General features: G+C 40.9%; 3 protein-coding genes across 13 annotated transcripts; 1 reads left to right on the top strand and 2 right to left on the bottom strand.

Moving 5' to 3' along the window:
- Window positions 1-480: 480 nt before the first annotated feature.
- morn5 (MORN repeat containing 5) lies at window positions 481-57,071 on the top strand. Of its 5 annotated transcripts, XM_027281991.1 has the most exons (10): window positions 481-1,025; window positions 1,185-1,332; window positions 2,766-2,877; window positions 3,096-3,227; window positions 44,356-44,523; window positions 44,683-44,835; window positions 49,500-49,618; window positions 54,055-54,146; window positions 55,755-55,914; window positions 56,188-57,071. In XM_027281991.1, the coding sequence occupies exons 1-10, from the start codon at window positions 979-981 to the stop codon at window positions 56,263-56,265; spliced, it is 1,209 nt and encodes a 402-aa protein (XP_027137792.1). In that variant the 5' UTR covers window positions 481-978; the 3' UTR covers window positions 56,266-57,071. The 5 variants fall into 5 exon arrangements, with proteins under 5 accessions (XP_027137792.1, XP_010734997.2, XP_010735044.2 ...); XM_027281992.1 differs by lacking the exons at window positions 481-1,025; window positions 1,185-1,332; window positions 2,766-2,877; window positions 3,096-3,227 and adding exons at window positions 40,999-41,095; window positions 42,550-42,819 and having other exon boundaries at window positions 56,188-57,068; XM_010736742.3 differs by lacking the exons at window positions 481-1,025; window positions 1,185-1,332; window positions 2,766-2,877; window positions 3,096-3,227 and adding an exon at window positions 40,977-41,095 and having other exon boundaries at window positions 56,188-57,068.
- Window positions 12,985-26,667, bottom strand: lhx6a (LIM homeobox 6a). Of its 6 annotated transcripts, none has more exons than XR_002042021.2 (9): window positions 25,929-26,660; window positions 24,902-24,973; window positions 24,437-24,619; window positions 22,335-22,456; window positions 14,749-14,969; window positions 14,250-14,350; window positions 13,968-14,063; window positions 13,600-13,754; window positions 12,985-13,510 (listed from the first exon to the last, which is right to left on the bottom strand). XR_002042021.2 is itself a non-coding variant. In XM_010736706.3 (9 exons), the coding sequence occupies exons 1-9, from the start codon at window positions 26,004-26,006 to the stop codon at window positions 13,431-13,433; spliced, it is 1,128 nt and encodes a 375-aa protein (XP_010735008.1). In that variant the 5' UTR covers window positions 26,007-26,621; the 3' UTR covers window positions 12,986-13,430. The 6 variants fall into 6 exon arrangements, 5 of the variants coding, with proteins under 5 accessions (XP_027137797.1, XP_027137795.1, XP_027137798.1 ...); XM_010736706.3 differs by having other exon boundaries at window positions 12,986-13,510; window positions 13,600-13,774; window positions 25,929-26,621; XM_027281996.1 differs by having other exon boundaries at window positions 12,985-13,774; window positions 14,749-14,966; window positions 25,929-26,658.
- rbm18 (RNA binding motif protein 18) lies at window positions 28,161-40,854 on the bottom strand. Of its 2 annotated transcripts, none has more exons than XM_019260195.2 (6): window positions 40,637-40,854; window positions 39,496-39,610; window positions 34,869-34,995; window positions 33,854-33,940; window positions 30,339-30,439; window positions 28,161-29,323 (listed from the first exon to the last, which is right to left on the bottom strand). In XM_019260195.2, the coding sequence occupies exons 2-6, from the start codon at window positions 39,600-39,602 to the stop codon at window positions 29,137-29,139; spliced, it is 609 nt and encodes a 202-aa protein (XP_019115740.1). In that variant the 5' UTR covers window positions 39,603-39,610; window positions 40,637-40,854; the 3' UTR covers window positions 28,161-29,136. The 2 variants fall into 2 exon arrangements, with proteins under 2 accessions (XP_019115740.1, XP_010735018.1); XM_010736716.3 differs by having other exon boundaries at window positions 28,181-29,323; window positions 33,860-33,940; window positions 40,637-40,852.
- Window positions 57,072-60,948: the final 3,877 nt, after the last annotated feature.

Below are 60,948 nucleotides of genomic sequence, written 5' to 3'. Positions count from 1 at the left end.
ATTAGGGAAATTTCACATCCATAAATGTAAATTTCAAGATTCATCACCATCATTTAAGCTATTTTTGATTGAAGTTGATTATTATTTTAAGTCTCTTAAGTTAATTACTAATAGAAAATGTCTATCTATAATCAATATTCATGCAGATATTTTCAACCAGTAACCTGTCACAACAGTTATAACTAGAACTTTATTTACATTTAAGATTACAAAGTGTGTCACATCTAAATTTTATTTCTGATGTTTGTTTTCATGCTCTTTCTTTTTTATCCTTATTATATTATCATGTAACTATGTCGATGCTATGTTACTTTTGTTCAATGTGAACTAGTATGACTGAATTCCTTATTTGTTTGTTTGTTCTTTCAATAAAGTTTGAAAAAAAAAACTGAAGCCGGAGCCTCGCTTCCCGCATGCGCACTAATAAGGAGTTGTAAATGATAGTTTAACTTGGATGAACCTGTTTGTTTTGTTTGTTTGTTTGTTTTGTCGAGTTTTATTTCGTTAAGTGTTTACAAAATGACAAAACTGTGACAAATAATTAAACACTTTAATTAGCAGACTCTCACTTTGGCTTTCTGTTTGACGCATCGCCATGGTAACAGTGCACCAGCCGTTGTTGTTACACTCGGTCAACGGCTCCGGTGTTTCGGCTTAAAGAGCGACCCTTCTAACTGGCGACCGTTAGTGGTTGTCGTAGTAACGACGGCTGTTGAAAGTAGAAAGATACATCCTCGTACGTGGCTATTTTTTTAAATTAACGTTACAGTATTAAAAACAACAACTTATTAGTCTATAACTGTTTGTATTATCTTCCTGTTCAACGGCTGTCAGTCGTAACTACGACAACCACAAAGATACATTCGGCTGAAGGTCGCCAGTTAACACGGTCGCTCGTTAATCCGAAACACCGGTCGAAGTGAAACCCATAGTTTGTGTTGTTTGTTTGAGAAGAAAGGGTGCTAGCAAGTCATATTAATGGAGCTCATGGGAAGCAAATACAAAGGAGATGCGAAAAACGGCAGGTAAGTGAATGTTTGTTCAAGTCAACGCGTTTACACACACACACACACACACACACACACACACACACACACACACACACACACACACACAAACAAACAAAATCCCACCGTTTATTCAAGTTAGCAACAACCTGTGTGACCGTCTCCTCTCTCCACCAGGATGCATGGAAAAGGAGAGTACACCTTTCCCACAGAGACCAAGTATGTAGGTGAAATGAAAGATGGGATGTTTCATGGCAAAGGAGTGCTACACTTTCCAAATGGAAGTAAATATGAGGCCACCTGGGAAAACGGCAGAGCTCAACAGGTGAGGAGTTGCATGCATGTCAGAGTATATGCATCCACATGCACGACTCTGTGTGTTTCACATTGGTTATAGTTGATATTACATCTGGTCCCTTTTAGCAATCACTCACCGTTGTTGTCGTAGTTATTAGGTTTCTCTCCTTTTTCCCTGCATGAAGCTACAGCCTCTCCTGCTCTGATGCAATCTTTCATGGAGTTTTTTTTGCCACAACAGCCATCGCTCCAATTATTATCATCATTTCAGTTGCGGTTTATTTGAAATGATAGCAGCCCTAAACCATGACTAACTTTGGCCCAGACTACCCTGCACCTGCATCCATGCCAGCCCAAGAAAACCTACTTCCATTCAAAACAGACCATCTGATAGACTCAGAAATCCAAACTTTGGAAATTATATCTGGTGTTGCACCTCCCCCTTCAAATGATTCTCAGCTTTGAGGTTCCCAACCTATATTATTACCATCATCTTATATATATAATCTATATATATATATATATATCAGTTAAACCTGTACTTACACTAGTGGAATGACCATTCTGTATATGTGCTGTGAAAAAGCCTAAATCTGTTATCACACCAGTCAAAATGACATGAAAAAGCCTAAATCTGTTATCACACCAGTCAAAATGACAGATTTACCGCTTTAACGTGTCCCTTCTGTATTTGATCTCCCACCAGATGTGCTCATGTCCTCAATAAATCACAAAATCCGAATTAATGTCATTCCCATGACTGTAAATCATATTGTTCACATTGAAATGAAAATGTTAAGTATCCAAATTTTGCTCATTTAATGAACAATGTATGTTTATTTTTTATTCCCAATAACAGTTGGATCAAGTCTCAAAAAAACATGCACACACACCCACACAGTGCATCACTTCATTCGAAATACCAAAAGACATATTTTTCCACTTTCCCCATGTGATATATCTACGCCTACAGTTTTGGTTTTATCTGCTGAGGTTTTGAGATATCCATCTCTAAGATTTCTGCCTCGACCCAAAGACAATGGAAGACAATTTAAATTCTTTTGTGGTACTTAAAGCACTGAAAAGTGACATTTGAAAACCTCAACGGCAACTTATCTTTCCACCAACCATGTCTGGGGGTACATACTGTAGGATAACCTCCAGACTTTGCTTTCAGCAGTTTTCACTGCCAAAGAAAACTGTCAACAGCGAGACTGTGGATTATCTTGAGTAAGATTATTCCTGCTGTTAAGTTTTAAGATTTATTTTTTTATTTGTTATTTTTTTTAAACTGTTTTCAGGAGCACAAATAAAAATTGTATGGAGGTAGTGAAAGATATCTGCATGGCCAGGCACCCACTGTAGAAATGGAATATGTCTTTTTTTAATTTAGGTGAATTAACTTATTTAAATGTTTGACTAAAGAATGAGAATAATTTCATTATTGTGCTTGCTCACCAGGGGTCATTTACCTTTGCCGACGGTCTGCCATACCAAGAGAAAGACTGGGACTACTGCAATGGTTACGACAGGCGTTTCTACACTGAGAGGTGCAATGGACTCAGACCTGCAGGTTGGAATACATTTAGTTGCTCATGTATTTGCTTATTCAGTCAGATGACAATGGTTTCTGCCATTAACTTGACAAACATACTAAAAAAAGCTTGTCATGATCATAAATTCACTTCTCTGTGTTATTGAATACTTTTCTTGTATTGTTGTACTGAATGCCTGTTTCAAACCACAGGAAGATCGCTGTTCAATACCGAACAACTGCTTTTGTTCATACAGGAGAATCTCAGCTAACTGATCTGCATCCGCCACGCGTCATTCCTGATGGATGTTACGATTGTGGAGATGGTTTCTATGACCCCAATACCAGAGTCGTGACTTCCTACACTGGCAGATTTCTCAGGAATGCAGGTGAGTCACAAAATATCCTGTTATTTTCACTGTGACACCACAGATGGCTGGCCTGTTGGACATGTAGTCCCATACTTTGATTCTTAATAATAGTCCTTTGCTACTAAATAATAGCTACCTTCCAATCTGGACATATTTTGTGAACTATGTACTTAATGTGAGGTGAATAAAAGTAGGCATTATTTGCTGCAGTCCACAATCCAGCAGCAGGGATAGCAGACATTTTCACAGAATCTCTATCATAGTCAAAACCTCCTTCTCTCGCTGCATATTTCCCTCTAGTTTGTGCACATTTTTTCCACTAATTTGATGCCAAATTGGCTCCACCTGAGTGTTGAGTAATATCCAGGCATCTTTGTGCCTGTTGTGCCAAGACAAATTAGGAAGATTAAAGTCAAGAGCAAACACAAATTTCCATTTCAAATTAAGTATACAAAGTTTTGTGTCCAATAAAGCACCTTCTCAGTAATAGATTGCTGTATTTTCTATGTATTTATATAGTTACTTACTAAGACACAAAATTAAGCTGCAGTGTTTGATTGCAAAATTGATCAAAACATTAGTTATCATTGATTTAGACTGTGTTTCCACAGCTGTGGTGTACACATATGGTGAGTCTAAGGGACTTAGTGTAAACTCCTCATGTGAATGCTTCAATTGCTGTTTGATATCGTTGAACTATTCAAGGAAAGAAATGCCCACTCAGACCTGTACCTCAATAAGATTCAAGAAAGACCATACAATAAACCAGATTAGTACTGAGGGAGTTGTTGCTGCTGGCTTGTCATACAAGATAGTAGCTCCATGTAAAATTATGTCTACTTTTCAACAACTTCTCTGAGCACCGGCCACAGAAAACGGCTTACTGAAAATACTTTGAAACATACAAAAGCTCTTGAATTAAATTTGTTTCAGACAGGGTCCTCTTTGCCCAGTTTCTTAATAACTGCATCTCTGAAAGCGAGCAGTGTGGCCATATGGGAAGGATTTGATAACAATGAACCTATGGAGTGATGTTAAATGGATTATCCCTGGATTCTCTGATGGAAGATTATTGCTACAAGTCATCTGATAAGCATGCTGCTATAGGCTATTGCAGTCATCTTAAAAAGTTTTTTTCCCCCCTTTTGTTATTTGTCAAAAGTGGAAAATTCAAGACACATTTTTCCACTGAACGAGTGCCCAGTTTTGGAACTCCTGATTTGAAGTGAATGCAGTCTGTCAGGTGTCCAGATAGGAATTCCCAAATTCTGACATCCTCTGCTCGTCATGTCTCCCGTGATTTTACGATTTTTTACGATGTTGTGAATTAGGTAGTGGGTTATGAATGCCGTTTCTAAATATAAATAGATTTTGGCTCATTAAGGGTTTAGTCCTGTTTTATTGCTGTGTGCCAAAGGTGTTTGACCATTTTTACCATTTTTATTGGGCACGTGCTGTACAGTACCTGAACACAGCTTTAGTTACACATATGTGGGGGGATGTTGTGCAATCATGCAGGACCCTGCTGATACTATTTTATTTTGTTTTTTTTTTTTTTACAAATACAAGTGTCAAGATATGATTATTAGCAGAAGTTAAGGTGTGACTCACAAGCTCCCTGTGGTATTAATATAATTTTAGGCAGAATACTTGTTCCGATGAGCTACTTGCAACACAATACAGATTAGTTCCACAAGAATGCATTTAATTTTCATGTGTGTGGAGACAGAAGGAAACAGAGGAGGAGATCCACATCCTCACCAGATGTCAACAGCATGTATAAGAGGACAAAAATATGTTTTGAGATTCTTTCGTTGATGCCGGTTGTTCATCACCATTATAGCTCTGGTATTGATCAGTGGAGAGAGAGATACAAAGGAAGAGAACAAGAGAGGATGAGAAGATAAAAGGAAGAACTGCACACTTTCCCACAATGCTCTGACTCTGGTTTGATTTAAGTAAATATGGAGTCAAACAGGAACTATTTAATTGCTGTGTGCCTTTTTTATGGCGCGTGTGGAGGGATGTGTTGTGTATATATGTGGATTGTGATCTACATCACATACTTATGCCTGTGTGTGCTCCTCCTGTCATCTTGGTATACACTTCTTGAGAAGAATGCTCCTGTATCCTGTATGGATTTATTTTCCAACCCTGGGAGGTGAAGGCAGATTTGTCAGAGTGGGTGTGAAGACAGAATTTATTGCCTCATGGCTTCCGCCCAGGATGAGGACTGCGAGTAAGATGGGACACAGGGAAGGCCCACCCTCCCAGAGGGGACCTTTTGCTGCCGTAAGGAAAGAGGAAAGGAGCTCCCCATGAAGCCGTCACAACTGGTGGATGTAGGGCAAGGAAGGACTGAGCCGCTGGAGACAAACCCTCATATTTAAAAAAAAAAAAAGTTGCTAAACTTGAATTTGTTTAAAATGAAAGATTATTAACGCCCCCCAAACTGAACGTCGTGGCTCGGAAATCTTACGTGCTGAAACTGACCTATTGCCCCTTAGTTACTGTTGCTAACTTGGACAAACAGTCCTTCTTGGCACAGTGCCAACTAAGCAAAACAATAGGATCTGTTGCTAATATTCCCCAAGAGGTTAAAGATTATTTTTGGAGTTGAACCGATTTCTTGTCATCAAGGAGCTGCCGATACGCCTGCACGTATGGAGGGATATGTCCAGAACACTGGTGCACCATGTAGAAATGTAGGATGATGGAGGAAACAGAGGGTGGTGAAAGTAAGTGTGTCAGTTATTAAGAAGGAACCTCCTGTTACAGCTGTGACGTCCCTGAAACATCCTCGATCCTGTTGTTACATTACCGTAGGGTTAATGGTGTTTTCCACATGTCAAAGTATCCTCGAGCAAAGACAAGGAACTCCAAACGTCTCCCTCAAAAGTGTTTGACAAATACATCCACAATCACAACAATAGTGCAATGGTTGACCCTCTTTATTACCTCAGCACTTAACAAACTAATTTACATTAACAGACTGAGACTAATTCAGAAGGTCCACTCAGAAAGTGCTGCAAAAACAAATTACAAATTTCACTTAGTCACCAGATTTGGGCCAGCAAGCATTCACATTGATTAGAGGAGCCATAGCTGCTACATTGACCAAAATGACTTTACATGTTTTTAGATGATGACAAGTGTCTTCCTTTACTGACATGTCACTGGGCTGGTGACTGTTGTTGTGTCCTGTCATTGTTTCAATAGTCCCATACATTTATTTTCTCATTTAATTCAACAGCACAAAAAAGCCAGAATCTACTATTCCAAGTTTAAGTAGCCAAGCCAATATTTACACGACTGGTCTGATTTTAGGAACCACCTATTGGAACGTAGTCAGGCAGGGAGTAAGATAGGTCATTTGGATACAAAATCACCTCCTGTAATACACAGATGATGGAAACAAAGTACTGTCTGACAGTGTGTGGCTGTACAGTGTGTGTGTGTGTGTGTATGTGTGTGTCTCAGTGATGAGTGATTGCAGGTGGTGAAAGATGAACATCCAGGGATCACAGACTTTGTTTCTGGCTGTTCTTCTTCATGAGTGTCCAACCTTCCTTTTTACTACACAGCAATCAGTCATTAGGCTGTTACACTGCAGTATCTCATCTGCTTCAGCTCACCACTAGGTTTGTGATCACTTTGTGAGCCAGGGAATCTGAAATGAAGAGCAAGGCAACATGTCAGGACACTGCTAAGCAGAATATTAGAAGACCTGAGCTTGTCTTCTCATTTTAATGACGCCCTGTGCAGCTCAGGGTAATTTGGTGGTGCACTAAAATGTAATTATCAGGTGTGATTTTATGTCTGATTTACAGGTGAGAAGTTTGATGCATTTGTTCAGTTGTTTGCACGCTAAACACAAATAACAAACCAAACTTCTGGACACTTTAAAACCTTAAAAACTTGCTACTAATGTTCAATAATTAAGACTTGATTTTGCATTTTTGTTGCGGTTGAGATCATAACATCAAACGTGTGTTTCCACTCACTGTCACCTCGCTGTGTCATCGTTAACCAGCCCAGCTTAAATAAAGCCAACAGACTGCAACACAGTGAAATGATTACTGTTAAATCTGAAACACAAATCACATCGTCAACAAAACAACTCCAAAATCCTATTTTTATCCGCGTTCACCCAAAACTTCCAGAGACACATAATTGGATTTAATTTGCCTGCTGATGAAAATTGTTACTTAAGTTTGAAGGTGCACTGTAAAACATTCGCAGCACTCTATGAATCTGTAATTAAAAAAGAAGATACAAAGGGGCCACATCTGCACAATCAAATCCCTGCCACTGACTGATTGAGCGTGTTCGGTTATCACCAACAGACACACACACACACACGGTCAGTTGTGTATATTCTCTCTTGGCAACAGGCAGCAACACTCTGCAGCGGTGCAGGGGGCGGCAGCAGCTCCAGCAGGGGCCATGTGTTGCCATATTGTTTGTAGCACTTTCCTGTTTCTGGAATAACCCGCTTCCCTTTGAAACTCCACGCAGAAAGAGTTCCACACCGAAAACATTCCACTGCCAAGGAAAACACGTCTGGTGACCACACCGCCGCCCCCCTCCCTTTGTCCCCGTCCAGCCGAGGTGTTTCACAGACAGATAAAAATCAGCCGTGGCCCTGGGGAGTGGAACATATCCCCGCGCTGCCTTTCCTGAAACTCTCGTTTTTCATCCATCTTCGAGGACAAAAATTCACCATAAAACAGGATTCACATGTTAATCCTGTGAGCTGTGACAGATGGATTAATAATTTTGAAGATTGGAATCTCTCCTTCAAAAAGAAATACCCGCCGCAGTTTTCTGTGATGTCACCAAGACACAAAACCCAAAAAAAAAAGGGGGCTGGGGGGCTGCTGCATCTTGCAGTGAATTGGAGACAGATGACTTATGCGTGTACATGTGAATGTTTATTTGAGGTTTCACATTTAGGTAAGTTTGATTTCACTGTGGTGCCTCCACTTGGAAACCACAAAATGTGCTCATATTAACACGTATGACCCCCCGAATAAGTCCACTAATGAGCTCCACGTCTCGTCACTGTCAGTGGACCAGGTTCAACCGTTTGCCTCTCGATGACGTCGCAGAGAGTTTCTGTGAATACGACGCCATCAAATCCAGAATAATGCACTTCATCTCTTATGCAAATCACCGTGCTGCAAGGAAGCTGATTTTTGCTTTTGCTAATTAAGCCAGAGTGTCTGTCTTCTTTTTTGTGTGTGTGTGTGTGTGTGTATGCATGTGTGTGTTAACTCACAGCCATTAAGCTGGAAGGAAACACTTTTCCCCTCTGAGTGTATTTTAAGGATTAAGATAAACAGACTTTAACAAGGTGCCATTATCGCTTCCACACACTCTCTCTCCTGTGTACACTGCAGAAAGGTCGTCCACGCAGGTTGATGCAGCAGACCATAAAAATGTTTCATAAACCAGTGTGTGTGTGTGTGTGTGTGTGTGTGTGTGTGTGTGTGTGTGTGTGTGTGTGTGTGTGTGTGTGTGTGTGTGTTAGATGCACTTCAGTAAAGACTGAAGCGATGGTGCGGGCTAAGACTTTGATTTGTTTGTTTTTATGAGTCTGACTGCAACATCCCAATCCACAGACACGATGAAAAGATCCATTAGGTGGGTCTTTAACTTAAATGTATTGAGGCAGAGAAACCGGTGAATTACAAAAATGTCCTGCTGTCCTCACGCTGCAGGAAATTGCCCAAATATAGCAGCCACCTGTACCAATTACATTTGACTTAAATCCTGAGATAAACGCTGTCATACAATCTGAAGAGGGCAGAATTACAGCGAATACAAAAAAAAAAAGTCCCAATCAAATTATCATTAGGGCAGGTTGTGGTTTGTGACTAATTGGGGGGGTCAGTCAAAACGTAATGACGCAGCGACGTATAATTACCTTCTCTGTGCGTCACAAAGTGTTTGCGTGGCAGCTGTCCGCGCGTCCGATATGTTCAATTGACCTCCCGATCAGAACAGGTAGCGACAGAGTGAAAGAAAGAGGAGAAGGAGGAGAAGGAGGAGGAGGAGGGTGTTTTATACTTGAAGTGGCTGTTAGTGTTGACGCCCATCGCTGGCAATTATACACAATCAGCCCCGCGTGCTGCAGACCTGCTCCTCTCTTGTACAATGGAGAGCCCCGCGCGCCGTGGAACCTGCGGGGTGAGGCCCGCGAGCTGCTCAAGTGCGTGCAGCTGCGGGCGCTCCAGAGAAAGCTCACTTCCCCTGCAATTAGCTACTCATTTCAGTTTTAACAATGAATAACTGGTTTATTATCAGCTCCTCTGGCAGTCGATTCGGTTAAAAAAAACAAAAAAAACAACCCCCCCCCAAAAAAAACTGGCGTCCATTTTTGGTGGGGTTATTATTTATTGGTGTCTGAAGTGGCTCTGAGAAGTTATTTTCTCCTAATTGTCAGGCTTATCTTGATTTGACAAATTTACCCGAGACTTGAATAGCACTTCACTGTCGCAGCCTCACACATAATAAATGACCTGTGGTTTAATTATGCAGCCCACTGGTTATTAGAGATTTGATTTGAACGCTTTAAGTGAGTTCAACAAAATGAACACGCTGTGCAGCCTTTAATCTGCGGGCTGTACTTTTTTTTTTCCTTTTTTTTCTTATTTAATCATAGGTCAAACGTTTAGAAAAACAATTTACTATTTTTTTTTTTAGATTTTTGTTTCTAATATTGTTAAACACAAACTCAATAATTTTAAAATGAAATATTTCTAACTGAGCTTATTATAGTTGACTAAACTAAACCAAAAGCTAAAAGCATAGGTGTGAAAAAAACATTTAGTTAAATGAAATCAAATAAAAACTAGACTTTAAAGGAAAAGCTAACTGAAACAATATTGCAGCATACATACAAAGTACAAAAAAGTAATTAAAATAAAACATAAATATACAGGAAATATCTTTTATTTTTGTCAATTTTGTCAAATTTGTCCACACAACAAGCATGAAGAGGACTCGTGAGATGTCTCACAGGAGTCATGTGAGTTTTTGTAAAACCTGTACTGAATTTATTAAATCGTGCCCCTGACAAATCCCCACTCTGTAAATAAAGAACTGAAATTAATACCGAAACTAATAAAAACCATTTTCAAACCATAAAAACTCAACTGAAACCAGCAAAGCAACACTGGAAACTACCTGAAACTTAACTCAAATGAAAAATGTAAAAAATGAAACTAACAATTTTTTTTTTAAAAATGAATGAAAAATATACAAAACTATAATAACTCTCTCCAACAGATGACTCTGAACATGAGTGGATTGTGCGGACTTGTCGGAAAGCTTGGGATGAGGTTGTTGCCGTTGATCCTGCAAAGTCTATTGCAACCAGATCAGAAGAGACCAGCAACTGATATGTTTTATTTTTTGTTTTTTTAAAACTCCACTTGCAGACCAGCTGTAAGCTATTAAAACTATCAGAAATGTCGATTTTCTTTCCCGTCTTTATGCAATGAATGAATTTTTTAAACCTCCTTGTTGTAGGCCTACATAGTGTAGGAACTGTAACCACCTCAACACAGTGTATTTATCTTCATGTCTGCATACGAGAGAGGTATTAAAAGGCAGAAAGTCAACAACAATCTGTACACAGTGATTCTTTCATTTTTTTGATTGAATAAATGGTGATCATTTTAAATGCACTGTATGTTGTTTTGAGTTTAGTCGTTGGTTGTGGAAAACATATTGTATTTATTTGGGCTCCATCTGATGTCAGTAGTATGTCTATCATCATTTATCAGTCAGAAGCATTTAATCTATGACTGAATATCACTTTCCACGGGGTCAAAAGTCTAATGCAAGGGTTTAAAAAGATCATACAGCAACTGAAAGTGAATTAATTTTTCAAACAATATGAAACCAAACAACACGAATGCACAGTTAGTGGATTTTCATGTAGGTTTTATCCCAGACCACTGGTATTTAAATCCTGACAATGTTCCTGCATACAAAGATAGAAATAATATTGTCATGTAAGTATGACATGCATAGTCTACATGTCATTAAATAAGATAATATATATTTAAGTTTCATGTTACGGTCGGTCAGCAATGAAGAGTTTAATATTTTCAGACTAACTGTGTGATATTAGCAGGTTGTGACCCGTGCATGGTCTCCAGGACAAAATATTCCAAATGATATCTCTTGCTAATGTGCAGGGGTCATGTACTCATTAAAGACCAAACTACTCGTTAACATATAATCACCATGAACTGTCTTGTTGCGATAGCATCGCAATCACCCACAACAAGCGGACAAGCTGAAAATAAATAAATATAAATAAATAAGACATTCATTTTAAAGTCACAAAGGGAATCTTTCCCAGAATGCACCTTCCTGCTTAAGACACAACCACAAAACACACACACGCACTAGTATGTACACAACTAACCACAAAAATAGAAGGATTAAAAAACTAAACGTATACCAAACCACCAAAAAACACATAAAAGATGCAGTTACATCATATTTATTTTATTTGTACGTTTGTCCAATTGTGCCTAATTTTGTTTTTGGCTTTGTGCCCCAAAGAGAATTATTGCTTCTTTAATTTATTCTCAAAAATGATTCAAAACCACAAAAATATCACATTCTATTTTATTGCATTTTAGTACACAAAACATTTATGATGCACAAGTCTATCAAATAAACTTTTTTGTTTCATTTCATTTCAGTTTTTTTTAACAAAACAAAAACAATTTCAGAGGGGAAAAAAGTGCTTTACAGGGATTTACCATCTCAATAAATACAAGGACATTGAGGTCTTGTTGGGTCCTGTTCTTCACACAATGGCCATGGCACTAAAATACAGATGCACACTCTCTACCCCTGCCAATACACACCCACCCACACACACACTCACACACACAGAAACACACACATGTACAACCCCAGTCTGTTTCATATTGTACCAATACACCAACACTCCTTTCCCCTCCTTGTGCGAAAGACACACACACACACACAGAGGCTGAACAAGCAACCTTTAGAAATTATAAATTAGTGACAATACACTTGTTTGGAAATATGAAAATATGTAACACTTCAGATTTTGTAGGAATGTGTTTGACGAGTGCGCTCATCTCAGACCTCCCTCCGTTTTCTCTGTCAGGATTGTGGCGGCTTAAAAATCTAGTTAGCTCCTGCTTCTAATGTTACAGCCATAATTTAATAATACACAAACCCAGACATTGTGCTTTATGGTTTTTCCTTCATGATAAACAGTTGTGATTTTTTTTCCTCCTGTGGAAGATTTTCAATCCTCACAATTTGTTTTTATATAATTAAATTAAAAAAAACTAAAACACCAAAATCTTTGTGAGGTGATGACTGACGGGCTGTAATTTTAATTAGCTGATTCACTGCTGCAAATAATTATAGTTTCAGATAATAATGGAAAAGATAAGGCACACAGTGTTTTCTTTTTTTTTTGTTGACAAAAATCTAATTCTACACCTCATTTCAGTGGAAAATTGACCAAAAATGTGGGATTTTTTGTTGTTGTTGTTGTTGAGATAGTGTCATAAAATCACATTCCTAAAGAAAATATTTCAACAGTCAGCATATTTCATTTACATGTAGATTTCCTTCATGGTTGCTTAGAGAGAAAAGAGGGAGGTGTCTTACCTCTAATGTGGTCTACTGTGTGTGCCTGGCCTTTAGGCCACAATGACAGTTCCCCCTTTAAATTTTTCCCTCTTTGTTTATCTTCAGTATTCTGACAACACTCAAGAGGCTTCAGTCCTGCTTCCACGGTCAGCTTCGTCCCTTTTAAAACTCCCTCCACCTTCAAGTCAGAGGATGGATGAATCGAGCGGAGGATGCTGTACATGTGAAGCAAAATGGGTCCTTTTAGGCGGTGTAAAACACAGTCAATGAGTTCCTGCTAATGATAAATGCTTCATGCTCGTTTTTTGACGGAGTGGCTGCAGGTGGGATATTCCTGTCCCCAGAGAGGAAAAAAAGCATAAGGACGGATGTGTCTTAGTTTTTCCTCTTCCTCCCGTTTCTTTTTTCTGTTTCCGAGTGGGCAGGGCTCCTGTAACATGCGTCTTTTCTCCAAGCTGACTCCTGCGTGACCTCCGGGTCAGGTCTGCAGACGTCAGTGATGGGAGATCAAGGGTTAGGATCCGGAGGTTTAGGGGTCGTAAGGGTCATAGTGGTGGAGCTCTAGCGGCTGAGGGGCAGCTGGGGCAGCGACATGGCCTGGTGAGGGAGACTCTGAGAGGTCAGCACAGAGAAGGGATGACCTGGAGAGCACACAAAGAGCAAAACAATGACAAAAAAATACCAGTCTTTAAATAGACTAACAAATAGCTGAAAAAAGTAAACAACTCACTGTCGATGTACCCGTGAAGGGCCACCATGCGCGCCCGCTCGGGACTACCAAAGGGGGAGTAATGCAGCTCATCGGGCAGGGACGAGGGTATCCTGGACTGGGGATGACCTTGGGGAGCCCCACTGTGCTGGGGCGTGTGCTTTTTGTGTCTTGCTCTGCAGTTTTGAAACCACACCTATGAAGACGCAATGTAACCAGACATCATGTAGCTATATTCTTGAAATAGAATACGATGATTCATTTCATTTAAAAGTCAAACATGACAGACCAGAACTGTAAAAGTTAATATTTATGCATATTTCAATACATACAGCTACATCCGTGCCATAACATAAGCAGATTCATCAGTAGCAGAAGAGTGTGCTGACCTGTATAACTCTCCTGCTGAGGCCCGTCATGTCGGCCAATTTCTGTAGCGTCTGGGCATCTGGATTGTTGTCCTGTGCGAACTGAGCCTGCATGATCTGCATATGGAGACAAAACACAAGCATGAAATCGGTTTATTACAGAGACCATGAAATACCAGATTTAGTACACACCGGTCCACCAAATGTGGTGAGAGAGCTGTATATTTGCAAAAATAAGCTGCAAATTATATTAAAAACACATGGTTTCTTTGGCTGTGATTTGGTGAAGTTTGTGTGTCTGACCTGTAGCTGTTCTGCAGTGAAGGATGTCCGTGCCCTTTTGGCCGGTTTCGGTTGACTGTCTTGTTCTGTTGGAACTGCTCCTTCTAACGTGATACCATTGCCTGAAAAACATACAAAAAAAAAAAAAACAGCAGACAAAATGTGTTGAGAAACTATTTTAATTAAGCAAGACAGTCTCAGGAGATGTACATGAACCAAAGAACTTGGACACGTATCATAAAAATAGTTTTTTTAAAAAATGTTTTCCACAGTTGAGACCCAAATTTAAGGGCCGTGAGCTTGTGTAACATGACTTACTAGTCCATTAATTATGTTAACATCCATCAGAAATCATGCAGACATATAATGAGGAATAATAAATGAAAGGAAATAATAAATGTACAATATTAAATATACTTAAATGTACAAATTCAGATAACCTCTGTTTTGGGCCTTTTGAGCAAACATCTGGAGAGCCACAGAGAACCATTGGAGTAAATTTGCCAGAACCACTACTCACCACTCTCAGCCGCTCGTTTGAGGTTCTCCACCATGGTGTCATAGTGGATCCTACACAGGACCTTATCCTCCACCAAGCCAAACTCTTCTCCCGTGGACAACTGCCTCTTACACGAGTAGCAGGCAAAACATGCCAAGTGGTATGCATTTCCCCTCGCACGGCGCACCCAGTCGCTGGCGTATATCTGCCGCCCACAGCGGGCACACTTAGTACCAAACCTACTGTGAGGGAGAGAAAACAGAGAAGAAAAAAATAACAGAGGCAAAGGAAGAGAAGCAGGAGAGAGAGACAGAGAGAGAGGGGGAGAAACAGAATGAGGAATTAGAGAGATGTAGGTGGGATAAAAAACAACGTTGCGGTAGAGAAAATTGAATTTTCAATCTTATCTCAAAGCCATTTCCAGTGCACACATTGAATTAAATATGCACAGACATCCTTTTTTCGTTGAGGATATTTTGAAAGAGCTGAAGTTGAAAATAAATGTTTTAAAACTTAAAGTTTTGGCAGAGCTCAAAGAGTTTGAGGAAGAAACCTTGGAGGAGGATATGGCCTTCAGAAAAGAGTCCTGACTGCGGCTGCAAGCTGAGCCTTGAATGCAAACAAACCAACACCTGCAATTTCCTGGCTGATGCATGAAGGCCCTGACATGTACACATGCTCGCACACACACAAACACAGACTGCACACACACCAGGGAACACACCGACACACATGTAAACCGGGGTGGTTTTACAACACAGTGGAAGATGAAGAAAGACTTGGATGACATCACTCGAGATCGCCGCGCTGTAACTGATAGCAACAGTGAGGTCAGGCGGCACATAAACCTAAACCACCTGACTTACCGTTCTCAATGGGTGGGTGGTGTTTGTGGGGGTGGGGGTTGTGGAGACGATGAAAGATAAATCGACAGAAAGAGAGAGGCAAAAGTCGGAAAATGCTTCTATGAGCTCCAAAAACGAGATATTAAAGTTTTAAATAAACATGCTCTCGTCATTTGATATGTTTTAATGTGTATGAGTGTGAAAGAGGACAGAGACAGACTGCCATAGATTTACATTCATAATCTCTGAAGATAAATGCGTGAGGTGTATGAACACTAAGGAATGATAAACTAATATAGGCTAAGACCGGTGTTATTTTTCCTACTGTCAACAAGCCCCATGAAAAAACTAAAACCAGTGATACGTTAATCCCCTGTCTGTTATTTTTCCAATCTTATTTAATCACAGTGAAGATGTAAATCTTTTTTAAATGGATCACAAACTTATGGTTCTAATTTTGAAGGCTGACCACTGTAGTTTTTTCCACAAACATAATTAAAACAGGACTGGACAATGGATTTGACGAGGGGGACTATTTAAAGCTGTGGATGGATACACATTTGGTGTTTTAGCAAGTATTTACAGTGGTGTGACAGTGCAGATGTGATTCTAAATAAACTACAGTTCCCATGTTCATCAGTGCAACAGTGTGGTGCACTGATGGGTTTTAATAGATAGAGGTCATTGGCAGAGATGAATAAGATACATCTGGCTCACAGACGCTGCTTAGTTAGTTTAGTTTAATGGGATTTGTTGAAAACGCGAAAAGAAAAATAGAATATCACCAGCCTCATCATGGAGTATTCAAACAAACTCCACTTTAATACAACAGAAATATTATATGAACGTCCCGTCCCAGTCAAAATAGATTAAGCTCCTTGTTTAGAGAGCACATTATGGGTTTAATGGGTATAAAACGCTTTAGGTTTGAGAATGTTATGGTGAGGTTAAGGAGCCATTGTTGGAGTCAGCAGCTGCCCATTCTGATGAAGGAGACGGGATTTGTACGCAGCCCGGGAGAAAGTGCTGCCTCAAGGGTAAAACCGGGGGTCAAAATGTATAGCCTGGTTTTAAATGCAGCTACTTCTTTTACTCTGTCTTATTTCGGCAGAGATAAAACATTAACTCATACGAGCACCGCATCTCACAAAACATGAGCCAGATTCAAAGAGCAGTCAATAGTTGAAAGGTACGAAGGCAAGGCAAGAACTGGTGAGGGCAGGATGAAAAGAACAGACATGGAGAGAGGAAGTAAGTGGCTGAGGGGGGAAAAAAGGCAAAGCAAAGAGCGTCAATGGCAGAACGAGAGCAGAGGGACGGAGAGCACGAGGGTTGCCAAGTGAGTGGGTTTGGCAGCGCATCAGTGCACTCAAATCCACTCTATCTGGGATGAAAGCATACTATAGCCCTTACATCTCGCAAACTCGTACCCCTCCTCATGTATATGAAGCTTATTGGCCACAAGTTACATTTTCCTGTATGAGAATATTTATAGGTCGTCATTAAATGCCTACTGTTTGAGGATCAGTCTTATTCTGCATCTGTCTGTCGACCATAGGTTCTTTATTATCGCTGTCAGATAAATTATATTTCATTAACACGGCAGTGCCCAAATAAAAAGCAGAGCATTCTTACCAGGCCTGGCATTCCTCATAACAAACAAATTCAAGTTCAGAATTAGAGCGAGTTTGTGGGCGACCTTGAAATAAAATTAGCTGGCATGGCACTTACACAGAGCTTAAGTTGTCACAGATATGTGCAACTTAACCAACAAACCCTCTTATAACCCAATAAAGCCATTCTGGAGACAAATCGACTCCGGGGTTTACCGTGTAGTGTATGTACGTATCATTTCAGATTGTTATGGAGAATTCCAGCCTGTTTCTACAGTAAAGAGGAAAACATTGTGGAACATTGCGGCTAATCTAGCGTGACAGCTTGTCAGTTTCATGCTCTGAGACAGAACCCAGAAAAGCTGCAAATCATCCCTTGTTTTAACCCCCTCCTCCTCCTCCTCCTCCTCCATCTTCATCTCCATCTCCCCTGACCCCTCCCTTTTTCTTTTTTTTTTTTGTATCTCATTTTGTCTTTGTACCAAAAAACCTGGTGTTTATTTTGGAGCACTGTCAATCCTCACGGCCCCCCCCCCTATATCACTCACAGGAGGGAAAATCCTACACCGCAAAAAAAACCCTTTTCCCCCCAGACCTCTCCTATTTGCTCCCCTTCTTTCGTCTAATCTTTACTCCTTTTTTTTTTTTTTTTTTTTTTTAGTAATTCACCTGCTGCTGAAAGAGGGGCTTGAGGAGGTACACGTTTTTTGGATTATTTCTGATGTGCTATGAGAATACTCTAATCTCTATTAGATTTGTCCTGAGAGATTCCTTGCTCAACTGTGCGGTTTTAAGACGCAGAGCTTCGTGTCGGGCTCTCGAACCAGAATCTAAGATGGGATAAAATACTTTACAGATAACTTCTTTTGACAGATTTAACATATTATCAGGCTTTAACGTGTTAACCCTACACAAAGGAAACCTTGACACTTGTATTATCTCCTCTTTCAGACTGCAGTAACTGTGAAAACTGGCGGTTTTCTTTATAACAACCAATCTGCCTCATAAAATGAATAATCTATTTCATAACTTTGACTGAGCAGTCTTTATTTAAATGTGTAGCATTGTGTGACAGATGTCTTATTATAATTTCTAATTCATTCAGTTCTTAATAAAACTCAATCACTCTGTACCGGTTACTCGTCTTTGTTGCTATGGAGACCTAATCAGCTAACCAGAGGTGGGTTGATGAATAATTATTATAACAATACACACACACACATATATATAAAGAGACACATACACATACACATGCTCACCCACAAAGTTCCCTACATACATGGACTCTGGTTACACTGTCAGTATCCCAGAGTGCCCCTGATTAGTGCAGCAATGCAACTTCCTGTGTGGCCTACAGCTCACGGATGAGGATGATGTTTCTACGGAACAAGGCGAGGGAGGGAGTGCAGGGAGGCGAGGGGGGTCATGGGAGGAGGCTGATAAAGAAATGAGTGTGTATGTGTGTGTGTGTGTGTGTGCAAGCCCCTGAGGCTTGACATGGGTTTGAGAGGCACAGCGTGGGCTCTGTCCTGCACCCCCTATACCGACTTAACCCCCTCATACACACACACACATATACACATACGCACACAAACACACACACACGTATATGGAGGGAAACCCACTCTGATTTCCTGCTATTACGCCCCATTAAAGCAGCTGTCAGTCCAAAGCCAGATGAGAGGCTGACACAGATGAGGAAATATCTCCAGAGGTTTGAAACCAGCCCAGAGGATCTGGACTCGCAGTAGTGTTTAGCCTAGTTTAAATCTGGCCTAAATCCAGATTACAGTTTATATTTACAGAGGTAACCATTGTGCAGACCCCAGTCCTGCAGCAACGCTACACTGTTCCTGCAGGAATTTCTAAATAATTTCTCACTTTTCCAGTGTGATTTCCAAGGAAATCTAATCTGAACCCACAAATATTATTATGCAAATTAAGGATTATTCTCCAATGATTGTTACCATGTTGAGTATGAGATACACCTGTTTGCAAAAATGTTTTAACAGTCCTTGAGTGACCTTCGGTGTATCCAGACAATCAAATCAAATATATGATCACTGCTTTAGAGTCACTCTACACAGATGGCGTACAGTTATAGATGACCAGTTTTACATCTTGTGAAGGTTATTTTGACATATGAAACATCTGTGCATAAAAAAACTACAGTTTACACCATGCATTCAAGAATAAGGAGAATAATAATACGAAGAAGTACATGACCATACTGTTTTACAAATGCAGACAGCAGTGACTACACAGGAAGTCCTGAATCTGCTTTCACTGCATCAAACCTCTTGAATTTCACTGTGAGCGCGGTCACTGCAACTCTGCTAAACTTTCAGCAGGACTCATTCATCTGCTGTTTTTTTCTCCATTATGATTAGATTTAGGCACCGCCTCAATTACTAAGATGTTGGAGGATCACCGTTGATTTTTTTTAATTAGAGGAAACGTGGATTAAAGTCGGGGTAAATTAGCTTTAGCCGAGGCTAGCTGTGACTCACTGGCCAGCTTAGAGTTAGCCAGCATGCAGTCATCTCCACTCCGATTTACAGTCCAATGCCATTTATACATGCTGTTTTGTTTAGACAATTACACGTTACACACAAATGGCATAATCATTTTCATATCGTAAGAGCAGCACAAGTCAGATTCTGCTCTTAACTCAGTTTAGACCAAATTTGTTCTACATAACTGTGTTTTGGTCTTTGTTCACTTTGACACCACAGCTATGAAAGCTAGACGAGTTTCAAGGTGAAGCTTTAAGTTTTTTATTATTATTATTTTTCTAAATCCATGTGGATTGCAGCACATAAAACTTTAGTATGGATTTGTTTAATCATAATATACAGTAATCCTTACGTACATTCATGGTGAAACTTCTAATCCTTCTCCTGGTGGGTCAATAACTAGTGCGAACACATTCATCGCTTCTATATTCAGACGTGCTTTTTAATCGCAATTACTGTATTTCACATAATTACAGTGTAGGATTTCTCTGATGAGCACATAATATGTGACCCAGTGACAGCTTACATCTGTACCGCTCATTACCGTTTTTTCTAACGCTCTTTATAAATCCACTCTGCGTGTTTCACACACCGGCTCAGGGAGCAGTGTTGAAGGCGAGAGGGGTGAATAGTGAAGGGGGCATTTAAACGGAGACGGGTCAGGTAAAATATTATTATGATGTGGCAGAGCAAACACTGAAAATCTCCATTTTGAGCAAAATGATTGGCAGCTGCTGGACATGCATAAATAAACAGAAATCTCAGTGTGTGTTTATGTGTGTGTGGCTGTGTCAGCGTGCGAGTGTGTGTGTCAGTGTGTGTATGTTCTCGTGAGCCGTAAAAGGAGGCAATGTGTACAGTGCATTTTTTTGCTAATATGTGCATGCAAATGTTTCATATTCATGTTTTCATATTTAGGTGTGTGTCCATGTCTAGGTGTGCACATATCTGTGTCCCTGTGTGTGTGTGTTTTAAGTTTGGATAGGAGTCACATTCAGATCAGAAACATGCTGACCGGGCACTAGGGGCGGTCTAATTGCTGGTCTGGAGGCCTGAGGGTCTGGGGTGGAGGACAACTAATTGCTGGTGATTATAAACCTCAGAGCAGTGGCCTGGTGTCAGGTTTCAATCAGAAAAACACCAAAGCTCACTCACAGGTCCAAGCACTCACTCACACACACATGCACAAACGTTATGTGTGTCCATTCAAAGTATACACCAGCTTCAGGCTACAGCACAGAATTTTACTATGTGCTGTCGCTGGTGTGAACCCCATTTAACCTCAGATACCACACACACACACACACACACACACACACACACACACACACACACACGCACACGTGTGGTCAGAAAAATGAATATAAAACTTCACCCAAACAAGACTTATACCGCATCTGCTGCATGCACACAAGCTTAGTAAGTGTTGAATGAAAGCGACTGATGCAAATTCACCTTTGAATTACAAAACAACAACAACAACACACTTCATTTACCTCAAAGTGCGCGTGTGCATCACTATCTCTATTTGTTTATTTATTGTATCGCTGTGTTTCGAAATTGCATGAAAAGACAGATAGATAGATAGATAGATAGATAGATAGATAGATAGATAGATATGTCACATGTAGATATGTATGTTATTGCACTTAAAAATAAAGACCTAATTTACTTGATTTGATTTTTTGTTTTGATTATTTCTTTTTGTTTGAAAATGATTTTCATGAAAAATATAGTTTTCATTTGAGGACAAATATTTATTTATTTTTACATTTTATGGATGATGCCAGGTCATTGTTGTACAGTAGAAACAGATTAGAATAGATAGAATAGAGTGGTCTCTGTGCTGGATGAGTTGACGCTTTGTTTGCATGTAGGGGTCGACTGAATTCATACAGCTCCACGGGCAAACAAGCATTTCCGGTCATTTCCTCTAAACTCCTCGTGTCTTGTAATGATAAAACAGCCACCGCGCGCCTCGTGGCACGTGGTGCGTTAACGGATAAGTGAAATACTCAGATAGTGTTTATGAATTGGGATCATGCAGTGGCCATATAAAATTGATCTGACATGGTCCACCTGAAATGAATCACTAGAAATGATCCAATGTTATTTCAGCGCGCCACTTCAAATCTGATAGGATCTGAGTTGGTGACACGTGGTCAAAACATCCGACCCCAAAAAACGTACAATGTTTCTTTTTTTAAAAAAAAAAAGCTTTTCAAAATAATGCGCAGTATTTTTTTTTTATGTGTTCTGATACTGGATAGGATTTTTTTTTTCTAGCTGGTGGAAATGTTGTGTTTGGAGTAGCCATAACAACCTCGTGGATCTGTCAGCTATGCACTGCAGTTAAAGACTTTTATTTTGTTACACACTTTGAGAGCTTTTGAAAAGGTCTTTCAAGAAAACATGAGGCAACCCGCATCCATCTCAAATGAAGAGTGCGTGCGTGTGTGTGTGTCTGTGTGTGTGTGTGTGTGTGTGTGTGTGTGTGTGTGTGTGTGTGTGTGTGTGTGTGTGTGTGAGAGAGAGAGAGAGAGAGAGAGAGACAGAGAGAGAGAGAGAGAGGTAGGCCTGTGTTGGCAGAGCAGACGTGGTATTTTGAAAACACGGTCATAAACTTACCCTACCTGAAATAATCCATTTTACAGAAGATCTCTTTGTTTTTGATGTAGCAGCTGCTGTGCTGACGTAACGACGTCCTGCAGACGGAACACTCCAGACAGCGCACGTGCCAGATCAGGTTGTTCACCTGCGAAGAGACAACATGCATGTCACACACACACACACACACACACACACACACACACACACGCGCGCACACACACGATGATAAATCACTACAGCAGGGTGTGTGGGTGTGTGTGTGTGTGTGTCTGCGTAGGCTAATAATGTTTCCATGTAGACCTTTGCCAACACAAATATATTTCTATATCATACATGCATAATAACGAGTCATTCATAATAATTTTATCATTTCAATATTTATATATTTCGGCCTTTAGGTGACTGTATCATTTTAGAGAGATCCCTTCGTGCTTTCATGCTGGCCTACTTTTATTCCGCAGTATAATATTCCCACATTTCATGAAATCCTAAACCTATAAGAAAAAGGGAGACTAACCTGAGGCTAAAATTAATGAATATTAGGAAATATTGAACCCTGGAGTATCCTCACTCGGGCCTTATGGAACATTTTCAGTTCAATATTTTCGTTCAACTACAATTATGATTTAAGTCTTTTGGCAAAACGAGAATAAAATACGTGTTTGACAGGCGAAGAGATACGAATGGATGAAATCAGTGAATGACTGATGGAATTATTGAAATCAGTTTGAAGCTTTACAGATAGTAAAGTCATCTCGGCGTCCATTTTCTTTGGAAATTGATTATTAATGACGAGAGATCATGAAGGGTGCCTTGTGAAATAAATAGAAATGTAGTCTGTACAAAATCCCGTTACACTGAGGTGCTCTGTTCATTTTAAGTTATCATGTGATCATTGTGCTGCTCAATGAACTGCTCATAAAAGCGTCTGGTTCTAAAAATGGCGATTTTATTTACCAGAAAATCAGTTATTGGAGCTAATTTATTTTATCAGTATATGTTCATTTGTTGACATACATTTATTAACAGCATCGGCCTGTGTGAAATATGTCGGCGTATGTAAGTTAATGATATTTTTAAACAGGACAGGGCGAGCATTGACGCACACAGATATTTGAATGTATTATATGATTATATTTATTATTTTTAAAATGTATTTATAGTTAGTTTAACTAAAATATTTTTTCATTTAGCATTCAAGATTTTTTTTTCCCAGTCAGCTGTAAAATATTGATGATGAAATGATTACACTTCCAGATAAATATCCTGACAAGTCTGGACCTCGATACAACAACAAAACTAATATAAATAGTTTTAATTTTGATCTTGAAAATTAGAAATTTTTTAGAGTCTATTTTTATTGAATATGAAATTTAAAAAAATATGTTTCACAATACTTCATGTCCAAACAATGTTTTCCCCGTTTTACGTTATCAGCTGTGCAGACTGAGATCAAAACACACTCAGATAAGAGACTAATGATCTTCCCACTTCCTGACTAACACACCCATTTGCGCGCGACTAAAAAAAAAAAAAAAAAAAAAAAAAAAGACTTTGCTTGGATGGAAGCACCACGCGAGCGCACGCGGCAAGACAGGGCGTAACGAGAGGCTGTTAAAAAAAAAAAAAAAAGACCAAAACATCCATGTTGTGTGCGCGAGCTCACAAACACAGTCTGATGATTGCCTAAAATGATTTGGAGCAGATACCGTCGGTGTTATTATTTTAAACTCCGTACATAAATGTTGTATATACATTTAATCTATATCATAGCCGCAAATAGTTATGGGTAATGTATTTTACCATCTTCACTTTTGTAGTTTAATGTCTGCCTGATGATAAATGTAACAGTAATGACGCCTAAAGTTCAGTCCAGGCCTTCTGCTCAATCCAGCAGACCAGTCCAAACCACAACAGGACCCGGGTCAACATGGCACCCTCCTTCTCTCACCTCCTCTGGTCTTGTGTAGACAAGCTATTTGTTGTCTGTCTATGTTAATACCGGCGTAAAAATATATGAAAAAAATAATAATAAATAATAATAGTAACCAAATAAACAAGAAGAAACATTCTGCTCTCTCCAGTTTCTGCCCGTTTTAATCGCAGTGTATGCTCGGCCTCTCACCTTTAGTAAGTATCTATCCAGGATCTCCTGACCGCAGCTGGCGCACATGTTCTTCCCGGTGGACGGCACCGAGCTGGTGGTGGAGGTCGGTGAGCACACGGAGGGTGTGGAAGGAGTGCTGGGGGACGAGCGAGTGTCCTCCCGCTCCATGTTGGACCGCTGGGATTCTCCGTCCGAGTGAGACTGCAAGAGAAGGGGGGCATCAGCACAGCTCAGTAACACACACACACACACGGAGAATAATCCTCATCACCCCCCATTTCAAAGCGCCAGTTTGCAGATGTCGCCATTTTCATAATGCACGCTTTTACTCACACATGTCAAAATATATATATATGTATATTTGCATGTAATTCTCATCATATTCCCGCATGCATTGGAGGCGCACAAGGGGGTGCCAAGCACTGCGCGCAGTAGGCGCACTGGATGGATTTTCAAAGCGTAAATAGGCGATAAAGCTCTCACCATTGGCATGTGTTTAGAGTCCACACTGCAGCGCGAAGCTCCCGGTGTACCCTGATGCTCGGTAGAGATCACCTACAAGACAACGTTCAATGAACGGCAAGCCTTCATCACTTTTCCAGTCTCATCTTCAGCTGAGAAATCCGCGGGAGACATTTGCAGACAGCTCTTCACAAGGCTACTCCTATATAAAGTAGTCCTGACAATAAACCCCGGTTAAAACTGTTTAAAAAAAGGGGGCCCCCGCAACAAAAGGCACATTTTAATGAAGCTATTTCAATTTGGATTGATTTTTCCCTTCCCCTTAACCCATGCCTCTCAGAATAATAGTATTTTCTTCGCAATCCAGGACACGAGAGTGGAGGGGGGAGAAAAACTACCTGTAATTACAAATAGCTTGAAACGCTGTGGATAAGAGGGACCCGGAGTGTCAATTTCAACTGTCAATCAGAAAAAGGCAACGGGTCACCCAAAGAATTGCAAATTTGATTTTTAATGGCTGTAATTAAAATCCAATTCTTCTCAGGCGAATTGGCAGCGCTTCGAGAGGCTTCGCGGACCGCAAATCACGCTATTCATAACAGAGAGGCGCGTGCCTCCTCACAGCGGCTGGCGCGTGCAGCTGATCTCAGTACACAAGCAGTGATTCTTATGACATCACAGAGAGACAAAACAAAACTCTCTCTCTCTCTCACACACACACACACACACACACACACATACACACACACAACGCGCGCGTTGCTGCGGGCTTGCAAATAAACTGCGCGTTTTTGCGCACCGGCATGATAGATCCACTGAACGCTCAGGAGAAAAAGATGAACAATATATAGGTGAATCAGAATTATTTCACGTTGAGGCATCGTTAAACCACATATCATTAGTTGTACGTCATCGCATTAATAATAATAATAATAATAAAAAAGGCTAATTCAGTCTAAGCCAAATGTTTAAGGCCCAAACAGTGCACAAGTGCTCTCCAATATTACGCACAAAGTTGAAGCTCAGACGTGTCCAAAGTTGTTAGTACCTGCTTCGTGGGAATTCCTTCGGACAGAATCTTATTTCCCTCTGAAAGAGGGGACAAAACTTCATTTTTCCAGTACATGAACCCCTGGAGTCTCACAGCGTACAGTGTCTCCAAACTCGGTGCGTGGATTCAGGAGAAGACTCGGCGATGGGCGTCAGAACTTGTACCATCCGTACCATGCATGGATTCGGGTGTAAGTTGCGCACAGTTTTTGGTTTTGTTTCTAACGCGAAATGTTTTCTCTCTCTCTCTCTCTTAAAAAACAAAAAAACGCTGCTGTGCGAGACGATCTGACCACCGACACAAACTACAAAAGTTCTGAAGCTACGCGGAGGCGAGGAGTTGCTTTGCTCCGCAGAGAGCCTTATTTAGAGCAGAAGAGATTTCTTCCTTTCCCCCCCGTTTCCCCTTCTCTGTCCACTTTTGGGAAGGAGTTGGAATACAGGAAGTGAATCAAATTGAGGGGTTGGCAGCTTTTACTCCAAAGGCTTCATAGGTGCAGGGGAGACTGCAAAAGTCGACGGGAGCGCAACCAAGCAGAGAGAACCAGAGTGTCTGTGCAGAGCTGTAGTGAAAGTTTGTGCAGCTCTCTGGCCTGCCTTATAGTTAAAGAAGGGGGAGGGTGAAGAAAGAGTTTCATATGCGTGAGAAGGGTGGACACACTTTGGAACAGTTATGACAGAAACTTACTCAAACTCTGGTGGTGTGTGTTTGATATCTCAGGCATTTATATCGGCTGCCAGAGGAAAGAAAAAAAAAAGCCCAATGTAAATTATAGTTATTTATATAATTGCCATTTATTTGCTACCAGAAATATGCAACTACAGCTGACGTATAGGCTGTAACGCAATAATTAACCCACATACTCGGGCATATAAATAAACCTCTTTGCACACAGCGTCATCATACATATGTGGGTTTATATAGTGAATATTCAGACACAACAGAATCTACATTGGAAAAATAAGATGCCACAAAATACATGAGAAATAATAAAACACGTTGAATATGATTTAATTAATTTCATTTGTGTATTTTAATGCCCATTATCTGGATTCAAAGCTTTGTTTTTGTTTTATTGTTTCCGTTATTACAACAGTTTGAAATATTTAAATGTGTGTCGCGTAAAATGAAAGTGAAACACATCATAAATCTATAGTTTAAAAGGAGAAACAAAAAGAGAATTCACGGATTTAAAATAAACTTTTTTTTTTTGGTTATGTAACCCAAACAAACGGAACAATTGTGGGAAAAAAAAATGGGAGAGCTGTGTTTTCATTTATTTATGCAAACAGTTGGAGGAGCTGATGGAGATGAAATGAGAACGCTCACGGAGTGATTTAACCAAAAGAGAAGGCAGAGCACACACCGACGCGTCAATCAACACAAAAGATCCCACACAAATGATCCCTTCAAAATAAAGCCTGAAAATATAAAAATAAGAAGATTCTCGGAGGAGAAATGATAAAAAAAAAAAAAATTAAATCAATTGGAGATATATTTGAACGAATAGGCCTTTTTATTGAAAACATAAATACACACATTTTTAAAAAGAAGCCATTTATCTGATCTGATGGAAATCAGAGTCGGTGGAGCGATTTCACAACAACAAAGACATTTTTTTTAAAAGGGGGGGCTCGTCACGTCAAGAGGTAGGATTTGATTACTTCGGTGCAACCCGAAATGATGCTCTTATATTTCATCTCTCCAATCATTGTCCTCCAGCCTAAGATGCGAGTTAAATATTCTTAAAGTCTTAAAAACATTGGCTCTGCAAAAAACCTTTGGTTGTTAAATTATCCTTCACGCAAACAGGCTTTAAGTTCACCGACATATTTTTATATTTAGTCTTTTTTTTAATCGAAAATTATTTTTTTATAACCTCACACCTGCAAGGAAACACAACTCAGATCACATGAAAACTTATTGTGCTCCACTGACAAAGACAAACTTTAAACATTTTTAAAATAGTTTCCACATTAAATTCAAATGGAAAAGGTTTAAAAATATATTAAAATGACTTACAGAAGGTTTTGGTTTGGACTGCACAAAAATGAAAGAAAAGCGGGTCTCAAAGCATTAATGGATGCTTTAATAACCAGGATTATATAACAGAAAATATTGTGACATCAGGAGAGAATTGTGGTAATCTCACTGGTTTTTAAAAAATCTCTGAAATTTAAAGATTGCCTTTAAAAAAGAAAAAAACATAATAATGGAGATAACAAGTAGTCCGTTAAACCTCCCATTAATGAGATGCAGATGGTTTATTTGACTTCTTATAAAACAATCCCATTACATCAGCAAAACCATGTGGAGCATTTACTTTAGTGGCGAATCCTAAAGTCTCAATCCTGTGCTTTAGGAGCAACGTCGAGAATCTACCACACTGCACATGTGATATTGAATTGCCTTTAATTGAAAAAATTAAAATAAAGAGAGACTGTGGCAAAGGGAAATACCAAAAACTCTACACACCACAAAAAGTCTGTAAAAAAGAGTTTGATTGCAGTCGTATAAAAAACTGGAAAAAAGAAAAGCAAAAAAAAGGGGGGGGGGGGCAAACTATTAGGAAAGGAGTACAAGTACATCACACAGAAATACTGCAACTTACAGTACGTGTCGCTGAGTGGCTTGTGGCTTTATCGTTTTTGAACTCTGTTAATACAAACCTGTTACAAATCTGTGTTTTTTCCTCTTCACCGAAGGCTTGAATAAAGACACAAACATTTGTATTTCACCTTTAAATAAAATCTGAAAGTAAAAAACACATCAAACAATAAGATCAGCATTTCCTGTAGACTCCTAATAATAACATCTCTCTCTCTCTTTCTTTCCTGTGTGTCATGTGACTCACAGCTTTATAATGATTCACCTGCATTAAATCTCTGCAAAAGTGAGAAAGCAGACTTGATAAGGGATCCAACCTGCACAGCGGTCAGGTATGGCGGCATACGTTTAAGACTGAAAAACAACGGATGAACTGCAACCCAAAAATAACTCAAAGAAAAAAACACTTTTAAGTACGTGTCCGTGATTGCTGTGATTACTCCCAAAGAGTTTGGCTTCTCAAAGTATTATGAACAACTTCAAATCCTTTTATTCCCAGATAGGATGTGTATAGTCTTTATAGTGTAGAGTCTGTTTGTGTGTGGGAAGGGGCTGAGGTGTGTAAAGGGGAGGAGGGGGATTCTCCAGAATGAGTGGGTCATCTTCTAAACTTGCGGAAGGGCCTGCTCTGGTTATTATTGTGGTGTGATTTAGAGTAGGGCTCCCAGCGTTTCCTCTCTGGCGGTTTGTTGTAAACGTAGGCCGACGGACCCGAGTAGTCATCATCTGGATTCTCTTCCATCATCTGGAGCTTGGCCTCGATGGCGCGGATCTTAGCACTCGTGCTAGAGGGTGGGAGGAGGGAGGAGGAAAAAAAAAAAATAGGAGATGTTAGCAGGCGAGGCTGAGGGGGAAATACCAGTGTTGGTGCTGAGGGTGACGGACGAACATGAGTGATGGACAGATCTGGCTGAGGGGGGGAAGAAGAGGAGGTATTAGAATTCAGTAAAGCGGAGGAAGGGAAAAAAATGGAGGAAGACTTGCATTTAAATGCTGAAACCGAACTTGAAGGAGCAAGTGAGAGGAGTTTGTAGGGGAAATGACAGTGCAGTTGGGAAGAAGAGCGACGGAGGGAAGCGTTGAAGAAGTATCTAAGCAGCAGGGGAGAGACACACTCTAGAGGGAGCATCAGGGGAAAAAAGAGGGGAAAAGAGTGTTTATATTTCCTCTCGTGCTGTGTGGAGAGAGTGATTTTGAAGTTTACACTACAACCAAAGTGTGGAGACTTCCCTGAGAAGAATCCCGAGAGCTGATACCTTCATACACACTGTGGATTGTCTCTGTTAGACTGTGAGCACAAGAGGCATTTTTACAGGCATTGTAGGCTGAAGTGTAGCCACAATAATGGGAGATGTACTGTAGATATGTCACTATAACTATAATTCCACAGACCCAAGTATTAGTACAGTTGTACTTAGATGAAGAAATCGATTTGAACAGTGGTTTGTGGTGAATAAAACAAGCCCACAAGCTCTCCTATAATACATTCAGGACCAAGCTTGAGGTAAATGGAGGGCTGCATGCGGAAAGTTCCTAAAATGACCAGATACTACGTCTACACTAAACCGGCTAAATTTGAAAACGCTATATCTGTGCAACACAGATGCTCGTGTGTCATCCACGGCCGTATTTAAATGAATCGTTTAGAGATCCGCTGTTGCAAATTACTATTTTATGATTACAGCAACAATCATCTGACAAAATAAACATACATACAGGTTTATATAAAAAAAAAAAGCTCTACAAAAATATCTGAATAACCACAAGGAGTGATGATGCTGTGTGTTGACTGACACCAACCTGAGGTGGTTGGCAGTTACGGTTCCTTCCTCTGTTGCACCACTGCATGACGGTTCAAGGCTTGGAGGCATCGTCTTGTCGTTACGGAAACCTTCAAATCTCTGTGGACGAGACACGTGGAGCAAAACGAAATGACCCACACAAACAAGTGATGGGAACACGGATGGACAGACAGATGGAGAGAAACAAAGGAGGTAAAATAAACAGGTAGAAGTAAGAAAATAACCTCGTACGGAGGAGAGAGAGAATAGAGAAGATAAAGAGAAGCCGACAGTCAGTGGGGTGAAAATAAACGCCTGTCTCGTTCAGACCTTGAACCTCATGTCCAAATATGCGTGAATATAGAGATTACAGCTCATAACCAGAGTTAACTTACACCTAAAAAGGTGTGTGCTGACCAGTAAGATTGAAATGTCCTTCCCTGCTGAACACAAACAGTTAACTTAAGCCTAACTGGTGTGTCTCTAGACCAAGGCTTGTGTCGAATCAAGACAATGCGGTCAGAGGGAGCAATGCAAAAAAAAAAAAAAAAAATTATAATCACACCTGCATTTGGAAACATTTTTAGTGCCAAGTTTGAACGTGACAAGTAGAGGAAGTGAAGAAGACAGAGAGACATCCCGTCAAGCAGACATTTAGAAAACCATCAGACCCTCTAATAAACACCCAGCACTTCTCTAGAGAGCCAACCCCAGCTTCCTCCCACAAGCATCAACATTATTAAACTGAAGTATTGATCTTTGTTTGTGTCTGGTCAAACAGACAGTAACCAAGCAGGACGACTGCGAGAGTCCAGCTCATAATCACACCCTAAGGCGCGAGGGAGGATAAAGAGGGAGCAGCTGGAGAGCAACAACCAACGTCTGCACTCATTCCTTTCAAAAACCACCTTCCAAAACATCTCCACCAGCCCAACACAGAACTCTGGAAACCTGTGAAGAAAAAAAAAAAAAGAAGAAGACAAAAACAAAACAACGGTCAAACACATGATCGGCATGAGAAACCCTGACGCTTGGTGGCAGGAGCAGCAGCAGGAATATAAGTGGCACTGAATCAAGTTTAGTTACATAAATGCCTAAAAGCACACACGTTCTTACATACTGTCCTAAGAAATAAATAACATGTATAGCCAAGAATAGGTCTAAAACAATGAACATGCCACCAGTCTCGACCCTTCCCTTCCACCCATTCCTCAAGGCACGTAGCAGGAATGTATATAGATCTACATAGAGCCAATAAGGCCATAGTGAATCTGTACACGATGGGATGCGTTTAAGTCTAAATATTTCTCGTTGTTTGGTTAAACATCTGCGTTTTAATTATCTTTCAGCACTAGAAACTGACGTACGTGATCTGTATGTTTTTAATCGCTGCATCCACAGAGTTCCTCCTCCTCATTAAGCATTAGAACAAGTGTTTAATGTGTTATAGTTCAGATGATAAATTATGGTTCTGATAGCATTAGCGGGGATGAGTGTTTCACATACAAAGATTGTAACATACATAACATACACCTTGGCTAAACCCTGTATTGATAAATACAGAACGATGCAGTAATGAATTAGAGCACAATTGTTTGACTGGTGAAAAAAGTCAATTTGTGTTTGCGAAGGGTTTACGAGGGGAAAACGTTCAATAAACGTTCATCAAAGTGATTTCCTCTCTCTTTCATAGCTACGTAATAAAGTCAAGATGTAAGCCTGGAAGTGAGACAACAACTTTGACTCCAACAAATGTCTCTGACTCACTTATCCCAGTACGTCACTTCTGGGTTGAATTCAGCCAAGACAGGCTCGCTTAAAAAATAAATATGACATTCAACTGGATGTGAACTAGCCGCGTTGGTGGAAAAAAAGTCGCTCAAATATTACTTATGTAATAAAGATTACGCTGAGAAGAACTGGTGACAGTATCAGGGATTATCTTTTACATTGGGCGGATAGTACTTGTGTAGCTTTGTCCATGAACAAAACACTGGATCATGCCAGCTTGGGTATGTTGGGGGTGTTTTACACCCGAGCACAATATTAAGAAAATCCAGAGTTTGCAACCATGCACAGGTGGGCAAGCCTCAGCATCTGCTTCAATATTTGCAACCATGCACAGGTGGGCAAGCCTCAGCATCTGCTTCAATAATGAGACAAATATTTGATAGTTTGATGACACAAGGATTTTCTTCACCTGCTGCAGTTGAGTTTATATCCCAAAGCAGACTGTGTCGGACAACGTGAGCTTAATTTCGAAGGATACGCTTGTTAAAGCGCATCGTGGGATGGAAGTATACATCCGGCTGGGACACGGAGGTCGGTCCGCAGTGAGCAGCTTGACAGCGAGATGGTCCAGCTTTGCTCGTACCTGGCTGATCATCATATTAACCTGAGCCTGAGCATGCTTTTAAAATATAGGATGAACAGTGACCACACGCAGCTTCATAAACTGGGTTAGCAACACAAAGCAGAAAACTTTCTCCCGGACAAAGCTGTTGATCGGCTGCCACATGCTTGAAATTTCACGCATGGAGGCCGACTTCCAGTATGTCACGTACGTACAAAGACAGGAAGACATTAAAATACATTTTATTATTAACACATCTGAACCTTTAAAAAGGGAGCAGAGTCTAGGATTTAGTGGCATCATCTTTCCAAGCTTTATTTGATGGAGACAGCTGAAGAGTGACAGGAATGCAGGGAGAGAGAGACGGGGAATGACATGCGGGAAAGAGCCACAGGTCGGATTCGCACCCTGGGCTTCCGCAGCGAGGACTGAGCCTTTGCACATGGGGCCGCTGCTCTACCTAATGAGCTAAACACAACCCCATAAAAGTCTCACATTATATTCAATTTCTGTCGTACGCTGTAAATACAGCCCCCTAAATGTTACGCACTGGACCTCAAATGAATAAAAGTGTATAAAATCCAGAGAATGGTGAGCACCAGACCAAACTCTGTTAACATAGTACTGATGTTGAGATCAGGCCACTGGCAAAGGAAGAGTATGCAGCAGGTGCTGACGGACACTGCGAGTAAAGTAGTTCAAACTCATTTGCAGACAGACTGGTATTAATCGAACATTTGGGATATAAACAGCCTCAATAACAGAAGCTATTTTTGGTCTGAATGGTGGATTGAGCCCAGTTATAATGAATCTGTGAGCAGATTTATCCAACAACGTGTTGTCTTAGAGGCGGCAGCGTTGACCTCGACCTCTCTCCATTATGCGTTTGTGTGTGTGTGTGTGTGTAGGGCGTGATTCGTCTCTATACAGGATATCCCTTCACCCATTGCCAGTAGGCTGTCTATTGTTAAGAGACAGGCATAGGTTGTGCTGGGATCCCACTGCTCTCCACTGCACTCCGGCCTTCATCTTAAGAATTATTAAGATTTCTTTCTTCTTGTCTTTGTCTGGACTTTTTTTTTTTTTTTTAATCTCTAGACCGACAGATATATTTCAACCATCACGATGTGTCAGATTTTTATTTATATTTTTATAGAAAAATAGAAGAGTTTGACACTTACCCTCACCTGAGCGTGCGCCCAGCGCACAACCAGCTTTTTGGACAAAGCTAGCTTCCCATTTAAACACTGGATCGCCCTTTCTGCCTCCTGCAGACACACACACAAAGAAAAGCAAGAAGAAAAGTTTTCACAGTTATGATTAAAAATCAGTCTTGATGATTGCACCCAAGTCATTAAATAATTAGTCCAATAGAGACGGCAGAAACAATAATAGATGATGATGTGCCTCCAGATAGATCAAAAGTGACGTGTGTGTGTGTGTGTGTGTGTGTGTGTGTGTGTGTGTGTGTGTGTGTGTGTGTGTTTGAGAGGCTGTGTGTGAAAATGTAGTTTTGTCTAATCAAATGAATAAGTGGCACTGATGCTAAATTACATTAATAAAGTACTTTTTCTGTGTGTGTGTGTGTGTGTGTGTGTGTGTGTGTGCGTGTATGTGTGTGTGTCTAAGTGTGTCTCAGTGCGTAAGATAAACACACACTTCCTCTTTATAATCCTTTTGGGAGGGCTTCATATCCCACTGATAGACACTAGCTGTGAAACTAGATGCTTATCACGATCCCCAGGCCCATCCAAAACAAATACTGCCTGCTGAAGCTGAGCGGCCGCCTTTAAGTCCTTTTTTTATACAGTATATATATATATCTATTATAATATATACGTATAATATATATATACTTATATATATATATTATATAACACCATATTTTTATAGGAAACAAAAAATATGGTCCACTTCAGTAAGACACACAATCAGGTCCAGACTGCTTGAAGATGTCAAAAGTTTTCCTAGGTCACTTGAGCATTAGGAGATTTGTTCCAACTTTCACAAGAGTGCAAAGTTTAAATCAAACAAATAACACCGATACATTTGGCATATTATATATATATATAAATAAAAAGACTGACATGACAAACTTTTGCATTTAACACACCTGAGTTTGTACTAACAGTTTGCGAAAATACACACTGTGTTCAATAATTATGATCAAATATATATATTTCATCTTGCACGTACCTCTCTAGTGTTGAAGTTGACAAAGCAGTAGCCCCGTGGCTGTCCCTCCAAAGGTCCCGACTTATGAAACAGGAAGTCAAACTGTTTCACATTGCCAAACTTCTCCAACAACTTCACCAGGTGATACCTGCCGAGAGAGGAGTCATAAAAACAGAAACAAGTGTTACAGAAACAGTGAAAATAGTGTTTTTTTAAGGATTCTTCAATAAGAGAGAAGAAACTTTATTCAGTCAAATGTCCAAATGATAGTCAACAAAATGCACTATAAAATACATTGTCAGTACATTGTAGTCCAACCTTATGAAGCAGGGTTAGCCTACACCTTACTATTTGCCACCTTACAGTTTGTGAATGTGTCAAATGGGGCTAATGAGAATGACAGCTTTCTGTCCCTGACACCTTTTTAGCAGCAGGCCAGCTGGTGTGGCAGCTCAGTGACAGTAAATCTCTCATTGAGACAATACTGAGGATACAGTAGCGGGACAATGAGGGAATAAAAAAGAGGAAGCCTCAAATCCCCCCTGAGCACCGAGCTCTGCACAAACAACATCCACTCAGCGTGTTGAGCTGCCTGGAACTGCTGGACTACGAATGCACACAGACATACAGTATGTGGTCATTGAAGAAGTATGCGGCGTTGGAAGGATTTGTAGGTTTGCGTGTAACTGACCACTAGCAGCCATGGGAAAAATACTTGAACTGACAGGGTGGGAAAGAGTGAAATTAGTTCAAGGTCACCTGTAGACGATATTCACTGGTATATTAGTGTAAACACCCAGATGCTGAGTGAATATTTAGCAGGCGCTTTTCTACTTCATGATCTGTCAAAGCGACTGTGTATGAAGTGATTTATACATGCATTAATCTTATCTTTCCATTCGATGGGCTGCGATTAATGATTCTTTTCATTATCGACTGATGCGTAGATTATTTCTGAAATAGTGAAAAAGATTCAAGTTGGCATATTTAAATGGCTTGTTTTACTGTCACAGAATATGAAGAAACATTCACATTTGAGAAGCTGGAACCAGTAAATAAGTATTTTTACTCAAAAAAAAAACAACCTTAAATTATGATCAAAATTATGGATTAATTGATTATTAACATAAGTCTGATGTCCCTCTACTAGCTTCTGCTAGAAACAGTTCATGAATAGCACACGGCATCTTCCTGATCGCTTCATTGATGGCTTCAGTGGAGTTCTTCATTACCTCAGTAATAAACCAGAGTACACACACACCTGTAACCTGTACCTGTTTGAAAACCAGTTAATTCACACGTAGCTCACACAACGCATCTCATATTACGTTTTTTTTCATGCTCGCTCTTTGGCATGAACGCTCTCCAATTATTTCATATAACTGATGAATATATTTTGTTCTTTGCGTCGCATTTACAGGCCTTTTCCACGTCAGACATCTTCACCTGTCACAGCAGGAAAAAAAACACAGGTGTTACCAATAAAAGCAGCTAAATGGAATACAGCCATTATTCATTTTATTATTTAAACTTGTGCTCTATGGCATCATGTTTCCAATGGGGGAAAAAAAACATCTATAAAACTATAAAAAGCAACAACAAAACCTGAAAATGCACAAACAAAAGACTCACAACAACAACAACAACAAACACCTTCCTGTGTTTTTGGTTTGGTGCCTTTACCTTGTGTGACGGTCCAGTCCTCAGAGTGACCTCAGGTGTTTTGTATAACTGTTAAAGAGGAATTAATGCTTCAGCCTTTTATTGTTTGTTATTTATAACCCTGAAGTCATTTGTGTATGTGCTGGCTGTGTGACATTACTGCGCAAGCATGCATTTACAGTATGTGTATGAATGGGGATTCAGTGTGGGATGAGGAGGGTGAAGTGTGGGATTTAGCTCCAGGTTGTACTAAGTCTTCCACCCTTCTATGAGTCCCCAGAGGGCTTTTGGCAAAAGATTTCTGCTTTTCCCAGACAACACCCTGTACAACCTCCCCAAGTGGAGGTGGCTCCTCCAGCGCAGGGCTCATCGACAAAGGAATTCAAAATAATGTTTCGACATATAACTTAGAACACTTTGCTGCACTCTCTTATACTCAAATAATTCGCCTTTGCACTTTATGCACCTCTGAAACACTGATTTAAGTCAAACGCAAAAACTCTAAAATGTTGTAATGCACCAAATATTGGCTTCTCAAATCGCAATGGTTTCCAAAGAAATGTACGCGTATTGCATATGTGTAAATGTGAGAGAGATTAAATGGCTGACACTCTAAGAACATTTTTGGATGCTAGCGAGCTGAACCACAATGGACCGCTCCTCCTGGGGGCTGTTAAAACCACCGGAGGAAGAGGAGGAGGAGAGGAGGAGAGGAGGGGGAGAGTAGGAAAGGGAGGGACAAGTGGGGGGGGAGTAAAGTTCAGAGAGGGGATGTTGACAGCAAGGTGAAAGGTGGAGGAAGAAGCCAAAAGAAGAGAGGAGGTGAGAAGCCAGGTAGGAAAGATACAAGAGCTAGGAAGCAAAGAAGAGGAAGGAAGAGAGGAGGGGGGGGATATGAACCTAGTCCAGAAAAAGATAAGAGAAAAGGTTCGGGCCAGAAAAAGATAAGAGAAAAGGTTTGGGCCAGAAAAAGATAAGAGAAAAGGTTCGGGCCAGAAAAAGATAAGAGAAACGGTTCGGGCCAGAAAAGTGCAGGTCAGAGGGGAAAAACTTTAGACATGAGGAGAAAGGGGAGTTTCAACTTTCTGGCAAGGTAGCTCAGCAATATCTTCATATTTAAATCTAAATCTAGGCCTGCATGCTTATAAGTACTTTAAAAAAACAAAAAAACATGACATCTTCCAGATACACAACGTAAAATGCAACAAGCGGGCCAGAGCGACAACAAAGAGGAAGACGGTGATGGATTACCACGAATGAGAAATTCCCTCTGTGAGCAGCCAAAAGCACAAAAACATGAATATGTGATGAAAGCTCCAGTTACACCTGCTGTGTGTCTCTGCTCTGTGAGCATGGCACGGAGAGGTGAAAAGAATCCGACGGGATACTATATGAGATGCTGATCTAAGCTCAGAGAAGATCCTTGAACGGGGAGGGATGTGCTGAGCGTTTAAAAAAAGGGCGACGTAGCAAAATAACGAGAGATGCTACCTGCTCAGTAGTGGGAGAAAATTTCAAAAACACATGCGTGGAAATCGATTTTTCTTCCAGGTTTGTAAGATATGAGCCCCACAGGAAACTTTCAGCCTTCTTGGAAAAAAAACTTGACATCAGAAAATAACCACAAACACCTACACACAACACGCAGGAATTAATCTTTTCTGAAAGGACACGTTACACAAAATAAAACAGCTGCCTTCTTACCTCATCACATCCTAATCGATCTAATATTTCAAACCAGAGCATATCTGGATGCCTCCAAAATACTCTGATAATTATCTTAATACTGCTATACAGAAGAAACGGTCTTTAAAGAAATCTTTTAGCCAAAGCAGACTGCAGAATAAACACCATTCATTTTATATGTAACAGACGTGTGCTGCGTTCGGTGATCTGGCCTCACACATTCATAATCAGCACCTTGCGTTTTCAGGTCTGCATTCCTCCTCTGCACCGAGTTTTGGTTTGGCTTTACCGGGACAAACAGGGGGAGTTACTGCGTGCGCTACCCAGGAGCTAATTAATCTTCCCAATCAGCACCAGGGGCCACGGGCATTTCTCTTGTTTTCCCTTCATACTGTGAAGCAGTGGGCTATTTAAGGAGAAGTAGAGCAGAGCAAGGAAAGGGGAAGGAAACGCCTGTCTAGACGCCCACCAGAGCTGCGGCGCATACATTCTCCAGCAGCCCCCACAGGCACACAAACACACCCCTCACCCCGAAAAAAACTACCTTCTCTCCGTCACAATATCCATGTACAGGGGTCGCATTTGGAGTTTACACGTCCCTTGACACACGTGCAACAATGAAAACGATCTTTGCACGTACATCTGATGTTGTGTAAAGTGAGACGCACTACTAAAATACACAGACACCTCTGTGTGTTGAAGCCTGCACCACTACCAGCTGCCACCTAAACATCAACTGTGTACTTTAACATCCTTACACACACACACACACACACACACACACACACACAAACAGCTCCAGGTTGACACAGAGAGAGTAAACAGGGCAGGTGAGTGAGGAATGATGGCTGCTCCTTAGCGGAGCAGGTCTCCACGCCTCGCTGCCTCTCTTTCACACACCCAGCCCCTGTCTGCTCAGTCTCAGCCCGCGACACACACACACATACACACACACACTACGCACACAGTTAATCAATCATATATGCACACACAATGCATCGCCTCTCTATGAGGCGGAGACAGGCGAGTTCGAAAGCAATGCCTCAGGTTCATAACATGGACAGCCTTACAGCAACGGCAAATACAGCCTGTGTTTTCCACTCAGCTGGCTGGAGAATGGCATCTTTGCAGTGATATATATGTGTGTTTTTAATGCCAATGCCATTTAATCTCTTATAATGTGATGACTAGATTGTAGGGCGCAGTATTATACTGTCTCTCGGGTAGTTTCTCCTCTAATCTAATCTGAAACATACATGTGTAATGGTGCCTGGTTGAAAGCAGCAGTGGATTCACTCACTCTGTGATTTTGGGATCGATGTTGCCTATCCACAAGCGGTTTCCGTCATGGGCCACACTCTCGGAAATGATGGAGGCATTTTCGACTGTCCCTGCTGCAGACGACATGTGTACTACTGTCAAGAGAAAAATAGGAGGGGAGATGAGTTTAACATTTTAGCATCGAGTTCATGTTTAATCGTAGCACAAAGTGATATCTTGAACATCTAACCCTACAGCATGTGCAACTACATGCAGGCATTCAGCTCTCACAGTGAAGTGTCAGGAGTTAAACCTACATAGGTAGAGTTAGACAGTAAAAAAAAAAAAGGTCTAATTATACAGTAATAATAGGGAAGCAATTTCTAACATGATCTAGGTCATTTCAATAAATCAAAAGCTTGCATTTTTTGTAGTATCTGAGTCAGTTATGTCATAGTATACACGTCAAACAGTGCGCTCATCACACACACACACACACGACACATCTGTGTGTCTCTATCTCAGGCTCCACTGCTACTGTAATCATTTTATCATTCATTGTAATTGTACAATATGTTTGTGTTGATCCCTCCTCTGTGGCTCTTCCTGAGGTTTTTCCCTGTTAAAGGGTTTTTTTTTGTGGGAAAGTTTTTTCCTCACTCGAACCTAAGGGTCTAAGGACAGAGGGTGTCACTCCCTGTACAGACTGTAAAACCCTCAGAGGCAGATATACTTTGTGACTTTGGGCTATACAAATAAAATCTGATTTGATTTGATGAGTTAATGTGTACAAACATGTTTAAAGCAGCAGTCTACACAACATTACATGTTATATATATACACACACACATATATTTACATTTACAGTAATCATTTTAAAACAGAATATAATGAAGACAAGAGTTGCTTTTAATCTGAAAAACAAAAATAAAACGTTGACTTGCTATCAGCTAACGTTAGCTTAGCTTAGCCGCTGAGGCTACTTGTCTACCGGCGCGTTGCTCCGCTGTTTGCGGTTTGCTGGTTAACACGGACGGCGTGAAAGGTCGAACTAGTCCCGGTCGTCCAGCTGGTGTCGAGGTGTTCAGCTGAGATGACCCATTAAGCGGCTAACAGCCCGTAAGAGACGAGCGGTGGGGGCTGCTAGCTGGCTAGTTAGCTCGGTTAGCTTGTCACTTTACCTCCTCGGTCTTGTCAAACTTTTCCTCTCTGGTAGCGGCCTCGACTTGAATCAGCTGCGGATCCCACGTCAGGGACGGACTCTGCGACGTCAAAACGTGACACTGAACATCTCAGCGCTTTTATTTTGATGTTTTCCTTCCTGTGAAACTGGTTAGCAGGTTAGCTTAGCTTCGAGGGACAAACGGTCGCCCTGCTAACCGTCTGACAACAAAGGCGCGTGCCGATGCCGTGGTTTGTTTAACTGTCGGTGGGCTCGAGAGGAGGCGCTCGTTTTGCTACAGTTTGGCATCTCCCGGTGCGGGAGCCAACCTTTGTTTATGGGAACCCCGCTCGTTCGGTATACGCCGGTGAAGGTTTCAAACACACACTCAACAACCGGACGTCTCAAACACGTCGACGCTTGATGATGAGCGCATGGACGCCTCTCTCTGACATGCTTCTTCTGTGAAGACCTGACAGTAAGTGTTGCTGTTTTCCTGTTGTTTACAGATGAACCATGTGTTTAACCGGGTCGTGGCTGAAATTAAGGTTAGTGTTATGTTCAGGAGCTACGTGCTTGCTGTTTATGTCCGTTTTTGCCCGTGTTATGTACAGAAGAAGTGCTTGCCGACCTTCACACAGCTCACATGAAGTGCCAGGACCAGTCACTTATTTTAAATGTGTACTTACTAATGTTAGTGATAATAACAATATAGCATGTGTCGTGCTTGTTTCGTGCTCTAAAACAACTTGGTACCACTTGCAGACCTGAATGGCATAAAAAAAGTAATAATGAACTAATTAGATTACATTAGATATACTTTATTCATCCCACCACCCTAATTTACTTGTTACAGCAGCAGAGGAAAGTGTAGCATACACTACAGAATTAGAAAAAAGTAGAAAAGGCACAAAAAAACCCCACAATAAACAGACAGACAACCTTCAACCATCAACCTTCAAAACAGACAAGTACTGAGGATAAAAATGTCATGATATATAATAAGAGTATTGTAATATAAAGTGACCATAGTGTAAGAAATATTGCAAAGAAAGTGACCACGATACACATCGTAATATATCGACATACATCAAAACATCTGTTCAGTACGTGCAGCTGACCAGCTGATGTTCCTCGCAGTGGCCTGCATCATGGTTTAAAAAGTAAAACTGATTTGTCATTTACATTTTTCAGGGTTGTTTTTGGATGCACTGGGATCCAGACAGCCAACCAAGATGACCACATGTGTCATGTCCTGTTACTGAGTGTGTTTTATAGTGTGACCTAGCACTTAAAAAGATTATTTATTTGCCACAAGTGTCAAAGCTTTGCTCGTTGTGAGGTTCTTTCCTGTGTTTTATAGTGTTGTAATAATAATGTTTTTGTATTTTGGACACAGTTTGAGCATGTGGCCCTGGGATTTGGGAAGTTGAGATCATCATTAATTCACTATTTTCTGACACTTTAGAGGTTTAACAGTCGATCATCCATTCATTTTTTTTTTTTTTTTGTAACCGCTTATCCTTATCGGGGTTGTGCGGGGCTGGAGCTGCTCCCAGCTGACATTTGGAGAAGTGTGGTACCCCCTGGACAGGTCGGCGGTTCATCACAGGGCTGAAACATAGAGACAAACAGTTATTCACGCTCACATTTACACCGATTTAGAGTCACCAATTTACTGTATGTCTTTGGACTGTGGGAGGAAGCCAGAGTACCCGTGTGCATACTCCACACAGAAAGGCCCCGGCCGAGGTTTGAATCAGAAAAATTGTGTGGCATCGGTGCTAACCACTGCACCACCGTGCTGCGCCACCAAAAATAATTGATATCTAAAATGATGGTTAGGTGAAACACAAGTCTGAACAGTTTGTTTGATGAGGCAGAGCCAGGCAGGACATGATCAGATACTCTGCTCTATTATTGTCTGCTCAGGCTGTAAAGTGTGCAGAGGAGCGATCATGCGGGCTCACCAGCTGGCTTCTGCCAATGTAAGAAGAAGGCGAGGTGTATCCACAGCTGCCGCGGTGTGTGAAATCTACAGGATATGAGGCTACAGTATCCCACTGAACACCTGTGCTTCTATTTTTCTGCTTGACTTCCACTCTAAAGAGATCCGTCACCATCCCACATCTCAGCCTATCTGCTCCGACGCAGTGCTCCGTATCATATCAGCTTGTCGGGAAACCTGCAAGCCATTTATAGGTTTGTCATGGGTTTTTCGTCCACAGTCTAGCCTAAATATTGCCGTTGGGATATGTTTGGATTTTGGGTAATATGTGGAGTCAGTGTTTGACTTGCGGCGTGGTTGTAGCAACCACTTAGATTAGTTCTGGGATTTGAAGGAGTTTAGAGTTTGATGACCAAAATAACAGAAACAAATTACATTAGTGGACATTAAATTGAATCCTCTTGCATAAGCAGAGAAACAACTTCAACTTTTCAGTAACTAGTCGAGTGATTCAGTGAGAAATTCAGAATCTCAGTGGTATGATGGAAAGTTTTTCTCTCTTGTAACCAAACTATTTCAGTTCAGCTGCATGATTTGTTTCTCCTCACAGCTTCCAGTTATATATACACACACCAGACAATAGAGTATGTCAAGTCAAGCCGCAGTACACTGCGAGCTGTTCACAGCCACTGCCTGTGAAAGACGGGCTTTAGCATATGTTTGCGTCTGTGGGCTTCGATATCTCAAGAGTTTGTCTGTGCTTGTGTGTGTTCACCAAGGTTCAGTGACACAATTCACGCTCGAGAGCCAGCGTGCGAGGTGGGAGGTGGTTTAGTGCACAGAAAAGGAGTGGTTGGTCTCATCATTGTTGTGTGATTTGAATGGTTCCCCTTCAGGAATGCCCAAACAACTATGCGTGGGCTGACTGTAGACTTTGTTTTGGCCTTATGGATCTGTGCGTGTAAGAGAAAGAGAAAAAACATGTTATGTATAATGCAGCCCGTGATGTGTAAAATGATTTAGAAGAGGCTCTTTTCTTTCTCTGTACTTTGTACTGTCGGAGAAATTAATCTTGTTAAGGGCACAATCTGTGATCCAAATGTTCGAACCATTGGTCAGTTAATCAATTTAATATATATCTTGATTTCTTTAGCATGAATGCCAAACATTTCCTATCTTCAGCCTCTCAGTTGTAAGGATTGATTAGACATTTTTGATTTGTCGTAGCAGGAAAAGGTGAAAGAAATTTCATTGACGATGCCAAAGTAAGTCAGGCCGGTGAGTTGGCAAGCACAATAACAGGACCCTGTAGCTGGCTCACCAAATCTGAATGCAGTTGTAATCAGTGTTATTACACCAGTGCAGATTAATAGATAATAACAATAATTATTACTTGATCCAAGCGTAAACAAAAAGGTCGCACCCGCCATCAAAACACCAAACTGTAAAACAGTTTGCATAAAGGGAGGATTTATTGCGGGACTGTTGTATCAGGCGGAAAATATAGCACCGACTGGTTTGTTCTTTGTTCTTATCATAATGTTTGTCACAAAAAAATTTGGGATAATTATAGTAGAGCCAAGAGAAAAACAGACTACATTAGAACAAGATGTCGGCCTACCTCCTACTGGCTGATATGAGCTATTACTTCAGTTTGGTGCCTTCAGCTGAAAAACATCTCTCAAATTAAATCCAAAGTCATCCTTCCAAAGAACAACACTGTGTTTGTGCACTTCCTCTAACAACATTTTTATTTACACTCTCACTTCCTCCTTTTTCTCTCGTGACAGTGATGGCTGTGAATCACCTGCTGCGACCGCTGCTGTGTCAGTCCCTGGTGCGACAGGTCAGGTCTCCCCTCGTGGCCACCTCCAGGCTCAGTGCACCACTTCTGTGTCCCGACACCACCCGATACCCCGCCGCATGCACCAGACTCTATGCCACCAAGAAGTCAAAAGGTCAGTGAGGATATTTCTGACTGGAGTTCACACGAGTGCAGTCTCTGTGGTTCTTTTGGCATCACTGTAGGTTACTTGATTAGATATTATTTGTCTTAGATATGAGTCTACACTCTTCTCTCAGTGCTTTCCTTTCTTTTCCTCTTTTCATCTTCCAAGCCAAGGCAAAGGGCCAGTCAGCTAAGGTGAACATTAATTCTGCACTGGTGGAAGACATCATCAATTTGGATGAAGTGAAGGGGGATATGACGGCTGTTCTCAATGCACTCAAAGATGACTTCACACGCAACCTCAGCATCCGAACCTCACCAGGTATTCAGCTTATCTCTCTGTCTTTCTCGGACTCGCTCTCTCGTGTTGTCTGTCTGCCGGTGTCTCCTCACATCGCTCTCTGTTTTTTCACTGTGCACCCTTGTGTACAAAACTGAAGACAGAAATAATTGATAAAAGTTAGCGTAAACAGTTCAGGCCAGTAGTGTCAAGTGTTTGTTTGATGTGACACTGAGTGGTAAGAAATGGCAATATAATAAGACTGTTGACACAATATGAGGGTTAAATTGAACTTACCTTTTCCTTTGTTAACTGGGTTAAAGAAGAGAAACATAAAATAACAAGAGTATCATAACATATTGTACAAAATAAGATTTCAATGTTTTATTATAAAGCAGGACTACACGCTACATAAAGTACTGTACTTGTATTTAGTAAGGTTGTGATGTCACAATTACACAGTCACCAACCTCAGCCACGCTCCCAGCATGGCCCACCCGGACACACTGTCTGGCTACAGTCGGCTTCCTGTACTTTGTCTTGCCATGCGTCACTCAGAAGAGAGTCAGCTAATCAAATAAGAGGCTCATTAATATTAATGATGCAAAACACCCTGTCCTGGGCAAGACATTGGAGAGGAGATGTAAAACTATATTGAGATGACTTTTAGTCCTTAAAACCACAAATATATCTTTTTATGGATGTCAAAAGTTAAATTAAAACACAGAAAACTGTGAAATATGGGACCATTAATCTAATTCTGACCTGTATCACAAGTAATTGCATCAATTTTTCAACAGCAGGTTCAGTCTGGAAAGGTATGTGTGTTATCTCATGATTGTCTGTAGTCCAACCAGAATGATAAAATGTTTTTGAAACCACGTTTTAAATCCAGCAACACCTCCATAAAAATGGCTCTCCACTTCTTCTGTCCAGGCTCAACGTTTCATCATTCTGACCGGACTGCAGGCATCAATGAGAAACTTCAAAATAACACTATGCAGACAACACAGTGTGAGATATACATGCATGAATTTTGCACGACTGTTGCAGTTCAGTTTCGTTTTCTTTTTAACAACACATCTCTGGCACATTTTTACTTTGGGATAAAAGTCAGTGAGTCTTTTGTTTGCAACTACCTGACAAAGCGCCTAAGGGCTCCAAGTAAGACCCAGTATAACCTTACCTTGACCTCTGTCCCCCCTCCCTCAACTACATCCAGGTCTTGACCCTTTGCCACCCCACCTCTGGGAGTCAGAGGTGGGGTGTATAATGCAAGCTCCCGAGGGAGGAGGCAGCCGCTAGAATCAGACTTCAAACTTAAAACGTCTGAACTTCTTTTCCTCCTCAGAAGAAAGTGTGCTTTCTCTGACATTTGACCTACATCATGTGCAGTCTTTTTACTTCTACACACGGACAACACAACCTTGATTTTTGTCTTGTGAGATTTCCTGCGACCCTTTTCGTTCTTCTTTGTTCATTTATCTGTCCATTCGTTCTTCTTGTTGCCTTCAGCTCTTTTCTTTGTCCGCTCATCATTCAGCAATTTCTTAGTCTGAGTCATTTTCTATCTTCAGTCCCTCCCATGTTATCCCTCTGCTACTTACTCCTTTCTTTTGTTTTTGCAATAATCCCCAGCGTTATATTTTGGCCTCTGCTCATGCCACAGTTTCAATCTCTCATACTTGTAAATTCAAATTTCTTATTGACCCACGGGGAAACATTTGTTCACAGGTCAAGAATTTTCAAGTTCCCTACTGCTCTCCCTCCAACTCTTCAGTCCTCTTCCTGTTTCTCAAGTCATTTTTGCCTCCTTCCCTCCATCCTGTCATCCTCTCTGCCTCCTCCCTCCATCTCTCTATCCCTCACTGCTCTCCATCCTCCTCTCTTCTGTCCAGCTGCACAGTAATCCAGGGAGGCAGCAGGACTTAGAGCTGACAGGAGAGATGAGATGGTGGAATGAAATGACGTCAGTTGTCCAAGTGTGTGTGTGTGTGTCTCATGCGAGTGCATAAATGTGTGTTTGTTCCACGAGCCTCTCATCTGGCTCTCATTAAGTGTGTGTGTGCGTATGACTACACGTACTGTTGTGTGTCTGTATGTGTGCATGTGTTTGTTTGCATGGGGGCAAAACGTATAGCAGGCAGTCGTAGATAGATGCAGAGAGAAGGGATCAGTGCTATGACCACCATATTGTGGTCAGTCACAGATGGTTAATCTGCCCAGAAAACGAGCTGTTTCCATGGAAACTTTGTTAAGACAGAGACTGAGACAATGAACAACAACAGTGCTGGAAAAAATACTTCGAAATATACCTTCAGGTACCAAAACATCTATCCAAATTATAGATTATTGGAGTTTCAATGAATATTCAACATTAGATTAAGAACTTTAGATGAGAAGACTGTTGAATATAAGGCCTCAGCCAGCAGCCGACTGGCTTAGGATAGCATAAAGCATGGAAGTAAATGGAAACAGCTAGCCTGGTTCTGTCCAATGGAAACCCTGTCCACCTAGCAGAAGGTCTAAAGATACCTGATCTGTCATATTTTGTCTGTTTAATCCGTTTAGTCCAGTCATGGAATCCCGTAAACAAGATACCAAACCTTAAATCGCTCTCAATGGCTGTGCCATGAAGTGCGTGGGTGGGTGAGCTTAGCATCATCGTGAACACTTTGGATTGGAAGCGCTGTTGTATCGCTCCCTACGAGCAGTTGGCTCAGTTGCATAGCAGGCTCTATGAATGGACGAGTTGCTGTAAAACACTTTGAGAGGTTGGTAGACCAGAACAAGTCCATTTATTGTTCCTGGCTATGAAATAGCTGAGACAAGTAATGCCCCATAAAACCACAACAGCACTGCATATTAAAGCTACTATAATCAATATGTTTTATACCAAGAATGGATCAAATGATTACTCGTATTTGAAAGGGGATACTCCTAGCAGAGCTGCACTAGAATTGGGGTCCTTACTTCTTTTGTGCAAAGGCATCTGTTAAGAGGCTGTTTCCTTGAGTATATACTGTGATTAAAACCTCCTAGTGCAGTGGCGTACAGCTATACCTGCTGTCAGAATGAGCTAGAAAAGGGCCCATCGATCATTGAGCTGAACTGAAAATCATGCTGACTTCATGTCAACTGTTAGTTTGTTCTAATGACACAGCTATTTGTACATTACATTGATCATTAATCTCTTACATACACATTTAAAAGGCTAGTGTACATCTATATCATATGTATTATATTAACAGTACATGTAATGTTTTGATAAAGAACAATTTGGTGAACTCTATCTCAGGCATCCTTCTCTGCCCCACCTCTCCTCTCTCATCCCCTGTATGTACCCCCTCCTCATCCTCCACCTTTGTAGTTAATGAAATGACTGGAATGAATGTCTGTCTGTCTGTCTGTCTGGCCTCCTAAAGTACAAGCAGATGTGTAGGTGCTCATTGTCAAGGCACAGGTAACAAAGATAGACAGGCAGAAGGTCATACATGTGAGCATGTACACAGAGCGACGGACAGTGAGACAGGTAGGTTTCAGACAGTAACCGAGTTAAGCTGCGGCCTTTAAATAAAAGATATCCATTTCATCACATCATGAACCTTTTATTTTTTCTTCTGTATCTAATCTCTGACTGATACATCTATGTTTTTGTCCAGATCATGTGATAAATTGGTCTTATAGAGAAAATTACACCATTGGCTCACCTCCCCTTCACCCCCCCTCCCCTTTTACACACACACACACACCACCAGCACAGCCCCCAGTGGGTAAGCTGTGAGCGGGTGATGTAAGGCAGAGGTGGAGAAGAAGGAAACAACTGCGTCTGAGGTTAGCCAGATGGAGGAGAGGGAGAGGGGTGGAGGAGTGAGGGAGTAAAAGGAGAGAGGAGAGGAGAGGAGACAGAAGTCAACTCATGTGGGCAAACTTACCTTTGCTTCTCGCAGTGTTGACGGTGAGGAGAGACTATAGAGATCATGGAAACTCTTAACAGTCTGACAGAAGGCTTAGAATTTAACTTTTTTTATTCATGCAGGCTGCACCTTCATCTGTCTGTTGTTTTATTTGTTCATCTGTCTGACTGAATGATTGTTGTCCTTTATATTAGGTCTACATTGAAACAGTGTCATCAAACCAGAAAAGCTACTATATTTAACAGCCTGATCGACTCTGGATCTTTGCAAAGCTACTATATTTAACAGCCTGATCGACTCTGGATCTTTGCGGCTGATTTTAAGGGCTGATATTGATCCTTGCGAATAAAGCAAATCTGATAGATATTAATATTCACTTTTTTTTTTTACACAAACACATAACATAAGCAAACATTTTGTGATAAAGATACGTCTGTGGAAAGATATTTTCCCCATAAACTATAAACTTTATTATCAAAAATGACAGATATAAGGTTTTTAAAGAATTTCAAACTGTAGGTGATGTTGAAATTTGAATTTATTTTAAAGTATAACTATAAATCTGTAACTACAGACTATATTAAACTTGAATTTATTAAAAAATAAAGACAAATATACATAAAATACATCCCATAAAACATTCATTCCTGCAAATGCTAATATATTTGATACTGGACGAAATCAGGGAGGCCACCTTTCGTATGCCAACAGTAAAATTATGCCTTAAATTGTCTATGTAAGTAAATAAATTAAGGAAATAAACAATTAGATTTATGTGTATTTGTCCAGGAGCTCTGGATCACATTGTGGTGACGACTCAAGATGGGAAGTTTCCTCTCAACCAGCTGGGTCAGATCTCCATGAAATCACCTCAGCTCATTATGGTCAACATGAGCAGCTTCCCAGAGGTAAAATGATCACACACACACACACACACACACACACACACACACACAGATTCTTCCTAGCGGTATCTGTTTGTCACAGGGCGGACATGCACACAGTAACTAAAAGCTTTGTAAAAATAATCCAAAGCACAGACAGATAGACGGTCCGCACAGAAAGAAAAGTGAGCCAGACCAGAACTCTGAGCCCACATCTCTGTATAAATGAAACCCGACCTGCCTCACTCTCTCCAACTGTGTCTCAGATGCTAATTGATTGATCACTCGGGGAGCCCTTTGTTCTGGGGTGAAAGATAGCAACAAGAACCTAAACTTTGTGTGTGCGTGCGCTGAGATGTCGTTATGTCTGCGTGTGAGTTGTCACAGAATAGGAAATGACCTCATTTTACCCCCAGGTTAGGAAGGAATGGATTATTTTTCTTCTTTTTTTTGCTCCCTTTTCTCTCTCTCTCTCTCTTTTTTCCTTCTTAGATGATACAATCAGAGCTCTAGAAATAAATTTTGTCCATGGGAGCAATTCACGTTTTTAGTAGCCAGACTTTCTGGTGGTCTGGAAAATCTAAATGTGCTTTTTTAGCATTTAATGCAACATTATACAATCAAATATCCACAGACAGTCATGACTGATGATTAAGTTCTCTCTGGTCTCACTGAGCAGCTACACGGTGCTTTGTTTTCATTTTGTTTTTTTCATACCTGCTCCCGTTTTCATGAGGCGCAACTATTAAAAAATGTTCAAATATTTTAGAGTTGAGGTGATAAATTCATCCCAGTAAGCAAACATTTAACATGTGCATGTGCTGAGTGTGCTTTAACTGCACGCATAGCTTCAGTGACGAATCTAAAAAATCTAAAATGAGGAATTGTTAGACGTGAAAGATGGAAAACATGCCACCACCTGAGAACTGAAGTCAGATCAGTGAACAGGATTATTTTAACGATGCTACTTGAAAAGTGATGTTGGCCAATACAATATTTATCGGAGACCTGCTAATAATACTAATGATTACAAAAATGTTGTTTACAAAGTGCAAACACATAAAGTTAATGATTGAAATCAGAACAAAACAATTCCAATTCCACAAATATGTGTACCGAATTTTGGGCCAATCCAGCAGATGTTGAGCTGTTTCACAGGATGACAAGTGAAAGCTTTGACCTGCTGGTGGTGTCAGAGGAAACTAACATCAAGTAGAGGTCTGTAAAAAGTTAGATGCACTCAAATAGATGAAGGTCTTAAGGAGGAGCAATAGACTAAGTTCTTTAACATTTGAACGTGATTTGGGAACTTCCAGACCAGAACTCAAAGATATTAACACTTTTCTTTTTTTTTTTGCATGGATGACATTCAAAAGTAGTTTCCTGTTTTGGTGAACCACCTGTCCGCTACGACAAAAAAAAACCTTCTTCTGTTTTCCCAACAGTCACCTCTTGTGAACCTACGAGTTGTGGTATCACTTTGTTCTCTTTTGTGCAGATGTCACAAAACAGCATGCAAATCTAAGTATCTATCAGCATCTCAGATCTGGAAATCCAGTCTTTGACCTGAATGGTCTTTTCGATGAGTCTTATTTCTTTCCCAGAAAACTCCGAACCACAGACCACACACACACAATGACAAACACAGTCACTGCACACACACACACACACACGCTACCCTGTCGTGCCCTACGTTACCCATGTCCCACACAGAGGTGAGTCCTCAGTACCCAGAGTTAATAGGCTTATAATGATGCCTATCCATTACCAGGCACTCCAGAGGCCCTACTATTGTTTTCCGTTCATTCATTAAGAGTGGAAGAGCGCAATGGAACTAACAACAGCTACCAGCATGCTTAGATCAGGAGGCAATTTGGTGCGTGTGCATGTTAAAGCATCCCACCACTTTGTTCATAAAGTGTTTTCTTCAGGATTTTATGTTTTTTTTTTTTTAAACACACACACACACACACACGCACAGACTCTCGCCCACATTCCTCTCCGCTTTGAACCCGAGCCGTCAAGCGTTTGATGAAACTTCAGTGTATTTTCTCTTCCTCTCCCAACATATTAACCAGAACCTGTCCGGCCTCTCCAGAGAAATTCCGCTCAGTTTTCTTTCTTTTTTTTTTTTTTGGCGTAACCACCGGCGTGGTCATCGGGGAGAGGGGAAACGCTGATGAATTTGATGCTGAGAACAATCAAACATAGGTATGAGCCGAATCTATCACCCCACACTCAAAGAGAGCAACCAGAGGGCCTGCGCGCCGGATGACTTTAACAAAGGAAGAGAAAAGAAACCTCATAATGCGTACAAATAAATTCCTTTAATCTCGCTGCCATTTCTTTCCCCCAGCGGAAAAGGCCAGAAGGAGCTGTTGAGAAAGGAGAGTAGGGTAGGGAGTTAAAAAAAAAAAAAAAAGAGGAAATGTTATGCTCTTTTTCTTTCCTCGCATTGCACATTTGCACACTTTGTAAGGCTCAGCTAAGGGAATTGTCATGCGGTTTCAGAATTGGTTTGAGGAGTGTGACTTTGTTTTCAGTAATTCAAAGGATTTGGCTTCCTCCCTGTTTGTCTGTACGCACCGTTTAACTGTAGCTCTCTGGTTCTAATGTAGTATTTTGCTGGACTAAGAGTTTCTGTTGTAGATGGTGGATCAAGTTTTTTAATGTTTCACATGTGTGAATGCTGTTTTTAATATTTGTCATTGAGCAACATGCAAGTTTCTTTATTTTTTTCTTCTGCCTGTTTTCTGCCAGACAAGTGTAAATCCAAAGAAGCCGCTATATTAATTAATTAACTGATATTTGAAGGTATTGTTCGGGCTGCAGACCAACACTTCTGAGAAGCGCTCAACATCTTTGTTTCATCCAGTGTTGTGCTGAGATGTCATTTAGCATTTACAAGCACAGCTGCCTCTCCTGCCAGTGTCCACACTGACACTGATTTATTTGTTCCCTCATTAAAACACATCATGCTCTTTTCATTTCCCTCTGATTGTCTTCATCCTTCGAAAAGATGACAGATGGTGTTTGGGAAATATTAGTTGCATTTTTTTTTTTTTATATGTATACTTTCTCAATAACACGTTTTAGACAACAGCTGAGGACAAGGACATTTTCTGCAGATGTTTTCTTGTGATAGTTTTGACAAAGCCGCAGGAAGCTGGGACATATTCCGTGTCCCAAATCCATGACGTTCTACACGCATTTTCACTTTTGCTGACGTGTCTCTAATTTAACAAGAAACCATCTGTGTCATCTGTTTGTCTAGTTCATTTAGTTTAGATCAAGATTTTTATATTCAGTTACGGCACATGGTGTCGTGCGTGATGATGCCAGATTTGATTCTAATGTCCATTTTTACAGACATGAGGCCGGTCCTGACAATATAAACACTGCATTTACATACGGGCACGAGGTGATGGTTACAGAAGGAAAAGGACAGGTGTTACTAACAAAATCCATCATGTCAGTCACGACAGTATCAGGACCTTGAAACTGAAAGAGCTAAATGTAAATAATAGAATCGACGATGACTAAATTACACCTGCGTTTTTCCTGCTGTGACAAGTCAACATGTCTTTAATGAAAACAGCCCTGCAAGGCAATAACATGAATGATTTTATACATAATTTCAAAAGTCTTAGTAATGCTACCGTTAGCATTGCTGCATGCATTGTTTATCCAAAGAAAAATGTAGCAGCTGAATGTTTTATTACCTTAAAATAATAATATTAATGTGAGGAAACATTCAGTTATCCTCAGTTTTATACGTTTATTTCTGCATCATAGCATCTTCATTGTTTTTGGGGGACTAGATATAAACATAACAGTTAAAATTAGTTCAGAAAAAAAGATATCAATGTCTTTAAACATGTGTAACATAAATCTGTCTTATCTCCAAATGTGCTGACTTCTGCCCTCCACCATGTTGGTTAAACGCAGTTAGTTAAGATAATAAGATACATCATTTGCAATGTAATGAGCATTTGCTCTTTCTGTGAATCATACATCTTCAGAAACAAGAAAAAGACGCTTTTATATTTAGAAATATATATATATTTTTTTTTTTTACATATACGCTGTGCTTGTGTGCGTTGGTGTGTGTATCCATGTATCATACACAAGCACAAGCAGACACTCCTGTGAGGTCACCATGGGTCAACGCCCTGCCCTGCAACCTCTCAGTCCTGTCCCACAGGGCCGAGCGCTGACAGTGGCCCAAGGCACTTCCACACTGCACGAGCTTCTCCTGACACACACACACACACACACACACACACACACACACGCACGAAAACACACACACACACATACACGTACACACAATAAATACACACCACAACACCTTAATGATTGCCAGCTGGAGCTGAGCCACTACCTGCAGTTATCGAGCTGCTTTCTCATTCACACCAGCACACATTTATATATCTGTGTGTGTGTGTGTGTGCCCCCAGGCTACAGAGGCTGCGTCCCGTGCCCTGAGAGAGAGTAGCATGAACCTTAACCCAGAGGTGGACGGGACGATCATCAAGGTGCCCGTTCCCAAGTGAGTCTCTTTCTGACACACACACACACACACACACACACACACACACACAAGGGCAGAAACACTTTCCTTCATTTCAATCTTTTCCTTACACTTTTACTTTTCTTCTGCGACTCCTGCTGTTTAATCCTTACACTTTTACTTTTCTTCTGCGACTCCTGCTGTTTAATACAAACACATTTGAACTCCTACAAGCCCTGAAACGATCAAGTGACGGCTGATTAATTAACTTAATTAACAAAATGTGAATTTCTAATCATTTTCATACACTGAAGTTTTTTTTTTTTTTTTTTGCTATTTCGATAAAATAATAAGAAAAAGACATTTTTGTGCTCTATTAATCTGTGACAGACATTTTACATTAATTCTGAGGTTTAATACTGAACCAAGAAGTCAATTAAATAATCAATAAATTATGTAAATGGTCATAGCTCACATTACATTAAGTCTCATCTATGGTTTTGAATTTCTCCCCATTCAATAAATCTTCTCATCTGAGCTGTAACTGACAGATTTATTGACTTTTGTCTGTAGATGTATAGAGACACCCAGTGTGTCGATGTGAGGGTCGGGTCACTCTCTCTCTCTGTATTCTGACTCACCCTCTCTCGCTCAGTCTCACTCTTTTTCTCTCCACCAAGTCAAACAACCTCATACAAAACTATCCGTCACTCACTCACTAAAACACTCTGTGTGTGTGTGTATACAGTATGTATTTTTACATATACACACATGTGCATGTAAGTATACGTGCATAAATGTAGGCGTGTGTGTGTGTGTGCGTGCGTGCATGCGCAATGGAGCAGCAGGTGTTAGTCTGGCAGAGGAGGGAGACAAGAGTCAGACTGCTTTCCCCCTGCAATCAGTCTCGGCACGCTTCGAGCCTCCATTTGCATTTCCAAAGAGAAGGCGCTCCTTGATTGGCCCTGGAATCAGTAATTAGGCCGTATTGTTTGCGGTAAATAGACGCTGCACTTGGATTGTTTGCAAATAGTCCCAGAGGCAAAAACAACGAAAAAAAGCCAATTAAGGACAAAGAGGGAGAGTGAAATGGGAAGTAGGATTTTCTGAGTGATTAACAAATGCAAAGTGAATACAAAGTTGTCGGGATGACGGATGTTTGAGCTCTGGTCTGAGACCTCGGGAAGTGATTGCGATTAGATGTTTGCTACGAGTCAGAACTAAAATGATTAGACTTCATGCCTACGAGCACTTAACATTCTCATTTGCACAAGTGAGGACATTGTGTTTTTCATTTTATCTCTTCACAGTTATGCGCTTTGTACTTTCCGTACAGTACCGACCATGAGTCTGTCCGAACGTCTGTTGAATATTTAGACTCCTAGTTTCTCTTATTTTCATAAAAGTCTGGCATCAAGTACTGTAGCAACTGATTTTAAACTTTCTTGAAAACAGAGAGCTTATTTTACATTTCACATAGACATCAGTCGAGATAAGCTAAGCTAATATCATCCATCATCATATCTTCAAACTTCATATAGAGGCATAAAAAAGGTCCGGATGAGTTGGTGTGCATGGACTCATCCACTCACCTCTCAGTTTTTATTTTTTCTCCTGTCTTACTCATCTCCTCCCTACCCGCCGCAGGGTAACGCGGGAACACCGAGAGAACCTCGCCAAGTTGGCCAAACAGTTTAGCAACAAGGCCAAAGACTCGCTGAGAAGGGTGCGATCTAACTCCATCGCAGAGGTCAAAAAGATGAAGGAGGGACACTCGGAGGACATCATCCGACTCGTGGAAAAACAGGTAGGTTCTTAATTGATAGATCAGACTGAGAAAGGGAAGTTTAACAGAAGGTTGATGTGGCTAGATGTGAGAGAGGTGAGTCAAGGGAATAACCGATAACTAGAGCTTACTAATACCTAATAACTGTTGTAACCGCAGCACAAACCGTCCAAGGGTACAGCTTACTCTGAAGGAAAATTCCAGCTAAAGAATGAAGTCATTTCCTAATGATTTCATTTCTAATGGTATTTCCAAATCATCTTTCAAACAGTTCTTTCCCTCTTGTCTTCACAGATTCAGCAACTGTCTGACAACATTGCAGTGGACATTGACAAACAGCTTGCAGCCAAGACCAAGGAGCTGTTAGGCTGACTGTAAAAGAAACACACAGGGTTTTTTTTGGTTGTTGTTTCTCAAACTGTTATCATTTTGTCATAGCTGAACCTACTGATGGATACACAAGAACAGAAGCAACATGTCATTCTCATCATGTTAATAATAGACTCAATCACATTGGAGAGGTAGTTTGAAAGCCTCCAAACAGAGGAACGAGTCTCGGGTCCTGTCAAACATGTTCTGGCACTCCTGGCAGAAACTGGGCTTCGGTTCCCGCCCGCATCACTGGCAAAGATCTGCTCGTCGCTGCCGGATGATATCTGCGTTTAACCGTCGGTGCATAAACAGAAATTGGCACAGAAACGACAACGACAGACTGCCAGTCACCTCCCTCCTCCCTTGTTACTCTTCCTGTCTTCAAACAAACACAGAGCAAGGGACGAATGGACTTTTAATGGGATTTGCGGACCTCCTCCTAATCAAACCCCTTGCCACAAGGGCTGTCTGTTTATATAAAACAAGCGCACCCGTCTGAATGTAAACTGGCTGCGGGTTTGTCTTGGTGGCGAGAGCGAGAGAGAGAGAGAGAGAGAAAAGGGGAGAGAGAGTTTGTTCCAGAGATGCAGGATATCATTAGCGTGTTGCCAAACATTTGTTTCACATTGATTCAAAGTCTGTTAAAAAAATGCACTTGAAGAAACAACAAAAAAAAAAGAAAAAAAAGAAAAAGCCTTTAATTTCTGCCCATGTCTAGGATTGATAATACGGCTGTTCGCTCGACAATAAAGTTGGGAAAGTAACATTATTGATGGACTCCATTAAAGAAACACTGCTTTGTACCATGTGCGTCATCTCTCTCTCGCTCTTGTTTTCTTTTCTTTTTCTGCACTTTTGGTTTGAAGTCGCCCCCCTCCTCCATTAGTCAGAGTGATAATGGACTTTTCCTGTGTACAGATCTCCAGGCTCTGGCTGCTGGCACCACAATTAGGAAAAGAGGCTTTCTTAATGGCGTGCACTCTGTGCCCCTCTTTGTCTTTTTAAATAGTCGCACTTTCTAAAGCCACGCTCAGGAATTGCAGTACGAGCGAAAAGTCGTAGCGAAAGCGACTCGCACGGCTCTCTACTTTCATCAATCAGCTGTTTACACCAGCGAGAGGCTTTGCCGTACTATTATGTGGTCGGTGTCTTCGTCTTTATCTGGCTTTGTTTGGCTTCCTCTGCTACTGGTTGCAGGCAGCCCACATGGCACAGGTTTAATTTTAAAAGTTTGCCCACACTCTCGGTCTCAAGGTCACCCAATCATTTCATGATTACAGCACTGCAACATCGGGAAACTACTAATTAAATTAGCCAAAATGCTGCCTCACTACTTTGAAATGAATTGAGGAATAGTGACGTTTCAGCTCCCATGGTGGTTTTTGTCAATCTTTGGTGATAGGTGGTAGCAGCGCTAAGTTGCACGCTACAGATTGTGGCTTTATTACATTTGCCTTGGCCCTCTGTCTCCCTGAATGGCTTCGCTTTAATGGCCTAAACAGACCAGAGTCATTGGATAAACACGAGTTTAGCAGAGGAGTGGCTGGGTCGGGACAGAGGGGAGGGGTGGGGTGGAAATGGCAGGTTTTTGTGGTGATTCTGGGTCCATATGTCAGCAATTTGAGGGCATTGTGTACCTTGGCCTAAAACAGAGGCTTCATGATCGATGGAGGGGTGAAAATCTCTCAAGTCCCTGGCGCAGAACACAGGCAAGCACAAGGAAATTGCTTTCAGCTGATAGCTTCATCTTGGTTGACATTTATCAAGTGAATTACCCCTGTTCCTTTCAAATGTTTACTACTACTAGCACCGCCTTTTGACGTACATACGTGTGTGTGTGCGTGCCTGCATGTATGTGTGTGTGTGTGACTGAATGTGTGTGTGTGTGTGACTGAATGTGTGTGTGTGTGTGCGAGAGAGAGAGAGCAACAGAGGTTTGTCTTTGTAGAAGTTCTGCTGTGTCCTTTGGCGATTCCTCACAAAAATATACAAGTCTAAATTAGTTCAGTAAACGTTTGATTTGATAGTCTCGCCTTTTATTCACCGCTGGTGCATTTAAGGAAAGATAACCACTTACACATTTTGAACATGCAGCTTTAACTCGCAACAAGCTCTTTACGAAAGCTGTGTTTTTACTTGTTTGTACTCGCACGACCAGAAACGCGGATTTGTTTTTCTCCACAGTTAAAGCCACTGCAGCTAATTAACTTTTGCTTCATTAGCTCATTAAGTGACATTTATGGGATAATGGTGAATGTTAAAAATGTAACAGTAGCCAGACTAGTCAGTTACACAGCAATATCTAGTTAAATCTTGTTAACATTAGTCACACCACACCAAGTGAGGCTGAAGCAAGCAAAACTCTCCGGTGGATTAAATTGAGCAAGCCTTTTCATTTGTAAGAATAATTTGTTATTTGTTATTTTTCACTTTTTTATCACCGGGATGAGTATTTCTGAAAGTATGCATGTTGCAGTGTGAATCCATTTTCATCCTCCTGTATTCAGAAAGCATAAATATAAGAGCGAGATACAATTTAAACTCGTGCTGGAGAAAAAAAGAATCAAAATCCCTTGAGTGTTGCTCTCCACCTCAGTCTCTCCATCCTGTCTTATATCCCTCTTAGCACTGTTCTACCTCTCAGTATCTCTACCTTTCATGCAGATTTCTGTGTTGCATTATTCATATTTCTTTCTTTTTTTTGCGAGAGAAGCTTGCGCCCAACGTCTAATACTAGTCTGCCAAAAAACATGATATTGTAAAGCCCCTGCATGCGTTTTGAAAGAACAGAGTGGCTGTATATATGATTCCCCTCCTACTTCCTGTCTTCCCTTTGTGCCGCCTTTGATTACCCTCTGAACATCAAGCCGTGGTGCTCCTGCAGCAGCTGAACCGCTGAGGAGGCCTGCAGGAGAGCCGGGGTGGCGACATAGCGGACCTCTTCAGCGTAGACAGAATTGGATCGATCTCACACACATACACACACCTCTCATTCCCTCCTCTCTCTCTCTCTCTCTCTCTCTCTCCCTCTTCTCATCACCTCTGGAGTGTTAAGAGAGTCAGAGAGTGTGAGAAGCCACCCTGAAGATCTCATCAAGGATCCAATCAGTGCGTGAATACGAAATGCACTCTCCTCTTGCGATGTGATGATGGGGGCGAAAAAAGCCGTTGAGAGAGCCTGTCTGGAGCGAAAATCTCTGCATATGCAAATTGAACTAAAGATTTAAATTGATTTGATGTTCATAAGAGTATCTCTGACCCTTTTTTCAGGGATGTAGTAACAGGCTCGCAGGAAAAGAATATGTGCAGATTAGCCTATTAATATTTATAGATGTAATTGGTTGAGCCGTGTGGCGTGAGGCCTTGTCGTGCCTGGTGTAATGCAGACCACGTTCAGGCTTAATCCAGGTGGGTGCTCTTACTGACTCTAACAGGGAAATGGCCGGCCATTTTAGGAGGAAGCTGGATATCCTAATAATCAGGTAAACTAATACCGGGTGGTGAGAGTGTTTCCTTCCGGAGCTCTTGGCACGTCAGTCATTCACAGAATTGCTCCTGTCTGGTCTGCAAGCCATTTTAACTCGATGGAACGTGCGCTCTCCCCCCCTACACGTGTATTTAGAGAGGACCACACGGGCCCCCTTTTTGGACAGCCTCTAGAGCCACGACGAGGCTCCCCAACCATCGTAGGGACCAACCAGACCCTCCAACACACACACCTCCTGCTTCTCAATTCTGAACAAAGCGTTCCTCAGTCTAAAGTGGTTAAACTGTCATTTCAAATCGTCTGGACATCATGATTACCGGCATGGGAGGAATTATATATTTAGCTTTATGTCCGTCGCCATTTCCTCCCCCCGCCCTGATCTGAAGTGACTAGCCACTAGTGCCCTCGATATTACTATCTCTGAGGAGTTTAAACCTTCCCCCAGGAGACAAGTGTAATCAAGGGCTGCCAGCAGGAGTACAGGAGGGAGGGAGGGAGGATAAAGAGGTGTGGTATGGGTGGTGTTGGAGACCTGTAGTGATGGGATGGTGGAGGAAATGACAATGGACCCAATTTATAGATACATCTCTACATCTAAATGTATAAAAAATACTGAAGTACTCAGCCAAGACTTAAAGAAATAATAATGGTAAAAATCTGTCTGGCATGAACTGCTGATTATTGAAATATGAAACATTTTTACATAGGCTATATTTTGTTGGAAGAAATCCATTTTGCAGCTTTAAATGTAAAAGACACTTGTCTTTGACCAAACACTGGTAAGAAATCATTTACTATGATTGCTGCAACAGGTGAAGTTATAGCAAATTTGGTTTGGATACAACAAATAAAAGAATTTCCAGCCTATGTTATTAAGTAATTTTCTTTATTTATTGAGGAACAAAAGGCTAATTTCTGTTTGTTTCCAACACAAATCCAAGTGACCGTATTGACAGAATCAGGCAGATGGCTGCACTAGAATCAAGAAAAACAACTCTCAATTCTTGCATCAAGTTGCTTTGCACTGGAAAATCTTCCCACACTGAAGTTTTTTTTTTTTTACTTGTTTCAAGAAAATACAACATTCGAGGTTTCATAATAGATAAAACATGACTGGATTTGTTGGAGATTTTCACAGAACAATTACCGTTTTAACTCCCATGTGCTGCAGAGAAAGAGAGAAAACGCACGCTGCA

The sequence above is a fragment of the Larimichthys crocea genome, chromosome IX, assembly GCF_000972845.2.
Source record: "Larimichthys crocea isolate SSNF chromosome IX, L_crocea_2.0, whole genome shotgun sequence".
NCBI lineage: Eukaryota > Metazoa > Chordata > Actinopteri > Sciaenidae > Larimichthys > Larimichthys crocea.
The sequence above is the reverse complement of the archived record's forward strand: the minus strand, read 5'-3'. Positions and strand labels throughout refer to the sequence as shown.

Bases quoted from the DNA above. Each gene is read 5' to 3' on its own strand.
- morn5 (XM_027281991.1), top strand. From the start codon at position 979: ATGGAGCTCATGGGAAGCAAATACAAAGGAGATGCGAAAAACGGCAG. The intron at 3,228-44,355 runs GTGAGTCACAAA...CTCTCGTGACAG, and splicing joins CAGATTTCTCAGGAATGCAG to TGATGGCTGTGAATCACCTG. The intron at 49,619-54,054 runs GTAAAATGATCA...GTGTGCCCCCAG, and splicing joins ACATGAGCAGCTTCCCAGAG to GCTACAGAGGCTGCGTCCCG.
- rbm18 (XM_019260195.2), bottom strand. From the start codon at position 39,602: ATGTCGTCTGCAGCAGGGACAGTCGAAAATGCCTCCATCATTTCCGAG. The intron at 34,996-39,495 runs GTGAGTGAATCC...CTCTCTCGGCAG, and splicing joins ATCGATCCCAAAATCACAGA to GTATCACCTGGTGAAGTTGT. The intron at 29,324-30,338 runs GTTGGTGTCAGT...CCCACCCTCTAG, and splicing joins GTAACTGCCAACCACCTCAG to CACGAGTGCTAAGATCCGCG.
- lhx6a (XM_027281994.1), bottom strand. From the start codon at position 26,006: ATGTACTGGAAAAATGAAGTTTTGTCCCCTCTTTCAGAGGGAAATAAG. The intron at 14,351-14,748 runs GTGAGTAGTGGT...TATGTTTTTCAG, and splicing joins CAAACGAGCGGCTGAGAGTG to GCAATGGTATCACGTTAGAA. The intron at 13,775-13,967 runs GTCAGCACACTC...GCGTCTTCATAG, and splicing joins TCAGCAGGAGAGTTATACAG to GTGTGGTTTCAAAACTGCAG.